At 30.9% G+C, this 72,089-nt stretch overlaps 2 non-coding genes across 2 annotated transcripts; both read left to right on the forward strand.

Annotated features, from left to right (window-relative positions):
* Positions 1 to 26,659: 26,659 nt before the first annotated feature.
* Trnap-agg (transfer RNA proline (anticodon AGG)) lies at positions 26,660 to 26,731 on the forward strand. Its single transcript has one exon. It is a non-coding gene; the product is annotated as a tRNA-Pro (tRNA).
* A 342-nt stretch (positions 26,732 to 27,073) lies between these two features.
* Positions 27,074 to 27,145, forward strand: Trnap-ugg (transfer RNA proline (anticodon UGG)). The gene has a single exon. It is a non-coding gene; the product is annotated as a tRNA-Pro (tRNA).
* Positions 27,146 to 72,089: the final 44,944 nt, after the last annotated feature.

Genomic DNA, 72,089 nt, shown 5'->3' on the forward strand with positions numbered 1-72,089 from the left:
CGGACATAGATTACAAATAAATAAAATACAAAATAACCATAAGTGAGCTTACAACCTAAAATATCTATAAGTGGTGTGGAGTTAAGGATGATAATGGCAGCTTTGGGCTATGAGATATGCATTTGTTGACTACCAACTCTCTAGAGTTATTTTATACTAATAGAGATACTTATTCCCACAAAGTACGCACTGATTTTGATTTGGTTTCTACATACGCTAGTTTCTAGATAATGCTAGAGAAGTATTACATCTTATTGTTTTATCGACTTATCGTCTAATGACTGTTTTAGTTATATTAAAACTAATTTTACAATACTTTAAATACTTTTTATTTGTCTTGAAAAGGAACGTAAATCTGAAGTTGAACTCATTTCTTATTCTGCTGATCAACTAACCTAGCACACTTCCAAGGCTATCGTATGCACCAGTCCGAACAAACATAAGAGATGTTTAAACTCCCGATAAACATAAAGCATATTACATACTTATTTAATGCTATATGTTACATCCCCATTTCTTTCCTAAAACTAAGATTACTAAATATAACTTTTAATTTAAATTAATCCTAGTACTTAAATCTACTAGGCACTTTAACACTTCTGCCAGATCGAGTTATGGAATGTTCAGTATTAGCATTCACTTTTGTGTCACCATCAGGGATTACCATAGCATTGTCATAATTGGGTCAATTGTCACTAGTCGGGATATTGTCACACACTGATCACCACCGTTTGTCAAAATTAAAGTTTTATCTTTCACTAGATCGTCATTTTGAATTATCGGATATGTCTGAAAATTATCGCCATTTCTAATAACATCATTAGAGCTTGCACTCAAGAATACTGGGATTAGAACATATAAAGGATGAATTACGTCTGAAAATGATGACAGCATTTTTAATCTAAGAGCTTTGTGAACTACTAATCTAAAATTATGGAAGAGCAAATAATTTTTCACGTATAAGTTCTCTTACTTTAAAATACAATTTAATTTCAAGATTTACAATTGCCTTGTTACTTAATAGCCAGCCATATTTACAAAAGGTTAAAATTACTTGGGTTAAAATAGAATCATTGTTCGTAGTATTTTTTAATTCATTTAGTCTTTCTTGAGAAATTGGCAACTCAATGTCAACAGAATGTATAACTTCTTTTATTTCAACATCATCTTTTACAGGATAAATCTTACCTGGTAAATATTCAACTTTGAAATTATATTTCAACATTTTTAATTTTAAACGTTGTAACCGAGAACCTATTTTACAAATATCTTTTTTATTTATTGACACTAATGGCTTGTGATCACTTTTAATTAATATTTTTCGGCCATAAATAAAATGCTAAAATTTTTACTGAAAGAAATGGTCAGATACTCCTTTTCAATCTGTGCCCACTTCTATTCTGTATCAGTAAGCGTAAAGCTCCGCGAACAAAAGGTCACAGGCCTTCCAGCTTGCAAAAAACACCCACCAATGGCATTTTGACTTTCATCAGTTTGTACTTCTACTGATAAGTTTGGATCAAATATTTTTAAAATTGGTATTTTAGTAATTACAGTTTTAATTTTAGAAAAAAACCTCTTTATGATCTTTAGTCCAAATCCATTCAACATCTTTTTTTATCAGACTTCTTAGTGGAGATAACAACTCAGACAGTTTAGGTAAGTATTTAGAAAGATAATTTACCATACCCAATATCTTTAACAATACTTTTTTATTTTTACGGTCTTCAAGAGCAAGCACTGCCTTGACGTACTGAGAATCAGGGAGTACGCCTTCAGACAAAAATACCTGTCCAACATAATTGACCTGTGAAACTTTATATTGTACTTTGGACCTACTAAATTTTACACCATTTTTCTCCGGTCTCTTAACTTAAATTATTTATTTATATATTTTTTATACATTTTAAAATCATCAAAATATATTCCGATTTGTAAATCACCAAATATTTTTTCATTTATTCTCTGAAAAACTTCGGGAATGTTTTGCCCCAAAGGTAAACGGTTAAAGCAAAATTTGCCAAAAGGAGTGATCAATGTACCGGGTGTACAATTAAGAGAGGTCGCCGGCTATACCTGAGTAACTACTCATCGCACAGCGTAGGGAAAAAATATTTTTAATAAAACCGACAAAGAGAAATTGCTGGAAATTATTTACAAGTTCGTACGATGACCGCTAGGGGGCGTAATACAACATTGAAATAGAAAAAATTGGTTTTATCGAAAATATTCAAAGTAAATCTTAGAAAAAATGGTGCCATTTAAAAGTATTATAAATTCTAAACATTTTTTATTTCAAACTTTTTTTTCTAATCTGTCAAATAATAGGTGGGGGAAGGGTTGAATATTTATATCTAAAGATGTTGATAACTTTTGATTGGCCTTATCAATTTTAACGAGCTTACTTTTGTTTTCAAGAATAATTATCAGGCTTTTATGTGGTATAATTACTTAGCCGACTTAGTTTTTTTGTTGAGCGCTAGAGGCCTGTTTGTGTTATTTTCGACTTTTTTAGCGATTTTCTGCCAAATATTAAATACAACGATATAATTTTTTTTACTTAGGCTGAAAGAGCATGGAAAAACATAAAAACTGGCGCAAACCGCAACTTGATATCTTATTTTATTCCGAAATTATTAATTAAAATGTTTTTCAACAATAAAAATAAAACTCCAGAACTCAAATTTTTGCAATAAATAAACTGTTTTATATTTTTAATAGTATTTTAGATGCTCAAACTGTCTTCCTTCATTTTCAATACACAGTCGAAGTCGTTGCGTCGTTGACAGAACCGCTGTCTGGATTTCTGCTGTGGATAAAGAATTTATTGCATTACGTATTCGGTCCTGCATGTCGTTCTATGTTTTGGGTGGGGTGAAAAAAACTAAATCTTTAATCCTTCCCCACAGATAAAAATCTAGAACAGTCAGATCTGGGGATCGAGCAGGCCAAGGAAAAATATTTCCTCTTCCTATCCACAAACGATACTATCTGGTTAAGTATTGACAAACTTGAACTGTAAAATGTGCAGGGCAACCATCATGTTGGAAAATTATTTACCCTCTTGTTTCCAAATCAACATCTTCCAGTAACCTCGGGAGATCATTTTGCAAATAAATTACATACACATTACCAGAAAGTGTTTGATTGAAAAAGGAAGGACCAATAATTTTTTCGCCAATAATTCCGCACCACACATCGATGTCTCGTCTGTTCATAATATCTTCGAGATAAACCAAAGATCTTCTCTAACCATGTTCAACAGCCAATAACAGAAATTGAGTCTGTTATCAAAGTCTTTTTCGAAAAGCGCCTGGTGCAGAACCACGTGATATAGATGAAGTCTAAGTAAAAAAACAATAAATATAAGATAATAGGATGCTTATTAGTGTTGTAACAAATAAAAATAGGTACCTGTGCTCTTTCAGAATATTTTCTACTGTACCGAGGGACACTCCCAATTCCCTAGAAATATTTCGGATGCTTATGTGAGGGTTTATTTCAATATATGCCAAAATATTTATAACGTTTGCCTCTCGGGAGGCGAGGGCGCATCTTCGTCTTCGATCAATATTGCCGCGAATAATTTCTGGTAGCTAAACCGGTAAAGATTCTATGATTATAGTGTCTTGTGTGTGATATAATGCATTTTGCATTAACTCAAAATACACTGCTAGCATATCAAAAGTTATGTCGGTTGGAATTACGTTTGGCATTTTTAAAAACTTAAATGATCTCAAAATCTGTCCGACGTTACATTTGACATCTATCGTAAACGTTTTATCATGACCCCGAAAATATTTATCAAATTCATTTGTTTCCAATGAAACCAGCGGCGACAGATTTCATTGTTCAAAAACATTTTAATTTATAATTTCGGAATAAAATAAGATATCGAGTTGCGGTTTGCGCTAGTTTTTATGTTTTTTCATGCTCTTTTAGCTTAAGTAAAAAAATTATATCGTTGTATTTAATATTTGCCAGAAAATCGCTGAAAAAATTCAAAATAACACAAACCACCCTCTAGTACTCAACAAAACAACTAAGTCGGCTAATTATAATACCATAATACCTAATAATTATACCACATAAAAGCCTAACAATTATCCTTTTAAACAAAAGTAAGCTCGTTAAAATTCGTTAGGCCAATCCAAAGTTATCAAGAATTTTAGATATAAATATTCAACCCTTCCCCCACCTATTATTTGACAGATTAGAAAAAAAGTTTGAAATAAAAAATGTTTAGAATTTATAATACTTTTAAATGGCAGCATTCTTTTCTAGGATTCACTTTGAATATTTTCAATAAAACCAATTTTTTCTATTTCAATGTTGTATTACGCCCTCTAGCGGTCATCGTACGAACTTGTAAATAATTTCCAGCAATTTCTCTTTGCCGCTTTTATCAGAAATATTTTTTTCCCTATGCTGTGCGATTAGTAGTTACTCAGATATGGCCGGCGACCTTTCTTAGTTGTACACCCGGTACAAAGCTTTTTACTTTTATCATCTAAAGGAACATGATAGAATCCTTCTTTTAGGTCCAACACTGTAAAAATATTTTTATCTTTCAAACTTTAGTGTTAATTCATCTACTGTAGGTATCGGAAACTGATCAAGAATTACATATTTATTAAGATGTAGGGGAGTCAAGACATATACGTAATGCACCTAAAGGCTTTTCTATTATTACAGTATTATTAACCCATTCAGTTGGCTCTTCCATTTTAGAAATTATCTCTGTTTTATCTAAGTCTTCTAGAGCAGCTTTCAGCTTAATTCGTATAGCCTCTGGAACCCTCCTACAAGCACTGCTAACAGGTTGTGCATTGGATGCTAAAACAATCCTATATTTATAAGGTATTTTACCAGTACCATCAAATACTTTAAAATTTTTTGATAAAAACTGTTGTTTTCCCCTGCTTATTTTTAATGAATCCACTCTTCTAAGCAATTCTAACTTAGTGCATGCATTTAAACCTAATGTAGGTAAATTATGACACTTAACAACAACAAATTTGATGTTATAATTCTTATTTTTTAAAAAGCATTTTATTATTATATAACCAAGAGCTTTAACTTTATTATTACCATAAATATTTAACATTAAATTGTCTTATTATTTCATTTTCTAGTTTTAATTTTCTAAGTATTTCAAAGGGTAAACAATTACAATTTGCCCCTGTATCTAATTTAAAGACAACAGTATAATTTATAACTCCCTAGATCTGATAGGTTCCAGAAACCCTGTTAAATTAAATGATAAAAAAAGAAGCTATCAGGCCGGGTTCGTGGGTGTTCTGTATGGTCAGTTATCTCAATCTCAGTCAGCAGTCTCGTACTTAGGAAGTTTTTAAAGAAAAATGTATAACAAGGTCATTTTTAAATATCTGAACCAAATGAATAAAAGTTAGGATTCTATAACAAGCTATTTTTAGATATAGCATAGAGTCTTCAATTTAAAACTGTAGGGACTGGAATTGGGATATCCTCATTTAGACCAACATCAATTAAGTCTAAACCAAGATAAGTTAATTATGTCTACCTTAACATGGTCAGCCATTGAAAATATCTTTCACCACAACCCTTCTTCAACCTTTTATATGGTGGCTTAGCTTAAAAACGATAGTTTTAAGCTTTATTGTAGAATTGTAGTTTTAAAAATCCTGAGGTTTTTTTTTAGAATTCTCTTATTGCATTTTCCCTTCAGCGATTTTTAGCATAAGAAGTTTAAAGAATTTAAATCGTTGATCTTTTTGCCATTATTTATAAAGCTCTTTTTTATGATACGATATAAATTTGATGTCGGTAATGCATTTTAACAATTTAAAGCACTATTTTGCGTGTTCAATAACATTATTGTAGTTTCAAAGTAAATTACTAAAAATATTCAAATCTTCATTTATTTTCGCATTTGGTAATTTGTGCGTTCTATTTTATGAACTCACTGATGCAAACAGACTAATTTTTTTTTGGGATAAGAGATTTTGGTAATCGGAGTATTTAAATATTTTCATATTAGTCTCTTTAAATATTATCATATCATTATACTTTATGAAAAAAAAACGCCGTATATATATGCCTTATGAAATTAGTACATATATGTAATTTATAAAAAGATTTTTATAAACATAACAATCTACCCTGTACCTTTTTTGTGAATAACAACTGTAAAACATATCCCCACTGTGAAACCGTTTGTATTATTTAATTGGCTATATTTCAATATAAGATTACAGAACATAATAAAACATTCAAAAGCAAATGATCAAACACAATCTACAAAAACATAGACAAACAATCGTGCCCTCGTTTACAACCGAAAGTAATTTGTGACCACCCTGCGTGCCACATTATAACGACATTTGGATGAAATTATGATTTATTACCTTCCTATATTTATATATATGGTAGACAATTCAGGTGTAAGCACAATTTATCGCTTTCAACATGACCACGATATTAGATCCGACACGGTTTAGCTTTTTTTTTAATAAAGAAGTTTGGAACTTTGGTCACATACTATTATCGTTTATTTTACTATAAAACTGTCTATTGGTTTTATATAATATATAAATAATCTTGGAAATGTTCTTTAAAATTTATTAAAATGGAGGAATAAATATATAAAATCTAAGCAAGGTGTTTTCTGAATATTGCCATAAAATTAAAGGGCATGTTCCTTGGACCAAATCAGGCAATAAAGTTTCTATGTAGTATTTATATACATCCTAAAGTTCTTAGATTTTACACTACAGGATGGCAAAGTTAAAAGAAATAAAAAAGAACAAAATGAAAATGCTTTCGTTTCTCCATTGAGTTCTTAAAATAATACAGTTTTTGACTGATGATATAAAATACGCGATTTTTTATTAACTAGTCAAAAAATACTTGACAAGATTATAAAAATTGTTCAAATCAATAGCATTTAGATCGAAAGACCATAAGATCCATTGTTGGATAACTCCTCGACCTATCCAATGATTTGGATACATAATATATAAATACTGTCGAGCAACTAAACTTGAATCTGCTGGAGCACCATCATGTAAAATGAACATTCATTGTCTAATCTGAATAGGAACTTCTTCAAGCAGTGCCAGCGAATAATTTTCAAGAAATCCACGATATACTTTTCTAGTTAATATTCCCGGTAAAAAAATAGCCCAATCAACAAGTTTTTAATAATTCCAACCTAAGTCTTAAGTGAAATCTACTGTTAATGACGGCTTTCCGACATTGGTTGTGGGTTTACACAACTTCAAATGTGATTGTTATTAAAATTCATGATTACGTCTGTGGAGTAGATAGGCAAAATTCCATTTTAAAACATCTGACCTTAGATCGGTGTTGTTCTCTAATGTTTAACGAATAATTCTTATTAGAGTAGACTGGAGTAGCAACAACACAACTACCTGTAAATGATAAGACTGACTAGAATAGCAAAAATTTTTACTTGCCTGGAAATTGCATTTTTTTAATTTCAGGCAGTTAAACATATGTCTTGGCTTGATCTTAATCGACTAGAACAGCAAAACTACTCAGTTGAGTAATTTGTTTTTATGACATAGTTGCCTAAAATTACAAATAGAAACTCTGACTCAATGGCCTATAGAGTAAATACCTTTTTTTTTAATTTAAGGCAATTGAGTTATTCACTAATTATATTACAGGCATCTAATAATCAATAGATTTAAAACTTTTAGGCAATTAAGTCAAAATATTTTTATTATTCTATGCAGTTAATCGTATATCTCGGTTTTACCTGAAACGACTTGAATAGCAAAACTACTCAATTGCTTTGAAGTGACAAGTTTCTACAACATAGTTGCCTAAAATTAAAAATAGAAACCTTGACTCAGTTGCCTAGGATAATTAAAATAAAATTTATGTCAGGCAGTTCATTAGTTAGATAATCTGATGATCAATTGACTTAAACATTGTCTGATCATAGAATGATCTTTCTTGCAATAAGGGAAAATATAAACCTGAAGTATTTATTCAATATCCTATATTTAAACACAAAAATATAATCAAACGTATCAGAATAAATTAGTAAGCGTAAATGTAGATTCATTTAATAAATGAAGGACTCCAAGAACTTTTTTGTTATAGAGCTTTCACTGAAACGGAGATCAAAAATGCCATAAAAAAGTTAAAATGCAATAGATCTGTTGGTTCTGATAGGGTTTCAGGTTCGTAGTTATTGTTAAAGATTACAGTGATTTTCAGTAAAGCTTTTTCTGCACATTTTGAACCTCGGTTTACCAGCTTTAATCTATCCTGCCGCAATATTAAAAAGTTAGTCTGTATATAGGAAAAATATGTAGTATGCCGCAATCGCTATTGTCTTAAATCTTAAAATCATTTAAGCTTTTCTATTTTCACCTGAAATGACTACTCTTACTGGTAATTATGGAAAAATTTTAAATAAAAAATAGCATTTTCAATAAAATTTTAATTATCATGCGATCATGTATTTATAGCTTGAAATGGTTTCCTGAAGTCAAGATGAGGTAGATCAAATTTAAGTTCCTCATTGCGTATTCGAATGTCATAAAAACTTTTATAAAAAGTACCGTTAAATCCTGAGAATAAATACTCCTGTATAATTTTTATCAATTATATATGTTCCATAATTTTTAATTTTTATAGAATCGAATTATTAAGGGGTCGGAACCCTAAGCTCTCTTGTGAGACCTTCGTCAAAAAAAATCATATTCACATACACAAAAAATCAACAGGGGAATATATTGTTCTAATTGCATCAGCCGTGACGTGTATGTCCAGATGTTCAACTGTTATAATATACGTGTCGTCAGCTGTTGTCTCGTCGAATTGGCCAGGTGTCTTAAAACAGCTGAAAAAGGTGGACGCATGCCTTCCTATTTGGGTTTTCGACACACCCCGTTGCAAATGCAACAAGTAATTAGGCATTTAAACATATACCGTATAAGAGAAATTAGTTACATTAGAGGCGAATACAGGGCGATATTCTTATTACAATTACATACGATTATACATTGCAAATTCTATACTGGTTAAGAGCACCAACTCTACTAACTTCAATGTAGATAAATACGAATATGCTAAAAATAACATACCAACTGCTTAAATATACAGTGTGGTGACTTTAACTGGAATAAATTCAGTTAAAACTAATCAAATTTTATCTCGCAAAATTCCTGAGACCCGTCGATTTTTGTTTATTTTTTTTCACATTTCAGGATAGTTTTTGTATTTTTTCACCTACAGGGGGGGGTCCAAATTAACCCAAACTTTTTTTTTCAAATGGAAAGCCACTTTTTTTAAACTCTCTTGAAAAGAGCCCTTTTTCATTATTAAAATTGCCCTATTTACTTTTGTGATTATCTAAAGGAGAAATACGAAAAAAAAAAACATTAAATTATTAAAAGTCTCGAAATATTTTGTGTTGGTAAATTTTTGGCGTGTTTGTTTATTTTATTGGTATCGAGACATTTCCTGACATTGTTGTAGTGTCACTGTTAAAGTGAATTTCAACCAGTTGTTAAATAAGTACACTTATATTAAAAAAATGCCTTATTTATCCGAATCCCACAAGATTGAAATCTCAATGATGATTGGTTATGGGGACAGCTGAAGTCGTACTCAGCTAGAGGTTGTCCACTTATTCAGGCAGAAATATCCAGATTTGCCACCTATTAACCAAGGTACGGTTAGTAAAATCGAAAGCAGATTTCGAGAAGTTGCCCAACTTCTCGAAATCTGCTGGTGAACGTGAGGGATGTTTCAAGACAAAGGTCTTCTAAAATCTATGAAAACACCCAATTAAATGTATTGTTAGCGATGGAAGAAAATCCGGTAACTGCAGCCAGAATTGTAGCTCGCGAAAATTCTATTCATTATAAATCTGTGCTAAAAATTTTAAAAAGTGCAAACAAATGACCTTATAAAATGCAACCCGTTCAAGAGTTATTGGAAGACGATCCAGATCGCAGAGTTCAGTTCTGTGAATTAATGATGAATGCTATTGACGAAAATCGCATATCTTCGGAGTGGATCCTTTTCTTTGATGAGGCTACATTCACCCTAAATGGCCATGTTAATAAGCAGAACTGTCGCTACTGGTATGACGAGAACCTACACTGGGTAAGGGAAACTAATACACAATATCCCCAGAAAACTAATGTTTGGGCTGGCATAATTGGCAGGCAAGTTATAGGGCCCATATTCTTCAATGATACTTTAACTGGGGAAAGATATCTAGAATTTCTTGAACATGAACTAGTTCCAGTCTTACGTGCCCTATATCCGAGTCAGTTCGATCCAGATTTGTATGATGAAAGAATCTGGATGCAACAAGATGGTGCTCCCCCACATTATGCCCGTAATGTACGCCAGTATTTAGATGACAATTTTCCAAACAGATGGATTGGTAGAAGGGGTGCAATCGAGTGGCCGGCACGTTCTCCCGATCTCATTCCACTTGATTTTTTTCTGTGGGGACATTTGAAAAGTCAAATTTATATGAGCAAACCAGGAAACCTAGACGAATTCAAAGAAAGTATTAGGCAAGAAATCCGACAAATATCTCCAGAAGTATTAGAAAATGTCAGAAATGAATTTTATTATCGTTTTGGGCTTTGCCAATAAGTAAATGGTGCTTATTTTGAGCTTCTTATACATTAAACGCAACTTTTAATAATTTATTAGTTTTTTTTTCGTATTTCTCCTTTACATAATCACAAAAGTAAATAGGGTAATTTAATCAAGAAAAGGGGCTCTTTTCAATGAGAGTTCAAAAAAAGTGTCTATTTAAAAAAAAGTTGGGTTTAATTTGGACTCCCCCTGTAGGTGAAAAAATACAAAAACTATCTTAAAATGTGAAAAAAAATAAACAAAAATCGACGGGTCTCAGGAATTTTGCAAGATAAATTTTTATTAGTTTTAACTGAATTTATTCCAGTTAAAGTCACCACACTGTATAAGGGTACTTAAAATATTTCTCATAATTTTGTTCCTTGTAAACTTAACAAGAATTTGTTCGCTTGATAACCATGTAGACATTATTTATTATTGATTTTTGTTATAGATATTATAACATAAAACCACACCTTTCCGAAGAAACCTGTATATATTTTTATTTTCTGCCTTTTTCCATTTTTAATAGATCTTAACAATATGATTTTTTTTTTAAGAAAAACTTTGGAAAAATTGGCTTCAAAGGGTTATTATAGGTAGGACCCAAGTAATAATTTGCAGTCACCTAAGTTGAGACTACTCTTATTTTTACTAGTTCCAACGTTGTTTTTAGTGCAAAATTTAGTTGCTTTTACAACGACGTTTATTTTCGACCAAACTTTGACGTACTACACCTGTATCGCAACTGTTGTAAAACTCTGCTGTTTTTACAACGAATTTTTTTACTATAGGTGATATAATTATAGCAGTAGTAATTTACATTTAAAACCACGACGTGCACATGTGTACAATTTTTCGAATCAAAAACCCAGTAAGAACAACGTTACCTCATTGTTAGCGAATGGGTATTACATTGCCTGATCGTTTGTGCTAAGCATTTTTCGCTGTAGAAGGAGCTTTTTGATATGTTAAGAGTTTTAGGAAGGAGATAACAAAGGTAAAAAGAATGAAAGGAAGAAAAAAATATTAATTTCAACATAACCTACGTAATCTAAATTTTTATTTTAATAATTCATTTTTTTGCTTGGAATTATTGGGATTTATTATTTTCGTTTTGCTTGACAAACAAAAAATTAAGACATTTAAAGACTTTAAATATTCTGCAACTTACTACAGATGCAAAAAAACCTTGCAATTGAAGCAAAAATGCCTACAACTAGCTTACCTGAAGTTGATATGGATTATGTAGAATCAATGGAAGTGGCGGAAAATAGCAGTGAAAATATTGTAGTAAATTTTACATATTTAAAGTTTAAATTACTGGGTTTACTTTTTGTAAATGGTTTCCTTCATGGTTCCTATATCTTACTTTATTACCTTTCTTTACACAAGAGACTAACCAGTTTGCAAACAATGATAAATTTCAGAAAGTTTTATTGTTTAGGAGTTATATAGCCAAAGCAGCAATGAGAACTTAGAATGTAATGCTAACATTCTCTATTCTATGATCAATAATTCCTAAAATGAAATTACCTACCTTTTCCGGAGATATATCAAGTTTTCCTACTTTTCAACAAAGTTTTAATACTATGGTACATAATAATAGAGCCGTATCTAATATCGAAAAATTTATCTAAGCGGTCCACCACATGATTTAATTTCAGATATACCTATACTTCATGAAAATTATCTTAATGCCTACACTACTATAATAGAGCGATATCAAAATCCTCGATTAAGAGCTTATAACCACTGGAAGGCTATTGAAAACTGTCCTAAAGTTACCACAGAAAATGCAGAAACTCTGCGTAATCTGGTTGATACGTTTACTAAACATATAGCTGCATTAAAAGTCATGAAATTGCCAACTAATGAGTGGGATTTCATTTTGTGTTATATGATGCTTGATAGATTGAATTCTAAAACTAGGCGTGCATATGAGCAGTCTCAGGGCACTAATGAAATTCCCAAGTATGTGCCGGTTAAAACTTTTGTCTTAAAATAATGTACAGCACTAGAATGTGCTACTAATGCTTTCTCTTCTGTTCCTGCTAGAAAAGGATTACCGAATATTTTGCCTGCTATTTTAAATCTAATTTTTCGAATAACCCTCGTAATGTAAATACCAATACCAGAAATAAAATATTTCATGTTCATAGTCAGTCTTCACCAACTTGTTTTTTGTGCAAAGGCAAGCATATTATTTATCAATGTTCGACATTTTTAAGTAAAATTCCTGGTGAACGATATGATATTATTAAGAAGCAGCGTGCTTGCATAAATTGCTTAGCAACTGCGCACACTGTGACACAGTGTACTTCTAAAAAACGGTGTCGCTATTGTTACCATGGTCATCACAGTCTCTTACATTTTCAAGATAATAATCAAATTGAAGAAAATCAAATACCTTCTACTTCTGACATCCTTGCCTCTACGTCCTCAGATTCACAAGTCAGTAAAGTCGGCATGATGATTAATAATCAAGAAATTTTACTGGGTACAGTAATAGTAAAAATAAAAGATATTTTCCAAAATTGGCAATCTTTCAGAGCTATTCTAGACACTGGTGCTCAAAATACTTTTATTTCTAAAGCATGCGTTAACAAACTTGGTTTACATACATTTAATATTGCTATGACTCTCGAGGGCCTAGATAAAATGTGTACCTTTGCGAAATCAGGAGTCTCCCTTACTATTGGATCTCATTGTAATTCTACTGAAACTTTCGATGTAAATGCTATTATCATGGATAAAATCTGCGATCAAATCCCTACTACCACTATTTCTTTGACTAAATGTCCTCAAATAGAAAATCTTACTCTTTCTGATCCAGATTTTAATAAGCCCGGACCAATTCATTTACTCTTAGGTAACGACGTTGTTCCTTATATTTTGCGGGATTGTAAAATTTGCATGGGTTTCGATAATCCTGTTTGTTTAAATACGTTGTTTGGTTGGACAATTGTTGGGGAAACTTCTAATAATTCTCCAATTTTGCAGAAGCAAAAAACATTTTTTACAAAAACATCTGGTTCTAATCTTGATTTAACTTTGGAAAAATTCTGGGAAGTTGTCACACACACTTTCACCTCAAGGTGTAGTTTCGTGTAGTTTCATGTAGTTTCGTTGCCATTTCGAGTTGTTTCACCTGATTTTGAAGACACACGAACGATGGCTTTAAAGCGTTTTTATTTAGTTAGAGGCATTTCGCCCATGCCTTCATACATTAAAGCGTTTTTATGTGCTCGAACGTCATTTGCTACAAAATAATGAGCCAACGAATAGGATTTTTAAGACAATATACACAAAATGAAAAATCAAAGTTAAGAAAAGTGGTATTCTTAGATAAAACTTGGATATTTTCAAACGGGAGTGGAATAGAATCTTGGCAAGATGAATCTGTGAAAAGCGTGAAAAGAAAAAAAGGATGTGGTCAGGGAAAACGATTTATTATTTTACATGCCTGGTCTTCAACGGGATTCGTTCCAGGTGTAAGTTTAATTTTTTCTTTTAAGTCTAAAAGTATGGATTATCATGACAATATGAATTGCGAAATGTTTGAAAAATGGTTAAAGGAACAGTTAATACCGAACTTGCAAGAACCTCCCTTAATAGTATTAGACAATGCGTCGTATCATTCAAGAATTTTGAATAAACAACCAAATGGAAGTTGGAGAAAAAGCGAAATTTATGAATGATTAGTAAAAGAAAATCAGAATCCCTTGCCATTAATGCTAAAATCCGAACTTCTTTCAATTGCAAAATCGCTGAAAAGAACAAAAATATATGCTGTTGACGAAATAGTACGTGAATATGTCCATGAAGTTTTAAGATTGCCACCATACCATTGTCAGTTTAATGCCATTGAGCTTATATGGACAGGGTCAAAATCTTATTATGAGAAGCATGTGGGTGCTGGGCTTAGATCTGATCAGGTTGAAGCTGTTTGGAATGAGGCATTGAATCACATCACAAAGGAGTATTGGCGGAAATCAGTGGATCATACAGAAAACATTATTAGAACCTGGTGGAAGAGAGAAAAAGTACTCGATATCCAAGTTGAACCATCGATCATTGCTCCATTTGAAGAAGATTCGGAAAATGACGAAGAGTTTTCCGACTCTGTTAGTGATAATGATAGTTATAATTAGTTTCTTTATTTAGTCAAATTTGTTACTTCATTTTTACACATTCACTTAAATCTTCAGTCTTCGGCTTCTTCCTTTTACACTTTGTTTCCTGCTTGGAAATAAGATTGTTCTTGTTTTCATATACAACCTTTTGCACCATTCTTAAACTAATTCCAAGCGCTTTAGCTACTTCTTCTTGTACATTCTAAGCAATCCCTTATTTTCTTTGGATTTCCTTTTCCTGGGAGATAGAAATGCCCGCCGCATTCACCAGTTTTTTTAAAGTAATTTTTAATCTTTTTTTTTTGTCCTGTAATGTGTAAAAAAAAAATTGTCTTAAGAAAACGACATTTTAAAGAACTGTCGTAGCTCGCCTCGTATTTATCTTTTTAAACAAAGTTAAATAAATGAATTGGTGAATGCGCTGGGAGATAGAAATGCTCGCCGCATTCACCAGTTTGTTTTTTTAGTTATTTTTTATCTTTTTTTGACTTTTAACTGACATAAAAGAAAAGATAACACAACTTTTTTAATTTTCTGTGCATCAACGTATAGATTGGGTCGAACGACAAATAATAAATCATAAAATTAAAATGTCATTTTAAAAGTGAGATTGTAATATGAACTTGCCTTTAAACAAAGAAAGTAGTTTTCTGGTCTTTGACTGCACTGCATCACACACAATACAAATTAATTGTTTGTCATTATACCAAAATGTATAGTTTCCCAATAATTATTACAAAAAAACACAATCACACATAAACAAAGAAGAAGACAAGATTAAATAATCGTTAAAAATTAGACGCTGTGCCCTGAAATCGACAAATTAGTATGTTATGCACATACATAGGGTCATGCTAAATCGTATACTAATTTCTCAAAAATTTAGGTAACAACCATTTTTAAATGAAATATGTACTATTTTAATAAAAGGCTAGGGAGGCATTTTTGTTCTCATAAAAAAATATAAAATGCTTAGATTTAGATATTATTGCGTAAAGAAAAATTGTTATTGAGAATTCCATCTATTTCGGACAATTTTTCAAAAAAGAAAAGTAAATATTATGTCTGGCAACTTAGCAGAATATCGGGGATTCTGGGCATATACCGATGAGGCGTATACCCAACGGGCTTTATACTTATGGGCTTTTTCACGTCATGAAAGGAAATAACCAACGTATGTTTTACATGTCGAATCTCGGATACGTAGTATTCCGCAGACATTTTTACGGCGTTAAAGGCATCACGTCAGTTAATAATTATGATCTAAGGTGTATACGCGGCTTTAATATGTCACATGACGGCGTTCAATGTATTGTCAAACTCTCAAGGAAATAACATTTTGGCAGCCACTGATTTTTCAATCTCCGAACTGGAGATACTACACACCAAAATATGGCGTTTGAGCTTAACATGTCTTATACAAATGTTGCAGGTTTACGAGATACAGGGTATTTAAAGTTGGAATTTTAATTTCTAATAATTTTCTGATCTTAAGCAGTATCGTCTCGAAAATTGGCGAAATTATGTTTTTTGACATGAAAATTACGAATTTTGTGGTAAATTTAGCATTATTTATACAAGGCGTTAGTTACACCCTGTTATTTAGGTTAATTACAACATATCTTGCGGCGTTAACTTTACAGTGTTACTATTTTGCCAAGAGTTTGCAGACGGTAGCTCAGAATTATTGGAGGCTTGGGATTGTTCGAAGGTTCACTTATGACTGGCTATTAAAGAATATAATCTTGATAATAACTATTAAATAAGAGGGCGCCACTTAGTTTTTTTTTATAAATGAAAGAAAACTAAGAAAAACACTTGGTAGATAGGTTTTAATTAACAATTAAACGACCCTGGATAAAGTAGATTTAAAGAGGCAAAAAAAAATATCTTAACAATACAACCAAATTATATTTACATCAAAGATATGTATACACCTCATTTTCTAATCGGTTAAATGTTAATAATTTATTATGAATTAAAATATGAATAATGTTGATATGATTAAATAAAATAAGTTTGTCAAAAGTAACATTTAAATTATGATTAAGCTACTAGGTAGATTTCAGCACTTGAAAAATAAATTGCAATTATTAAAGTTTTTAGTAAATATGTGTATTACGCAGGGGAAAGTTCATGAACCTTTTTACCTAAGGCATATCAGCCTTAACCGAGTTATATCTACTTAACTACCAAAAAAGGTACTGAAAAATACTGAACAAAAAATAACTAAAATTATAGATAGGAAATTGACATACTAAATTATGATATTGATTAAATATTTGTAGCAATAAATTTAAGTTAAAGATATATTGGTAAAAATTTAAATAAGTGAGAAAAATCTATGGTTAGTGATATTTAAATAAATGGAATAAACTGGCCTGTATATTCCTCCAACAAATGAACGGCTAGCCTTCAAAACCGAGGCTGTGAATGTATGCCATTTGTAGCTTACCTATCCGGACTGGGAATATCTAATACTAGCTCTAGTTCTGGTCCCAGCTCCACCGCTTTCAGCAATTTCCCGGGGAAATCAAAAGCCTGCAGCCATCAACAATTGAAGAAGAATAAAGAGGAAAACGGAAAAGTAAAACCCTAAAACAACGGTTGCCATTGTATTCACTGTCGATAAAAATGAATGGCGTTCAAAATGTGACACACTCACCTTGCTAAGTTTCATTATCTATCCATCAAAATCTCGGGCATCCTGCACCAGAATTATGAAATAAACAGTTCCCTAAAGGAACAAGATTAAGGACTATAAATTATAAACCATATTGGCCACTTCCTGCTTCACAAATTTCGGAAATAAAAAACTGGCCTTTTACGTGCGCTTCTACCTGCGACACGGGAACAAGTCCTTGAAAAATGGATGCAGTACCGACTAAATAAGTTACGACCCCACTTCTCGCCTGAGCTGTCAATGTCAATCCAATCAGAGAAAACATCAATCAAGACCAACCAGAAGAGTGACGGACCGTCAACAGAAAGCATGAATAATTAAACCAGGAGAGTGATGCATTACAGTAATAATGTGTCATTGACAGTGTGAATTTAAAGAAATATCGATAAAAGAAGTTGACTGAAATTATTAATATAATTATTGAAATTAATGAAATATCAATGGAGCGTTAGTGAAAATAAGAGTAGAAAAATAAAACGCTACAATCTTTTTTGCCTAATCAGTTATGGCTAAACCAACTAGAAAATCTAAAAGGCTGTTCAATTTTAAATAAAAAAGGTACTCTTGTTTATTTTATATACCTCTATCAGTTTTTAAGTTATTTGCATTTTTAACATTCAGCGTAAAAAATCCTAAGCCACCGTTATTACATTGACCTTTTTTCAAGCAGGCTTATGTCAGCACTTCAGTTTTTCGTGTAAAGTAATTATATGACAATTTTACTGTCACTAAGTAAGAGTATATTATTAGTAGTAAGAATTCTAAAATGAGAAAATGCCACGGCATAATGAATATTCCAACAGTGAAATGCGTGATATAATTTGCGTTTTTGCTCAGTCAAATTATAGTGGACTTGGTGCAACTAGAAGGCATTTAGAATTATACCCAAATCCAAGACAACTCAATCACACACTGTTTAGACGTATTTATAGCCGCCTAGGTGAAACAGGGTGTTTTCGTCCTAAAAGCTTAAATAGTGCTCCAAAAAATATCAACGTCGATGATGAATAAGAGGTTTTAGCCCGTATTTAGGAAAATTCAGATCTCAGTACTCGTCGGTTAAGTACGACAACAGGAATAAGCCAATCGTCTATCTGGAGAATTTTAAAGAAAGAGAATCTCCGTCCATATCGCTATACTCCTGACCAAAATTTCTTACCTTAAGATTTACCAGTTCGCCTACAGTTTGCTCAATTTATGCTAGATAAACAATCCGAAAACCAGGAATTTCTCAAAGACCTTTTGACCGACGTTTACTAGACAAGATGTTTTTAATTGGATTCTACTAGAAGATGTACCACTAGCCATAAGGCAGAACATGTGTTTTATGCAAGACGGGGCGCCGCCACATTTTTCTCTGCCAGTACGGCGATACCTGAATAAACATTTTCCTCACTGATGGATTGGGCATGGCAGTGAATTTGTTTGGCCACCTAGAAGTCCAGACTTAAGCCCTCTAGACTTCATAATATGGTCACACATGAAGGACACGGTTTACAAAGATATAATTAATTTCATCAAAGAATTACGACAGAAAATTCAAGAAGCTGCTAATATTATCAAAAATAATCGACAAATGTTATTTAGATCTTTAAGAAGTCGCATTACAAAGTGTATTGAAGTGGAAGGTGGACATTTTGAGCATTTACTTTAAAGTTTTCTTTTAATATTCTTACTGATTGCTATTTGTTGTCTTTACTATTATTACTCAGCACAGTAGTAATTTAAAAGAATTCCTATTAAACCAATGTAACGGTGGCTTATGATTTTTTACGCTGAATGTTTAACATGTAAATAACTTAAAAACTGATAGAGTTACATGAAATAAACAAGAGTACCTTTCTTTGTTCAAAACTGCTTTTTAGATTTTTTAGTCCTTTTAGCCATAACTGATTAGGCAAAAAAGATATGTTGTAATTTACCTAAGTAACAGGGTGTAACTAACGCCCAGTATAAATATAATAAATCATTCTATATATGAATGTCAGAATTAATGACATATTTGCAAGTTTATGAGTTGCATTTTAGCGAGATAATTTTCTTACGAGAATCTTTTGAAAGTTATGATAATCAATATACATATATTATTGGCTCCTGTAACATATTTTATAATGGAGCAAGATGTAATAGAAATGATATTAGTCATGTTTCAATTAAAAACTCAGATGTAACTTTGAGTCGATTAATTAAAAAAAAAAATTATGCTGCTATTAGGGTAATTTGCACTTATAGAACACTTACCGATAAATCATTTTTTCTGGGTGACCTTGAACATTAGTTTCAAAAATGTAAAAAGTAATTTAGATATTTTTTTGGGCGACATAAACATAAATGTTTTAAATAAAGATGAAATGATGTGTAAAAAATATCATGATGTGAAAACGTCCTCAATAAAAAAAAATACAATGAGGCTTAATTCTTATTTACTGCATGCCGATGTAACAGATAACTATCCCGTTGTGTTTAATATATTTAAAAAAAAAGTTTAATTGCAATAAATATAATTAAAAAATTAAAAATGTAAATAAACTAAATAAGCAGATTTTCTATACTTGTCTAGAACAAGAAAACTGGCGCACAATCCTATCTGAGATGGATTCAGCCAAAGCAACAGATTTAATAAAATTTTTATTCATATAAAATAATATGAAAAGCGTAAATTTTGGATAACTTTTTTTTGCATAACAACCAATACAATAAAAAACAGACAAAATAAAAATACTACTTTTGAAAACATTTCATGAAAACGAAATATGATATTATTTATAAAATTTATAGAAATAGCTTAAGAAATTCAGTTTGTGTATAAAATATTTTACTCCTGATCACACAGGCTTAATACAAATAAGTAAGTTAGCATGGCTTAAGTGGCTCAGCAGAGTGATAAGCTTAATTATTAATGATAAACTGTTTGGCTTAAACTCAGCTCTTTAAATTAATAACTTACCTTTATCATAGTAAAAAAGTATCTTTTTATTTGAGTTAAAAATGTATAGGCCATTCCATTTAAAAATTATGAACACGTAGAGCTGCAGCCAATAACAGAATATGCATCAAACTGTTGGATTGTGATGTAATACCAAAGTTTACTGAATAAAATACAAGTTGCTTCACTCGGCTCCACGCGCCGAATTACCTATTCACCGCCCCTCACTTCATTTGCCGGGCGACGCTCCTACAATCTTAGAACATTGAAAGGCTAGAATTAGTAAACAACAACTTTGTTTGAGTCCAACATGTGCACAGGGGCAAGAGGGGTGTGTTGTTTACAAGCATATTTGCCGATTCTCTGTTGTCAAGTCGACGCGAATTTCCAACGGAGGAAATTATTTGCTATATTTTAACAACCATTATAACGTTAATTTAACTTACTTGTGTTGTATTTTCTAGGAAAATTTGAATTAAAAAATATAAATACTACAATTAACCTATTTTAAGAATAAATATAATATCCTTAAGCAAAAAAAAAACAAAATTATTAACATTCTTATCCCTAAAACCGTTTCTAAAAAATTTGAAGCGACAACACCGTAACTTAAGCGCCTGAGCCATACGCATATTGTCATCTGTCAAACGGCTTTTTGTTTATGTTCGGGATTCGTGTATTTTCTTTAATTTTTTGGTTTCAAAAGGAAAAAGGCCACATTTTAGTGTTTTTTTAAATTACTAGGATGGCAAAAACTTGTGTCGTTTGTGCCGCATCATGATAAAAAGGTGATTCAAGCCAATCTTTTCACAAGTAAGTACCGATACTTTCATAACATCACATCATGGGGTAACCATCATCATAAACGTAGAATAGGGAATCTTATAGATATAAACCTAATAAAAACTTGAATGTGAAAGTGTGTGTAAAATACCAAAATATTTATATTTTTAAATCTAAATATATTTTTGAACATATTCATCTATCAATATGCTATAAAAATATAAAACTAGAATTTTGTCCCTGGTTTTATTGCAGGATTTTATGTTTTTTTTGTTGTTTTGGCAGAAAGATGGCATAATACCCATATACCTATCTATATATAGTTATGTTTTTTAATATAGACATTAGGTAGATAGATGAACTTACTAATTTTTTATTGCCTTTAAAGAATTTTGAATTTTATTTAGATATTGATATCTATGTATAGTTAATTTTGTCTTTCCCTAAAATTTGGTCGATAATTTTTTTTTGTTTTACCATATTGCAACTTATAATAATATATATATAGTAATTGGCACCACATATTAATTTATTACTGCAATTTTTTTTGCTTTTTGATTAAATATCAAATACTTATTATAAATTGCCTAATATATGCCCAAAGGGAACAATGGATTTCATTAATCGAAATCAACACAATTAAAAAGAATATATTTGTTCAGATCACATCCTTAGAAGTGATTTATTATATAAGGAAGATAATATTATCAGTAGGCAGACTTTATTAAAAAAATCAGATCTACCTTAAAGGTAATTTTTTTTTAAATATATTTTTCTAGTGTAAAAAAATCGTCACAAAAAGTATTAGTGTTACTCATATAAGCTTTATTTATACCTAATACTTATTGAATTAGGTATGTGTGTAAAACTATTTTTTTACTAGGATTTCTGATGCACTGGTTAAAAACACAGCAGTCGATAATTCAGTTAATTTACCAAGTGATTTACCCTTCAAAGCTGCAAGGGTAGTTTTCCTAAAGAGTGCAAAAACTTCTTTAGCTTCCAAAATGGTATATAGTACAAACAGTGAAGCTAATATAGACAAGTATGGATAATTAAAATAAATTAATATTCTTGATACACCAAATTTTGTATAATTACAGATCTGATCATTCATCATCAACAATAACTGCATCTGAGATTAATAGTTACTGTGGGGTCTAGGTCAACAATTACTATTTCCCATCCAATCCGTTTTTGTTTAACTGCTACACATTCCCTGACTCTGCCAAGGAAAAGGTAAAAATACACTCAAAATAGACATCATTATAGCACATTTAAAAATGATTGCTCAACTCAAAAGTACAAATAAGACGTTTATGCCATGTATCATCTTATTCTATATATCTTATTTAAAAGTGATATAGTATTTTATTGTGTTATATTTGTAATTAAATGCAATTAATGAAATGTATGATATTTCAAAGATTCTTTATAATAACATACATTTTATTGATCAATTGGATTATCATAATACATTTTTTTAATTTTTTCTTTTTAATATTGGTAATACTATATTTTTATGTATATTACTCTAGGGTAAAATAAAAATGATATCCTGAGGACTTTTTTAAAGCTAAATCACTTGTCACCAAATTATGGAAAAAAAGAACAAAAAATTAAAATTCGAAGATTGCAACAAACAAATTTGCGCCAAAGAAATTGAATTAAATGTCTCAAGTTATTATTAAAATACTTAAGAAATAATAACATGATTTTCGAAAAAGCCCAACATATTACATATTTTATTTGACTTGTAAAAGTACTTGTTTGTATATTACTACTAATAAACTATCTAATCTAATCTATTGTACATAGTCTTTATTCTTAGGTAAGATTTGTTTTTTAGTATAAATTAATCTGATATAATAATTGGTATTAGGTATAATATAGGTCACTGTTAAATGTCTCAAAACAATTGTACAGGCTAAATAATACTCATAATAAAAATCATATAACCTATAAAAAACCTGCAACTCCTTCACAATTTGAACATCCTTGTAGTTTTAACTCTTTCCGCTGAAGCAATACTGTCCCTTTGAAAAAGTCAGCACCATAGAAGTATATATTATGTGATTTAAAGTAAGTGATGTAAAACTGAGTTTTGTCCAATATAACAATAATAAAATTTTGCAAAATGTTAAAAATTTGTGTCTTAAAACATGATTTATTAAGAAATCTATAATATTATATTAATAAAATATTTTATTTCCATAAAAATGCTTTCACAAAAATGCTGCCTTTTATTAGGACCTTCCTCTAACGAAGTCCGTTAAAAAAACACATAAATAGCTCATAAATGGTAATATTACTTATACTTAAACTCTATAATAATTAATAAAAATTTATCAGGTAAATATTTGTTGACGACGTCACTGGTAGAGAGTACTTGTATCGGTGGCTTCAACAATGCGTTTGAGCGGCGTTGCGATACCATTAACGTTTTCTCGTTTCTTCGTACTTTATTTTCATATTTCACGTATATTGTCTTCGATATAGAGTATCTTATCAAATTTATTTTTAAAAAATGCTTGATTTTTTTATTAAAGGGGAGCAGTAGTATTGTTTTAAGTTTTTGGAAAAAACTGAAAATTTTTATGATATTATAAAGTGATTTTTGCCATTTCTCTATAAGCATTTGGCATCATTGTATCAGAGATGTTGCAAGCAAACAAACCTGCCCATAGTTCCACGGCATGCTACTTCTAGCCTTTCAATGTTCTAAGCCTACAATCGAATCTGTTGGGTTACACAGTGAGTAGAGCTTAAATCGTTTTGGTGTGCGAGCGTTTTATTACTAGTTGTACCGGGTGGACTCAGTGGACTGGCAAATTATTATAATCTTATATATTAAAATGTCGACTTATTGTTCGGTAGACAGTTGTTTTACAAAGCGTGGAAGTGGTTTAATGTTTTTTAGATGTCCGAAAAATGAAAATAGGTAAGTACATTGGAATTAGTTGTTTATTAAATTCATGATTGCATTCTTAGTTACTTTATGATCTGGTTCCTGTTTGTTTTTTTAAATTAATATAAAAAATAGATTATAGGTGCCAAGTCTGGAAAGGTATTTTGGGATTTACTGGCGAACATAGATATGCCGATCTTACTCCGGAACAATGTTATAAAAGGGTTAATATCTGAAGCTTGCATTTTGCGGAGAGCAGTTTTATGTCCCCTTCAAATCAACGTCTTAGACCCGACGCAATTCCTACATTGTTCCTGACCAGAGCATCGACAAGTATGTTTTATGTTTTCTTCTAATTTGTGCACTTATAATGGCAATATGTATTATAGAAGGTACCTTTTAATATTTGCAATTTTTTGGTGTATAGGGAAATCAGAATTATTTACAAATTTACATACTATTTTTCCAGGCACAGATAATTCTAACATTATTGCAAGTCACACATTAAGGAAGGAATTCAGTGACGCTTCCGTGCAAACTGACACTCCGATGCAGGTTAATGTTTCTGTCCAGACGGATGTATGTAATACTACAGGTAAGTGAAAGAATCGGCACTGTGAACTTTTTTATAATATGCAAAACAATTACAATTGCACTATACTCAAATGTTTTACTTAAAGTACAGTAAAAATTAAGAAAAACCTAGTAATATAATAATGAATACGACGCTACCCCTATAATAGTTCTTTAGCTCCTGAGTAAAAAAATCTATATTTTTTGTTAGAGTTTATTATTTCAGTTTGGGTAAAGTTCAATAAATTCCAAAAAACATTACCTTAAATTTTTTAAAATTATTTTGATCTTGTTTTGAGTTAAATTTTAATGTTGTATTAAAACAGGTATCGTATATCTAAAATAAATTTTACTTTCAAGATAAGTTCTGTCAAACTTATGAACAATGAAGATTTCGGCAATGACTCCAAGAAAAATTCAATTAAGAAAAGAAATTAGAACTCTGGAAAAGGAAGGCTCTCACGCAAAAAGATCCCTGGAAGTAGGAGTTACTTTGGACGATGTTCAAAAATTCCTAGATGACAACTACCCAGCAGATTCTTGTGCATTCCATAAGAGTCAGCTATCTCTTCTAAACAAGTCTCCTCGGGGAAGCAGGTACACAAATGAATATAAACAATTTGCTATGAGTTTATACCTTGTTGGACCAAAAGCCTATAAAAAAATGTCATCCGTTTGTCGTTTGCCGTTAAAGTCCACTCTTCAACGTTTCACAAAAAACTGGCCAATAAATCCAGGAGTTAATGATTTTATTTTTCGATTAACAGAATTGAAATCGCGTTTTTTAAATGACAAAGCAAAAGACTGTTTTTTATGTATAGATGAGATGTCCATTAAGTCACATCTATATTACAATATCTCAAGTGACAAGGTAGTTGGTTTCCAGGAAGGTTTGAGAGGAAACACTACAGATATTGCCAGCAACGTTTTGGTTCTAATGGCCCGGGGTATTGCAACCAGTTGGAAGCAGCCTATCGCATATTTTTTCTATAAATCATCTCCAAATTCATATGAACTTGACGTCCCACATTTGTTAAAATCAACGAGGAATAATTTTTTTAAGTACAATTTTGTAATTAACAAAGGAGCAACAAATAAGAGTTATTTGGAAACCATGTATAATTATGATAAAATGAAACAGTATAGACTTGCTCCGAGACTATCTAGCGAGCACATTTTTCCAACTAACTTTTAGAAAATGAAGGTTAAATTAGCGACACAGATATTTAGTCACTCTGTTGCAGTAGCATTGCATACTTATATTGATTTTAAAATTCTTCCAGAGGCAGCAAAAGTTACTGCAGATTTCATTGAAAAAATGAATAGATTATTTGATATTCTAAATTCGAGTACTCTGCAAAATTTCAATGCTTTCATGGGAAATGAAAAACAAATTTTGTTTTTAAGAGAAATGGACTATAGTATACTATAGATTATAGTATTTTATTCAGTAAACTTTGGTAATACTTTCAAAAATAAAGGTTAAAGACTGCAACCAGAACTGAAGGCTTTAGTAACGGGAGAGGAACCTAAGTGGACCATATGGCAATATAAACAACGATTTAATTTTTTGTAATTGCTTTTAAAAATTAATGCTTGAAAATATTGTTTTTAGTTTTAGACTTTGGAAACCAAAATAAATTACTCAGCGAAGCTTAATACATAGCAGAACTCGTCTGATTTCTATCTAGACTTTTTGACAGCCTTAATGTCAAAACTTACTCTAAAGCCAAACGCCAAACCTCAGAGAAGAGCAATTTCATCAATTTCAATATATGAGCAATTTTATAGAGATTCTATACAAATCTTGAAAAAAAAAATGTAGACTCCTTTAAATTTTACTTTTAACATATTTGCCTATTGCCTCCTTCATTGCTAATTTATTCATAATTTAATGCCTCTCATGGAAGTTTTCTATTTAAGAAATATTATTCTTTGATTTATCGAGCTTCTCAATTCCGTGACAAACTGATAGGCACTGCCCGTCGCGGTACTGTCGAGGCTTTCACTTCGCTTCACAGTATCGCAGAGGCTCGTTGGTCTAGGGGTATGATTTCCGCTTAGGGTGCGGGAGGTCCCGGGTTCAAATCCCGGACGAGCCCCAAATCTTTTTTTCTTAATAAATACCACCAATTAATTCCCACTTTTGATTCCCACTTAAGTACGTTTTAAAAAATTAATTTTATTTAATTTTTTATGACAAACCTTATGGAATCAAAACCATGCAACGTACCTAGAGAATTTGTCCCCGAATCCGATTGTGAAACGAATTTGTAGGTTATTTACATAATATATAAAAACTAATTTTCTTAAAATATTTTTTCCTGGAAGCTTCATAAGTAAGTATAAAATATTCACAAAAAATAGATTTTGGATTGTAAGTCTACATAAAATAACTGTTGGTGTCGCGTATTTTAAGTTTTGTTAACAAACTGACGGCATGTGGCTCAATGGTCTAGGGGTATGATTCTCGCTTTGGGTGCGAGAGGTCCCGGGTTCAAATCCCGGTTGAGCCCTTTTTTTTTTTTAACAGGAACTACGTCAACGACTTATCATATGCATTTGGCCAATGCATTATACAAAATGAAATTAGCAAACAACTGAAAGACGTTTGTTCTCGGTAAAAGTGTTAAAAGTGGATTCTCTCCAAGTAAAGATTGTTAGAATATCGTTTAAGTGAGTATTGACAAATATGGATGTCATGATAATTATAATAAAATTATGGACCTGTCTAATTCTGTATATAAAGAATACAGGAAGTTCTGGGGCATAAATAATTCCATTGGCCATTTTAGAAATAAAATAAAGGTCAGCACTCACACGTTTATTTGCCAATATATCTCAAGAATGTATGTTGTACTCTTTACCATATCTATTGAATTTTGATACAGGAGAAAGTATAGACATAATAGAAGTACATATACACCATATAACAATAAATAAAAATAACTTGCATTTGACCAATGCATTGGATGACAGGAACAAGATCCTTCTGAAATACAAGCAGTGACAACATGCTGTACAACGCAGTATTTTGAAGTGCTTAGAAGTCAATAGCAATCATTTTGAAAATTTAATGTAAATTATTTTTAATCTTAGAATAACTAATTAAATCATTCTTAATTTATGAAATTGTATAAAGTTATTTTGTATTCGCGCAAATTTTCTTTTATACATTTTTTGTTAATTGGGGACGTTTCGTTGAATTTTCGGCATGTTCTTGCGACAATTTAGTCACATTGTCCATGAATAATAAATAGATTCATTAAAACTTAATTTGAATAACTATTTCTTTCCATTTCAATTATTTTTTAGGTAACTATTTTAAAGAAACATTCACGTGTAGTGTATTACTATTATTGATCCACTAAATGTAATTGTGAAACGTCAATAGCATAGCATTGTTTGGTCATGACCGTTCATGGCCGCGTAAGGCAAATATGTCAAAATATACCGATTTTTACAGAAAATTGCTTTTATTTCAGAAACCGAACTTCTTAGACATAGGAACATGATATCTTGTTAGAAAGTAATTTGAATTTCTTTTAGAATATGTTATATTATACAGTGTGTTCCATTTAAAAAAATGCACATATGACAATTTTTGTATCTAGCGGTAAAACCACTAATTTTGAGCAACCCTGTATAACGTAGAACAAATTTTTATAGTGAAAACTAATGTACAATATTGCCGTAAATTATGTTTATAATTTCAATTTTCGGCGCGTTCCAGTGCCGTAGTAATAAAAATTTATTTGGAGCTATGTTTTGGTCGAAAAATAAAGAAAATAACTAATTTCTCGAAAACGACTAAAGATAGGTATAGGAATACTTTATACAAAAACAATCATAAAGCGATAGCGGATCAGAAAATAAAATAATATAAAGGGTATTCCATTAAAATAACAAAGTTCCTACTACTTTTTGGTATAAGCGGTAACGCTGTATCGCTAAAAATATTTTTAATCGTTAGATGACTATCTAAAATATATCACGCCAAATTAAAAAAAAAATTAATTTTCCGTTCTCCGTAAACGTCTAAGGTACCATCATCCATCAATCTATATATATCTATACAGGGTCGTCCAGTTTAGACGTAATTATTTTTAATACGTAATAGAGAATTTGAAAGACTTTCATTATAAAATTTTTCTCAGAAATGTTTAATAACAAAGATACAGGGTGTTAATGTTAAGAATAATTATTTTTTTATTTATCATAATTTTTAAACTACCAGCTCAATTTTAATTAAATTTCGCATGCAGGTTAGTCTAGTGAGTTATTAATTACTGATGAAGACAATTTTAAAAAAAAATACCAGTAGCGTAACATACGGAGGGACTTGGTCCTTTTATGTCTCAAATCTGCCAGGTGATAAAGTTTTTTTATAGGGAAATAACTGTTAGATTTTCCATTTAATTTGGAAAACAAAATTACTCTTGCAAAATTATGATTTATTTATTTATATACAAATTTTTCTCTTCTACTTTGTAATATATTTAGTACTAGCTTTAATCCACGGGTCCGCTTGGATGGTAGAAGATGGTGGGAAACAAACATATTTAGTAAAAGACGAAAGACTTATGGGCTTTGAAAAGTCCACAGCAAACAAGTGGATAGTTTCCACTCCAAATAAAAAAATGTTTCATTAGTGTGAAGGTGACGCGTTACCGCTTCCACTTGCGTAGTTCGTACGTGGACATTTTTACGAGTTTATGTACTAGTAATTGTGTATTGTGGTATTATGGTTGTAAATATATAAGCGAACATAATATATTCATATTTATATAGGGTGAGTCGGGAGGAATGCATGTAATCCCAGATGAGTATTGTACAGGTCCCGTCAGTAAAAAGTTTCAGGCCTTTTTGTGAGAATGATTTCGGGCGAATAAGCCAATTTACACCTCACTTTTTAAGTTAGACCTTATATAAACAATTTCTTAGTTTTAATTCAAATTCAAAAAATACTCATGGATATGGCATAAAATGTCTAGTAGTCTGTCCAGTTGCATCTGCATATTTTCTTGTCGCGCAATCCATTCTCTGATAACACGTGAGGTATCAAATTGGTAACTTGTCGTAAATGATTTTAAACCCATTGGAATAGATGACGTCAACGATATGCAGCAACATATTTTCGAGAACGGTCCTGTCAGATTGCCTTCTATTTGCCTAATTAGTCCAGGACCATTCAAAGATATGCAACCACAAGCATCTGAGAATCGTCCACTTCGGGGTCTTTGACAAACATATTTAGGATCGTATCGGACGATAAACTTTTACTCAGCTCGAAATTGTCGTTTGCCAAGTCTTTTCGTCCATAAAAATAACATCGTTCAAGAATTTTCACAAAGGTCAGAAATATCAAATAACCTATTAAAAACTCGCATGTCGAATACATAGGGGTAGGTAGCACATCAAAAACTTTCCGCAAGGCATTACAGGGAGGGAAAGAATTTTTCTTCAAAATCAAAACATACGTCAAGCTTGTGTGGATGGGGTACAATTTTTCGTCTAAAAACTGACGTTTTTAACATTTTGAAGTGTGTAACGTCAAAACGGTTCAAGTTAAAGCAAAACGACATTTACATTTCTTAAAGTAATTATTAGGTTTATCCAATACTACTATGTATAATTCTTAGCTCAAGGACCACACTATTAGCTAAGTTAACCATTAATTAAGGTGTGCGACTTAGGACAGGTCTTGATATTCTAAGATAGAAAGTCATTTTGATTTAACTTGGACCATTTTGACGTTATAGACTGCATGTTGGAAATGTAAATTTTTATACCTCGTTTTCTCGACACTTATGAAATGTAATTTTCCCACTTTAGTCTGAAATATTTGTTAAATAAGCAGTCCCAGAGAAGATGAACTATTATAAATTTCATTGTCACTGTTAGGGCTTATGCTTTTGTCAGTTACTTTGATGAGTGGTTATGACAAATCAGAAACAAACAATTAGTAACGTAATCTATTACCTTTTTTTGCATTCTTATTGTTAGTTCTGTCAGTCATTGTTATTCATTATTACTTATTGCGTATCATGTGGAAGTCGAATATCTTGGCTTGCATGAAGTCCAGACAGTCATTGGATTTTTGCATATGGGGATACACGAAATTAATGGTAAAAATATTAACTGCTCCGGAGTCATTTCGAAATCAGCAATTATTTCCTAAGATTCGACGATCTTTCGATAAAAAAAATTTAAAATGTATGGGGATCCTAACGATCATTTACTGGCAAATATTTGTATTATTCAGGCGAAGTGTAATAAAGCAATTTAAATAGTTAATGAATGTCCTTTTTATTGAGTAAAATGAAAAGTTTAAATGTGAATATATCGAAAAGAGTTAATCGTAGTGAGATTTTTGAAGTATACCTTTTTTAAGCAACAAAAGTGTCTACACAATACATATTTTAAATATTAAATTAAATTATTCCAAGCCTAAAAAAAGTAACGCAATTTAAAAAAAAAGACATAATGTTGCTGGTGGCGCCCTCCATGACATAATTTAAAAAAAGATTAATTTTTATTTGCCATATAAAAATAAAACCCTATTCCAAATTTTGTTATAAAGACAAACAATACATGCTAAATCTATGGCCGTATCTTACTTGCATTTGACTTTTGAACTAGGAAAATTTAACTGAACTTCACTTTTTTTAAAGAAATCTGCTATTAAAATATTTACAATTATTTATGTGACACCCTGTATAGAGTTACTAAATGATATGATAATGTGTGATTCGTCAGGTAATTTTATAAACAAAAGTTCGTATGAATATGTTCGCAGTATGCTCTATCTATTGCTACAGGGTGTTTAAGTTTAAATTTAAACACATTAGTCATTATTAGCATATGTTATAGTTTTTACTTAATTAGATTCAATTTAAATGGCGTCTCAGAGGGAAACTTGATATTTGTGATAAAAACATTGGACGCTGCCCAAGTAACAATTTACAGTCACCTAAGTGGAGATTACTCTTATTTTCACTAGTTGCAACGTTGTTTTCAAAGCAAAATTTAGTTGGTTTTGCAACGACGTTTATTTTCGACCAAACATCGACGTATTGCACCTGTATCGCAACTGTTGTAAAACTCTGCTGTTTTTACAACGTTTTTTTTACTATAGATGGTAGCAGTAGTAATTTAGACTTAAAACAACGACGTGCAGACGTGTACAATTTTTTGAATCAAAAATTCAGTAAAAACAACGTTCATCGTTTGCTAGCGAATGGGTATTACCTTGCTTGATTGTCTGTGTTAAGCATTTTTCGCTGTAGAGGGAGCTTTTTGACATGCTAAGAGTTTTAGGAAGAGAATGAAAAACAAAGGTAGAGAGAATAAGAGGAAGAAAAAATATTCAATTCAACATAACCTTTTTAATTTATATTTTTATAATTCATTTTTTGTTTGGAATTCATTTTGCTTTAAACAATGAAGAGATATAAAGACTAAATATTCTGGCACTTACTACAGATGCAAAAAAAACTTTCAATGGAAGCAAAAATGCCTACACCTGTCTTACCTGAAGTTGATATGGATTATGTAGAATCAGTGGAAGTGGCGGAAGGTAGCAGTGAAGGTTTGTATTAAATTTTACATATTTAAAGTTTAAAATACTGGGTTTACTTTTTGTAAATGGATTCCTTCATGGTTCCTATATTCTACTTTATAGCCTTTCTTTACACAAGAGACTAACCAGTTTGAAAACAATGGGAAATTTTAGAAAGTTTAATTTTTCAGGATTTATATAGCAGCAGCAGCAATGAGAACTCAAAATGTTAACATTACATTCTGAGTTTATAGTTTTCGAAGAGCTTATGAATTTTTTTATGAAAGTTTTTGTTTAAAAGTTTGTAAAAAAAACGTGCTGCATACACGCCACAAACTGTAAACAATAATTGAAATATTAAAATTTTAGGTTGGGTCCATCCGTTCTTCCTTTTGCTTCAGGCCAACCAGGGACAACGACAGCGGGTTTCTTATGTAACCAATAAAAAAATTACTTATTGTTTTTTTTTCGAAATCCGCTATAAATTTAGAGCGCGCGTGTTATTTAGAGCTAAAATAACATCTTTTAATAGTAAACTATGTTCCGTTTATAAATTAAGTGTTTGTAAATCTTTCAAAACGGGTATTTTACTCGTATAATTCACTATATTATACACTATAATTCACCCGTATAATTCACTACATATAAAATATTAATAAGGACTGTTCAAAATATGGATTAAAAAGATTGTATTTTTGGAGTATCTGCCTACTGGAGTTATCTATTATCTATTAGCTTATTGTTAAAAAAGTAATTAATTTTTGTGTCGTTATGGCGTCCATCCGTCCAAAAATCAGTAACTCTAAAAAAGTTGCAAAAGCGTTTAGAAAGTTAACGGGTAGTCACTGCGTAACGTTGAGACAACCAAAAAAATCTCTTTCAAATTGGTGTAAAACGGGGTTGTCTCTACAGTTAAGACGACGTAACAATGCAACGTTGCGTTGCAATTTGCAACGTTTTTGCGTCGAAAAATTGCTAATTGGGTGCTGATTTTAGCTAAGTCAAAAGTTTATCAAATCAAATACGAGTAGTTATGATTTTTTTAATAGGATTGAAGGAGAATATTTATCCTACAAACTCATTAAAAAAACTTCAAATAAATAAGAGGTTTTAAAATCAAGATAGAAAAATGTAATTGTAAATCTGGCATAATGTCAGTCTTTTTTTATATAAAAAAAAAATATTCAAAATATTTTTTTTTGGATAGGGTTGAAGGAGTCGTATAGTAATTTTCCTACAAACCCATCTAAAAACAATACTTTAATTCCATGGCATTAAATTATTTCAAATTTTAACACTATATTTTTTAATTCTTCTCAACTAAATTTACTACTACCGCTCCTTATAAGAATCTACTTCTTAAAATATTATAATATCCATAACAAGGAAACAAACTGTTGTCTGGTGGGGTGGGAATATGCTTTTCAAACATAGAGTTTCGATAGACAATCGGGTCGCGCCGTTGTCGTGCCGAATCGCTGCGAGACGCGAAAAAGAAAAGCAAGATCGCGCGACGTTGCCGTATTGTACGCGAGATACGGTCTCTCAGATCTTCGTGAAACTTTTCACTGTCGGGAGCTGTACATGTGAAAATAATTTGGAAAACCCATATTATGTTCTAATGCAATTATTATTTGTTTTCAACATAAATCGTAATTAGAAACCAACATTTTCTACATTAACACGGTTTTAATTAAAGCGCTGGTTTGACAAGTGTTAAAAAATACCGCCATTACCTCCAAAGACATTCTATTTCGTCTGCGAAAGATTCATGTTGCTCTTCTAAGAGATTCATGTCTTTTTTTGACAAATATTGCCGCATTTCTAAAGCGTCAAGTCAGGGCCTCCCGACAAACAATAGTGTCATTTTCACTTTGTACACCTTATTTTTAAACAATAGTCTAGTGGTGTAGTCAGTAGTAAGTCAGGAGATCTTGGAGGTGATCCAAAAAGACCACCGCGACCAATTTATAGTCCTAAATGCTCTTTATCCTTAGTCGTCTAAATATTGCTTGATCTAACGAGAAAAATGTACGGGAACCCTATACTAGTGATAATACATTTGCATTTGGATGTTTAGAAGAACTTCCTCTAATAATATTTTTACTTATTTCTCAACAATAGGTAGGTCTCCCTTTTGAGACGATTTTCTAAAATGTATGTGTCAATTAAATAAATATCGACCATATTACACCACATGGTTACCGAAAACTTGTCCTGAAAATTAGTTTCGACTGTTGCGTGTGGATATTCGCTTGATCATATATGAGAATTATGACTCTTATTGACCTATTCCCTAGTAATTCTTTGTGACCTGGTCGCTGCGTCATCTACTAAATTTAGAATCTCACAAAGTTTGTTAAAAATTCTGAAATATACGTTTTTGTCCGGATTTCTCTGAGCGGAAATCATCAATGGTATTGTTGAACGGCAACCGGAGCATACCCATTACAAAAGCTGTAGAAAAATCTTTATAGTTTTTTTAAATTTTGACAGGGTTTGACCGACTTGAATCGAAATATGAGCAAAGAGTTCTTAAACAATAGGCTACATAAGAATAGAGTGAAAAAAATCAAATGTAAAGCTTAAATTAATTATATAGCATAATATGTGATGATAAAGCATAGGATAAAGAACTAATTAACAAACATATTTAAATGTACAGGTAGATAGTTCTGTCGCACTTTGTATGACTTTCATCGTTTAAAATCGAAAATAAACGAGTCAAACACACTGACACTAAAACATGTGTTTAAATAGGTAGAGAGTAATAAAATGTAAATTTTTGAGAGTTTTTTGGTCATTTATGCGCAGAGGTCCTAGATAATGCTTAGTACCTAGATAATGAATAAATCGAGAAAAAAGATAGGGTACAAGCGCTATAAAAAGGATACAGATAAACATAGATTAACATAATAGGAGCATATAGGAGATATAGGAGAAAATGTGATTCTGGACAAACGGATCGATCAGGCAGATCAGGCTAAAATTTGTCTTTAAAAGTTCTCATTACTGTACATCTAATAATAAACCCTTTGTTAAACATATTTAATAATTATTAATAATAATAATAATAACGTTTATTAATTCCCAATACAATTAACAACTCAATATTTACATTGCTGTAAAAGAAATAATAATAATATAATCGTGCGGGATTAAATGGCGTAATTTTCAGCATCCTAACAATTACGTAAAGGCTGTTGAAGCCGCGAAGTAAACTGTTTTATTTATTTATTGTTTTATATATATTTATTTATTTATTTTTTTATAATTATATATATAAGAATATATTTACAAAATAAAGAGGGAAAAAGAGAGAGAGAACAGTGGGAGAGATCGAAAGAAAAGAAGCTACGTCACATATATTGTATAATTAAATAGGTTACAAATTTACAAAAATTTTTTTCCAAATTAAGTTTCTAAATTGAACACTAATTTTATACTTATTTATCAGCTTTGCAGCATTATAGAAAAAAGATGATTTAAAAATGTCCTTATGATGTCTTGGAATGTCAGCAAGATATCTTTTTCTTAGGTTTACATGATGTGCTGAAGTTCTTAGTTTAATTTTATTTAAGAGGTAGTGAGGGGTGCGATTTTTTAAAATTTAATAATAAAAAGAAACTGAAGCTCTCTACGTGTTGCCAGATCTAACCATTTTACATCTTTAAGGTTATAAGTAAAGATGTTGCGTCTTCGTATACCAAAAATAAATCTTAGACAGGAGTTTTGAACAACTTGAATTCGATGTTTTGTTTCATTATCAAGGCATGGGCCCTAAATGAGTCACAAAAGTTAAAGTGAGATAAGACTAAGGATTCGCATAATGTTCTTTTTTTTGTTGTTTGATTTAAATAATGTCTGTGTGGAGAAAACATTTTTAGGGTTGAATAGGCTATTTTAAGTTTTGTAGTGACGTGTTCTTTAAATCGTAAATTTATTATCTATAATTAGACCCAAGTTTTTTGCGCTATCTTTAATTGTTATCTTTTCATTTCCTATTTTTAAGTGTAGATCATTAACTATATTCTTTCCGTGAATGTTACTGGCAAAGACAATTGCTACGGATTACACCGATTTAAAAGTCGGTTTACAAGAGTGCTATTATTTCGGCTGGAAAAACAAATTTTACTACAAACTAATTTTTGAACCACTTATTCACCTTCTGCTGGATCATATTAAGAGGAAGACTAAACTCTATTGTGGATGGCTAAACAGTCGCAATTTCTAACAAATCTTATATTGTATTACAAATGATTACATTTTTTAGATCAATTATAGTACAAAATAAGGCAATTATTTATTAAGGTTAATAAATAAGGAACCTTATATGTTAAGAAGGGCACATTGAAAATGTATGGACATATTTTAAAATAAACCTTTTTTTGTTCTAAATACTCAAATCTATTCGATAATTAATTTATAGAAATATATAATTTATATACAATGGGGTACGATATGTATATGCATAAATTTATGCAATAGCAATATATTTATATAGGATCCTCCTAGGTAAATAAAAATCTATTTGAGCTTAAATAAATTATTGTATTTAAAAACTAAAAAATAAATAAAACGAAACTTATCGTTACGAGTTTCAGTTAATATTTTTTCTATGTACGCGAATAAGTCTATTTTCTTGTTCTTTTTAATAATTGAGCGCACGTGACGTTATAGCAAACAAAACAGGTAACTAAAATATTTACAGTCAATTATAACAATAATAAGACAAAAAATTTAAAATATATACATATAATTTTTCTTTTTCAAAAACCTAGTATATATTACTTATAAGAGAATTGAAAGCTTAAGTAGACAACATACAGTGTGGTGACTTTAACTGGAATAAATTCAGTTAAAACTAATCAAATTTTATCTCACAAAATTCCTGAGACCCGTCGATTTTTGTTTATTTTTTTTCACATTTCAAGATAGTTTTTGTATTTTTTCACCTACAGGGGGGGTCCAAATTAACCCAAACTTTTTTTTTTCAAATGGAAAGCCACTTTTTTTAAACTCTCATTGAAAAGAGCCCTTTTTCCTGATTAAATTGCCCTATTTACTTTTGTGATTATCTAAAGGAGAAATACGAAAAAAAAAACCATTAAATTATTAAAAGTCTCGAAATATTTTGTGTTGGAAAATTTTTGGCGTGTTTCGAGCGAGTTCAGTTCTGTGAATTAATGATGAACGCTATTGACGAAAATCGCATATCTTCGGAGTGGATCCTTTTTTCTGATGAGGCTACATTCACCCTAAATGGCCATGTTAATAAGCAGAACTGTCGCTACTGGTCTGACGAGAACCCACACTGGGTAAGGGAAACTAATACACAATATCCCCAGAAAACTAATGTTTGGGCTGGCATAATTGGCAGGCAAGTTATAGGGACCATATTCTTCAATGATACTTTAACTGGGGAAAGATATCTAGAATTTCTTGAACATGAACTAGTTCCAGTCTTACGTGCCTTATATCCGAGTCAGTTCGATCCAGATTTGTATGATGAAAGAATCTGGATACAACAAGATGGTGCTCCCCCACATTAGGCCCGTAATGTATGCCAGTATTTAGATGACAATTTTCCAAACAGATGGATTGGTAGAAAGGGTGCAATCGAGTGGCCGGCACGTTCTCCCGATCTCACCCCACTTGATTTTTTTCTGTGGGGACATTTGAAAAGTCAAATTTATATGAGCAAACCAGGAAATCTAGATGAACTCAAAGAACGTATTAGGCAAGAAATCCGACAAATATCTCCAAAAGTGTTAGATAATGTCTTAATATGTTAGATATTGTACTTAAATGGTGCTCATTTTGAGCATCTTATACATTAAACGCAACTTTTAATAATTTAATGGTTTTTTCTCGTATTTCTCTTTTAGATAATCACAAAAGTAAATAGGGCAATTTAATCAAGAAAAAGGGCTCTTTTTAATGAGAGTTTAAAAAAAGTGGCTTTTCATTTGAAAAAAAAAAGTTGGGGTTAATTTGAAACCCCCCTGTAGGTGAAAAATACAAAAACTATCTTAAAATGTGAAAAAAAGTTAACAAAAATCGACAGGTCTCAGGAATTTTGCGAGATAAATTTTACCGAATATCCGGTATTAATATAATAGTCCAGACAGTAGCCTTTTTACCTTGCAAAAGGTGGGGTAGAAGTTATTTTGGAATATGTTAGTTACGGGTAGACTGTGACCAAAAATACAAAATTTCGACCTTGGGGGAAGACCGCGCACGTCGCCATCTTGGATTACACATACAAAAAAAAGGTTTTTTGGCATTATGTCCGTAATGGTTAATTTTACGACAAAGTATGACATTTTCTCTAAGACCTTTCCTCCTCCTTTTTTTATACCTCTAATATACAAAGATTTACACGGACACAAACATGAAGTTCTTTAAAAAAATACTTCAAACAACCATTTTTTAGTTTTAAAAAATATGTTTTTAGCTATTTCAGAAATTTTGTTATCCTTGTTAAAAGAGGTAATATTTTTTCGCTATCGTTGTAGTAAAATGTCATATTTAATTACATATCTCTCACGAAATTGAAACAATACTCAGTTTGCAATACAAACTGAAAGCTTATTTCCACACCACCATGAGGTAAAGCTAATCGGCGCGTTTTTTTTACCGTGGTGTCCCCTGTAGGCCCTTTCCACATATTTCACTTTTAATTTACGTTTCAGTTTCTCTTTTAAATGGTCACGGTTAATTTATGTCTTCATCCTGAATTTCGTCATCTAAGTCATTACCGGTTCTTTGGATAATTGGGTTCTCAATTGATAATAGTTTCTCATCCTCGTCCTCGCTGTCGATAAGAACCTCTGTGTTGTCGCATGTCTGACCATTACAGAATCTACACATAATAGAGCAATTCAGTCCAGCTTTTTTTCAGCTCCATGCTTCTCCGCACCCTTTTTTACAATGACATGAAATAATTTTTAATAATATTTCTGGAGCTGATTCCTCTGTCATAGTTACTGGAGAAAAACCATTCGCACCAGGTTTCCATCCCCAGTCGTCTGCCTTTTTTTGGATTTCATACCATTGTTGAAATTGATGGTATGTTCTAAATGAATGATACCGTGCGGCGTTCCTCGTTGGTGGAAGAGAGGCAAGATTAAATCTATTTTTTGTGGATGATCTTACAAAAAATTTGTATCGAAGTTCTTCTAGGGTCTCTTTTTCCATGTCACCGCCATACAAAGCGAGAAGAAACTGTGCTCCTCTTTCCTCAATACATACTGGTGTGGCGTCATGTTGTTTAAAGACGTCAATGATGCCAGTGAGTTTGGGGTATTTTTGAATAATTGATAAAAATTTCAGTTTTCCTTGATTAAAAAGGGACGATGTTGTGTCACAGCCACTAAACGCATGAAGGAAGAGAATGTTCTCAGCTGCCTCTTTTTGTTATAAGCCCTTTGCAGAGTACACTCTTTCAGGATTTTTACCTCTCCCAGGTTTGCAAAAGTAAATGTTGTCTAGATGTGGCGACATCAACGCTGTTAGTAGAACTAAAAGATCCACGTCTTCTCCGATGATGAAAACTGCATCAAATGTTGATCCTAAGGAAATCGCTGTATTTACAATCATAACATCAGCATCTTCTTCAGCCTGCTTAACTGTAATAGTAGTTTCTTTAAATTTCGATTTATATCGAGATTTTTTAATAATTTGTTTAAAGGGCATAGGGCCTCGTACCAAAAACAGTATTGTAAAAATTGTGTTAGCTTGTGTTGACATAGTTTTAAATATATGTAATAGTGTAAGGCGCAAATGACATAATATATTTGCCTATTTGCCCTTATGGTATATAATTAATTTAACTTTGTACTTTGTAAAATTAAAAAAACCCGTTTATAAATACGAAAAATCTCGAGTTCTGAGTATTTTTTTAAGAATACCATCTTTGTGTCCGTCTAACTCTTTATATATTAAACGTACAAAAAAACTGTTAATATATAAAATATAAGAAATTTTATTGTCGTTAACTTTGCTAAGAATATGTTTTTTTGTCAGGTGAACAATTACGGAGATAATGTTAAAAAACTGTTTCTTTGTACCTATAATCCAAGATGGCGGCGCGCGCGGTCCCCCTCCTCCCTTTGGAAATTTGGATTTTTGAAGAGGGTCTACTCATAAATAATATTATATTTCTAAATAATTCCTACCCCACCTTTTGCACGCCAAAGACCTTTTTTTGTACCCACTTACTGGTCTATAAAATAAGTATCAAGGGATTGTTATAACTAAATAGTTAAAAGATAAAGTTAAAAGATAGTTAACACTAAATTGCTTTAACAGAGTCATTCGGATTATTCCTAAATGTTTCTGCAATGATCATTGAGTTCAGAATATTTAATACATTTTACTATATTTTCACCGAAATATTAATTCACTTAATTATATTGTATTTACACATTCTAAGTTTACCTACAATTTGCTAGTAAAATTGAGGCACACAGGTGATCGCTAAAAATGCAAGGTTGTAAAATATCAAGTTATAATTTTAATCATATTTTATCCAAAGAATAACACGAAAGTTGCACAATTCGATAATATTAATTATTAATAATATTTTCAATGTCTCAACAATAATGTTTAGGTTCGAGTAATTAGCCCTCACATGGTAAACTAATTAAATTATTTAATGCAATTCAACAATGTGCCGTCCTGCTATAATAACCGGGGGCATTTGACCCAAAATAACAACTGTCCAACGCAATGTATTTATGTCAAGGGACCGTGGAATACTAAAACTGAAAGGACTGCTTATATGAATAAAAATTGAATATTGTATAATTTTTAAGCTTATTTCTATCACAAAAAAACACTAAGGGTCCATTTCAACGTTGAGTAAACTACTTTTTTCAATTCTAATATTACTTTAAATAGTTTTGTAGGTTAAAATACAAAATAATAAGAAAAAAAAACATTGATGTTCACAGTTGTTATATTGCTTTACATTAAGTTAAAGTTAAAATTGATTTTCACAATGGTAAACATAAAAGGTAATGTTTATAAGAAGGTAAACTTTTATCAAAGATGAACCTCGAACAGTAACTAACTTTTATTTTAAGTCACATTTGCATTAGTGTAATGAAAATAAATTCCAACTTTCCTTTGGTAATTGATCTATTTTACTTTATAAATATATATATCTATATAATATTGTAACGAAATAAGGGAACACACTTTTATTGTCAACGTCAAAAAACACTAACCTAACTCGCCTTGACTTTCGTTTAATTTTTTCCAAGGTAAATACTGACTAAACAATTAAAACTGAATGAATTGTCACGAAGCGCGTCCTTTTTAAAACCCGATAGAACAGTTTCGAAATATTTAGAATTATCTTCATTGTTTTTGCCCAAAGAGACCAATAATTTTAGGAGAATACTGACAGTCAAAGCAAGCAAGTATACAAATTCTAGAAAATTAAAACTACAGGGATTTACAATAATATAACCTAAATAACCTAAATTGGGGCCAAAATGGGGCTCTCGAACAAGATGAACTGCTTAAAAACTAAACACTATAGATAAAAATAATAAACCAAACGTAAGTAGAACCCTAAAGAAACCCTATGAATTAACTTTAACTACAGAATACTAATAAAATTGTACAAAAACTACGAGAATAATTAACGTATTTACATTTTCATAATAATATATATATTTTAACCTTAGACACTTATCTCTCCCGTGCATAAACGGTGGTAGATAGTCTATCGCCCTTTATACTTTATATTTCTCTCAATTAATTATTAATAAATAACATAAATATAAGCGATTAGTACATTCCTACCTATGTACCTGTTTAACGTAATAAAAAAAAATGTTTATAAAATCCTACTTAGTTAAGTCTGAAAGACCCTCTCATTAGGTCTCAAAAATATTTTGTCAATAATTTAACTACTATTTTACATATTTTTAATTTAACCATTTTTTCTATGATAAATTTTTAAATTATGATAGAAGGAGAAGGGTGGAGTCTATTAATAAAAATTTCTATAATCTTACATTATTTTAACCTAATTTGGAAATATTCAATTCCACATCATGTCTTTTGGAGTTATATTTACCTTGCCCGTCATAGGTGGTATTACTAAGTTACAGTTATACATTTTATTTGACAGAACCAATATACATACTCTTTTATGAGATAACTAATAAGCACTAATTTTAGAAAATTTATTTATTTGTAAGGTCCTATCTATCTGGTTCTTATATTATATTATTTTTACTAATTTCCTTTTTGCTTTATAACCCCTTTAGAGAAATTAAATCTGAAGCCAACCACGAATAATGAATTTAAAAGGATATTACAACACTCATATAAGAATAAATAGAAAGAAAGCACTTCCTTAGAATTTACCTCAATAAGCAAATGCTGTTCTAAAGGATTTAACTCAAAATCAAACAAAAAATGAAGCGTGTTTTTGTTAATGAAGAATTATATAAAAGCAGGTACCAGTTGCTTAAAGAGACCAAGCAAGTTCGTCAAAAGGGCTATATGTATGGAGCAGGAGTAACTTGGTGTTCATAAAGAGCACCGATGGAGATCAGGCGATTAAAATAAAGGATAGTCCTCATATAAAAACAATCCTGAAAAGTGCTAACAGAGGTTAGAAATAAAAATCAGTGTAATGTGCTATAATTTAATGGCTGCAAATATTTTCAGCAAAATGGCAGGTAACACTAAAATTGTAAAAAATGGGTATGTAAATGTAAAAACATTGGTTGCTCATTTTTTTATGTACGTTCTTATGTCATACTTAATCATGATTTTGAAATATTTTGTATAACTGAGACTTGGTTAGGGCCTGATATACCTACAAATCTTTATAATATAAAAAATTATAAAAGTTATAAAAGTTTCGCAAAGATCGTATGAATAGGGCGGGAGGGGTAGCGGTTTACATTCGCAATGAGTATGTCTCTGATGTTTATAACCTCCTAAATACCGGTCAGGGTCCTACAGAATACTTGTTAACGTGTATAAAAGCTAAAAAATGCCATATTTCCATTGTAGTGGTTTATCGCCCTCCCAAAACATCTGTAACAGAATCAATTGGGTAATTCCACTCCATTTTATCAGAGGTTACTCCGGTTTGTGATCATGTTGTGGTAATAGGTGACGTGAATGTCAATCTCCCAAACCTCGTTAATTCTTTAAGCGATTGTTTTAACTCCTATAATTTAAATGAAGTAATTAATAAATCAACAATGATTACTGAAATAACAGCCACTTTACTGGATCCAATACTGGTTAGCGATTCATCTTTCGTTATTAGTCATGGTGTTATAAATACATATACATACTTATTGTCAACTTAGGGTGGCTGTTGGGTCGGTACAAAGACTTTACACTTTTAGATGTTTTAAACAATTTAACATAGATATTTTTTATACAGATATCCAAAACGTAGATTGGAACAACATATATCAGATTCAGGACATTAATGACAAATTTACCTTTTTAACTAAAAACTTAATCAAGATTTTTCATTTTCACGCGCCTGTACGAACTGTAAGACACAGCAAACCGCCAGCTCCTTGGCTTACGGATACTTTGAAACTTATTTTAAAAGAGCGTGATATTGCTTTTAATAAATTTAAACGAAACAAAACCACAACTAATTGGAATAGCTATAGCTCGGAACTTTGCCCTAGCATCCGTAAGGCGAGAAAAAGCTGCTTACCTAAAATACGTCTCTAATCGGGATACCATAACTATATGGAAATGTTTAAAGATAGCTGGAGTCATGATGGGTTCAAAGCCGGAATTGCCTGTAGAGCTGCAAGATCCTGACAAGATAAATGACTATTTTTTATCAATATTTAAACAAAATGGATCTGATCCGGATCTCATAGATTTTTTTGAGTCAAATAGACGTGATTCCACTGCTTTTGACTTTCCGTTACCTACTTAGGCAGAGATACGCAGAGGCATTGACGAGTTAAAGTCAAATGCGCCGGGTATTGATGACATGACACTTTTTATGGTAAAGGTTAGCATCCCTATTCTATTGGATCATTTTACTCATGTAATTAAAGTATGCCTTGAGAAGAAATTTTTTCTCTCAATTTGGAAGACTTCTGCTATCTTTCCTTTACCTAAAGTAAATTTACCATCTCGAATTACCGACTCAAGATCTGTGAGTCTCTTGCCTGTTTTGAGAAAGCTTCTTGAGAAAGTGGTGTATAAACAAATGTTTTTATTTGTTGATAGTGCCGGTTTGCTGCCTTCCACTCAGTCAGGTTTTAGTACGACAAGCACTATAATGAATTTAAATGATTCAATAATTTAAGCCATGGATAAAAAGCTGGCTACTATACTAGTCTTACTCGATTATTCATAAGCGTTCGATTGTGTTGATCATAATCTTATGTGTACTAAATTAAAGTATTTTGGCTTTTCGGATAGAGTGGTTTTCTTTTTTTAAATCGTATTTATGTGGTAGGCAGCAGGTTCTACGTGCACAGGTGGTAATATCGGCAATGGGTACTGTAAAATCTGGAGTCTCACAGGGGTCCATTTTGGGACTTCTGTTATTTTTATTATACACCTTTTATATAAATAAAACAACTAGATACTCTCAAATACAGTCTTATGCCGATGACACACAAGTGTTATACACCTTTAATCCTAAACATACTCTTACTCAGTCTTACGAGGCTTCAAAAACTGCAAAGTAACTGCTGCCGATTTTGACCAAGGAATTTGACCACATTTCATCAAAGATACGAAATGAAAATTTCTGACTTTAATCTTGTTTTGATGCGCTAAGTTCTGGTGAACGACTCGCGATATTCACCTAGCAAGAAATTTGCGTAGGTTGACTAGGCAATGGCATCGAAGGGCAGACAAGAATATTTTTTTGTTTTTGAATGTGGAGTGCAATTTCAAAAATGTTTACGAAAATTATTATTAGTGAAAATTCCAGTGAGTAACAAATAACAGATGCAATGGATCGGGGGGAACGCAAAGGATATATAGAGTCTGAGGATGCTTACTCCAGACAGGTAGGAATATTTTTATTAAATTATACCTGACTCCAGATGCAAAAAAAATATAAAGTTACACCTTATAGTTGCGCTAAAACTAATAAGGCTCATAAACAAAATAGAGGTCATAAAAAATGTAGCCCCAGGTGAATTAAAAATTTTAAATGATTATCTACACTCTTTATTGGCTTGATTGCCTGTCTTACTAATATAATATTAAAACTAATTAAAAATTATTAAAAGTTATGTTTTTATTGTTTACTATGCAATAAATAATTGGTTTTTCATATATATTATAAGGCACTAGTAAATAATATATTTAAAAGCTATATAAACAGACTTTTTCTAAAACATGTCTATGATCCATATAATCTTTTTAATTATTTTATTTTACTTAAAAAAAACAGTTTACTACAGACCTTTGAATTGAGAGATGTAAACAATAGTATTTAAATGGACTGAAAATCAGCTTGTTTGATGGTAACTTCAAAATTGTGTTAATTTTCCATAAACATGTTCATTTTAACCATTATCCAAAAAAATAACAACATGAAGAAGTATAGAATATCACAAAAACATATTTTTTTATTTGGCCATATTTCTATTAAAGATCCAATCCAAATCCAATTCAACCTGGTTAGCAGCACCCATTGATTACTCTGTTTACAGAAGTGTGCTGACAAATTAAATGTTTTATCAAACTATAGTTTAAACAGTTGAATTGGCTGAATGTCAAGAATTTGTTTAAGTATCTTCTTTTAATATTTATTTATAACATTTTAGATACAAACTTGCCTTTATATTTAAGATCTAAATTAATATTTAGGGATGAGACCCATCAGCGCTCTTCTAGACTTAGAAACAAGTTAATTATACCACAACATACTACTGCATTATTTCAGAGAAGTTTTTCGTTTATAGCTGTGTTATTATATAATAATTTTTATAATTATTTTCATATTTCTAATTCTATCTCAATTTTCAGAAAAAATATAAAGAATGTGTTGTTGTTTCATCAAAATGTATAGTTATTTTTACAGGAGGACGTACTAGTATTTATTATTTTTTCTTATAACATTTGACATTTAATAAATGCGTGTAAAATTTAAGGGTTAATTTAAGAGTAACGGTTTAGTGACTAAACAAGCTAGAATTCGCCCTTTAAGATTTAATAATGTAATAGTGTTATTATTCTTAATAAAGACATTATTTGTTTATTTAAATTACTTTTTTGGCATGATGTTAATGGTCATTTGACGTCCATGCAACTTCCAATTTATGAATTTTTGGGGTATTTAAAGGGAATTTATATATAAGTAAAATTTAGTCAACTAAACCAGAATGCCTTTTTTCAGGTTTATTGAAATTTTTTTTATTTACATAATTTGTAAGCATAACTAATTATTATTTAATATTATGTATAATATCAAATATTTTTCTAAGGTTTAACACTTATTCTTTATAATAACATAATTTACAGTCTTCTCTAACTGCATAAATGCTAAAATCACTTTCTTTAGGGTTTTGACAATGTTGGCATGTAAAATCATAATCCTTACATTCATCAAATCTAAAAAAAAAATCGATAATGTCATTTACGCTTAAAAACTTCACCAAATAAAGCAAAATAAAAATTATTTTAATTTTGATAATTATATTCTTACCTGCATTCAAAACGAGTATAATGATCTTTTAAACGATATCCTCCGGTTGGACCATATGATAAATAAGGAGGATATTGTCCAGTCCTGCACATATACCCACAACTGATGGATTGATAACATTGAGTCCGGGAGATACATGTTGGTATAATGCAGCAATTTGACGGTGAATACCTGTTAAAAGTACTATATTATTTATGAAAACTAATGGAAACATGTATATTTAATTTAATGTTTTTCAAACGTTATTAAACAAAGGATAAAGAATATTTTATCAATTAATTTTAGCTCAACGAACGAAAGTGGCATCTTCTATTTCTCTTTTGAGATATATTTAAATAAAATTTACAAATATATTTTTCAAAACGGTAATACGTAAATTTGAATAATTTTGTATGTTTTCTTGATTGCTATAGAGCCTTGCGGTTTTCACATTACTTTGCTATTTTTTATGAAACAAAATATACCATTGTTAAATTGATGTTCAAAATTTTGGATTTTGCGAATCATCTTGTATCTCCGTTATTATTTAATATATTGAGTAACTAAAAAATTGTTTTATTAAGGTTTTTTCCGTAAAACACAAATATGAAATCCTCTTTTGCTGTAATCATTTAGGGTTTTGAGATAAAAAATAAACTTATATTTTTTGGTCATATTTTTTGGTCAAACATATATCAGTTGTTCGCCGACCATGGCGACGATCGCAGGTTTAGGCGAGAGCGACGGTGTTTTTAATTGCTTTGTGTGCAAATTGGGTTTTGATGATGTAAAATCAGTGATCGAGTGTTCCGTATGTAAAAAGTTTTATCACGGAAAATATGAAAATATTGATTTGCGGGGTTTCCATATGAGAAAGGGTTCGTGGAAATGTAAGGCATGTTCTGAAGCTCTAGGTCAAGAGGTCAACAAGCGCGAAAGATCGAGGAAGATAAGCCGTGTTGAAGATGTGTACGTGGATCAAAACATTATTGATACGATGAATTCAACACTGGAACTCTTAGTCAATAAAACGAATGAATTAAACCGAAAAGTTGATTAACTAATTGCTGAGAATAAAAGCCTGCGAGAAGAAATATCTAGCTTAAAAGGGAGCAAGCCCGAAAATGGTTCTATTTTGCAAACTCAACTACCCCAACCTATTAAGAGCTATGCATCTGTTGCACAAACAAATAAGGTACTAGTAATAAATCAAAAAGGTACTCAAAAAGACGCTAAACAAATAAAGAATTATTTGAAAACTAAAGTGGATCCCAGTGACATCGGAATTGGGGTAACTATGGGACGAGTAACAAAAAAAGGGTGGTTTGATTTTAAATTGTGGCAACGAAAAAGAGATCACTAATGTACAGTCACAAATTCAGTCTAAACTTGGTGAAAATTACAGTGTTGACAGGCCTAAAATCTTACAACATCGAATTAAGGTAATCGGACTTAATGAGAAGGAGCATGAGATAAGTGATAGTAATATTCTAAAGAAGGTAACCAAACAAAATGATCTAAATAGTAATTGTAGTAATTTTAGCTTAAAAATATTGAGTAGAACCAACGTTTTAAACCATAGATTCAATTTAGTATTCGAAGCTGATGATGTAACCTATAATTTGTTTATAAATAGGGGAAAAATGAATATAGGGTGAAATCGTTGTCCTATTTACAATGAATATGGAGTAATTAGATGCTATAATTGTTGTCAATTCGGCCATTTCATTAAAGAATGTAAACAAAAAAAAGTATGTTTCCAGTGTAGTGAAGAACACGACATTAAGGAATGCCAAAATAATTTTAATAAATGTGTAAATTGTATCTTATTAAATAAAAAGTATGGAATGTTTTTAAATGTCGATCATGTCACTTCGGATATAAATCAGTGTGAAACACTGAAGAGGATGGAAAACATGCAAAAAAATAAGTTTTTTAAATAGCAGTTAGATACTGAAATGGCAAAAAATTCAAGTATTTTATATTTTAATTGTCAGGGTTTTTTTTAAATAACAAGGATAATATAATTGTATTTATAAATAATTGGCAACCAAAGCTCTTATTCTTATCTGAAACTCATGTTTGTGAGGAAATTGAGCACTGTGAGTTAAAGATCAATGGATATAGAATTGAACAGTGTATCACAAATAATAGAAGAACTGGAGGAGTAATGGTTTTAATAAGAAGTGATATTAAATATTCCTTAAGAACTGTAGAGTGCGTGCAAAATTATGTGTGGTGTTTGTCTATTGAATTTTCCTAACGTAGAGTTAAATATCTGTGTACTCTTATGTATCATTCTCCTCAAAAAGAAAATGCAAAATTTTTGGATTATTTCGGTAGTTACCTCGACCAGGTCACTGTGTTTCAGGGTATCAACATAATAATGGGAGATTTTAATTTTGATTTACTGAAGCCTTCATTTTATGGTGAAAAAATTATATCCCAAATCTATGCAAATGGTTTTAATCAAATTGTTGATACTCCCACGCGCATTACTGATAGTAGCAGAACCCTAATTGATTATATTGTCACGAATGATAAACATTTATCTTATAAGGTACACTTAACGCCTAAAATTAATGACCACTGTATATTGTCTATTTATCCCGAACAAAAATTTAATGAAAATTGTGATATAGTCATTTACCATAGATCTATGAAAGAACATAGTACAGATAGGTTACAAAATTATGTTTTTGGGACTGAATGGACGAATGACAGTGCGGATGTAAATGTGTTAGCAAATATTTTTGTAATCGACATTACTAATATTTTAAATCAAACATGTCCTAAACGAAAGTCCGTTATAAAACAGAAATATTTGCATAAAAGTTGGATAACTTAAAATATTAGGGAAAAGATGGAAGGGACAAACTGTATGTTAGAGCCGTCAGGGAGAATACTGATGTCATCTGGAGGGAATACAAGAAACTACGAAACTCTGTGGTTGGTCTAATTAAGGGAGAAAAGGATAAGTTTTATAGAGAAATTATTGATGGGAACAAAAACAATCCCCGCGAAATGTGGAAAAACTTCCAGGAAAAAACTCTTCATTGTCTCAAGAGATTAAATTCGACAATCAATTAATATCTAACGAATTAAGAATAGCTACAGATTTTAACAAATATTTCATAAATAGTATTGAGGAAATTGTAAATACCATTCCAGGAAATTCTTTTTTTGTAGATGAGATGAATGCCACTGTTGACCAGTATAGTAAGTTTTCATTTTTCAAAGAATTATCTTTAATTGATTTAAAGAAAATTTTAAAGAATTTAAAAAATGTGGGAGGTGGTGAGAATGGGATCTCAAAACGGGTGTTGTGCGATGTTTGTGATGTTGTTGGAAATCGTTTGTTGAATATTGTAAATGCATCACTTTCAAGTGGGATTTTTCCTGAGGCCTGGAAGGAGTCGATTGTGATTTTTGTGCCAAAGGTTCAAAATACTTTTTATCATAATGAGTTTAGACCCATAAATACAGTAGAAATATATGAAAAGGTGTTGGAACTTGTTGTAAAAGAACAATTACTGAATTACTACAATAATAACAATATTTTGGTTATAAATCAGTTTGGTTTCCGTGAAAGTCACTCTTGTGAATCTGTAATTATTAATATCTGTCATAGTTTTCTAAAGGAAATTGACAAGGGTAATTATGTATTGGCAGTATTTTTAGATTTTCGAAGGGCATTTGAAACAGTCGATAGAAAGATCTTATTGAAAAAACTTAAATTTCTTGGTATTGGGCGGACCGTAATTAATTGGTTTGAATCATATTTATCCAGTAGGCGACAAAAAGTTAAATTTAAAAAGTGTGTTTCAGAGTCACTAAATGTTGAGTTTGGAGTTCCGCAGGGTACTGTTTTAGGTCCTCTATTATTTCTACTTTACATAAATGATATAGTCAAATCTGTTAATCGTTGCAAAATCGAATTATTTGCTGATGATACAATGATTTATTTGGCAGGGAATGATATAAATCATATGCAAGAGAGTGTGAATAATGATCTAAAAAGCTTGTTTGAGTGGCTTTGTGATAATAATTTTAGTATTAATACATTGAAATCAAAATTTTGTTTGTTTGGAAAAAAAATTAGTTGAACATTTTTCAACAGCGGTGGATTGGAAGAGGAAGCCTGTTTCCATGGCCTCCGCGATCCCCAGACTTAACCTGTCTTGATTTCTATTTATGAGGGCGGTTAAAGGACATTGTATTTCAGACTCAGCCTACGACTAGAGAAGATATGAAAAACCGCATTCGTAATGCAATACGTACCATACCGAGAGCCGAAATTGAAGCTGCAGTTCTATCTACCCATGAGAGGCTTCAGCAATGCATAGAGCGTGATGGTCAGCATTTCGAGCATTTACGGGGGCATTAAAACCCTTTCTTTTTAAAATCGGTCCTTTATAGGGCCACAACTTACATTATAAAAGAAATTCGAAATAAATTATTTTGTAGTTTTTATAAATATTAAGGGATTTCCATATAAAATTTTCTTTGGCCTAAATTTTAGGTTAGGATGAAGATATTAAGATGCGGTTTTCGCAAGCGTATTTAGGCGTCATTAAGCTATTTTTTTGTATAAAAAAATTTATACCATTGCATTTAAGTTTTTTGAGAAAATTAGTCATTTGTGTCAGAAAGCCGAAAAAAGCCCTCTAGCGGCGAGATGTAAAACTAAAAAAACATGAAATATAATAATATTCGTAGCTTAATAATAGCTCTTTTCAACTAGCCCAAGTTTGATAAAATCGGCTAAGGCGTTTTTAGTATACAGGGTGTGTTTTAAGCCAACTTTTGAACACCCCCCACTACTTTATTTTTAGAAATACAGCAAAACTATTTAAATAAAAAAGGTTTGGATTAGTCTCTACTTTAATAATCAGCTATTTTTTTGTTAGGTTAATTTAGCAAAATTTACAGAAACATCAGTTTTCTAGATTCAAGATTGCAGTTGCGCCCCATAGCGGCCATTTTAGAAACTTCTACGATGAATAGTTTCCCAGATACAGTACCTCGCATTCTTATTTGGCCACCCTGTACATAGCTATAACGCAAGAAATTGTAATGATTTTATTTTAACCGATAGATGTGCATCTAGTCAAATGTTGAATTCTGTTTTATATAAGGGCTTATATGAATATAATATGTTGCCAATTACTATAAAAAATTGTGATGGTTTAACTGCTTTTAAAAAACTTCTGAAAGATCATCTTTAAGTTTAAATTATTATTTGTGTATATTATTTATTATGTATAATTTTTTCTTATGCCATTTTTTAAAATTTTATCTGTTTAAACAATACGTTAGTAGGAGTGCATTTGTGGTCTTGTATGTGGCTTTTAACAACTTTTGGATGGGCCACTATGGGGAAAGGCTTAGGTCGGGACCGAGACGGTGTTTGCGGACCGGAATAAAGCGGCATCCATGGATGACCGGGATGCTGTGGTTCCTGGAAAAACCGGGGCACCGCGGGTTCTCGCCGGGTTGACCCCCATTGAACCCAATTCAACTAGGCCACAACTTGACCCAGATACAGGTGTCGTCATTGCCGCTATGCGATTTTATATTTCTATAGTTTACAATAACTTGTTTTGTCAAATCATCGGTTTGCAGTGACCCACGTATGTATTAATTCGATATTTGTTATTCCTGCTTACGAAAGTAGGTTATAATGTACTGGGTTTACAAAAATATTATAATTTCATTGAACTTTGTAAAAATGTATTGTATTTTATATGTAGCTTTTTTTATGCTAAATAAAGATTATTATTATTATTATTATATTTTAAACGGAAAACTATATATATTTTTGTATATTTTTAAATAGAACAATCCGCTTTAGTTTTTCAAAAGACTTATAGAATAATAAAAATATATTTTTTTAATAATTGCATTATATTTTAATTTTAATAGTAGGCCATGGTAGTGCATCTCAGACAGAATGACAGATAATTAAAAAACTATCAATTGTAAAAAAAAATGAGACTTTCGAGTTGCGCAGTGCAATTTGCATTTATTCAGATTCAGAATGGCAGCACAGAAAAATTACGAAAATTTTGAAAAGTTAAATATTCAGATATAAACAAAATTTTCTCCAGGAGGCAGACTTATATTTTAACAGCTTTCTACTATTTTTTTATTCATTATTATTATTATGTATCCATTATACCATACCTTCGTATTAACAGGTTGCCTTACCTCTTGTAGTTATCCCGAGAAAAGAAAACCTTTTTTGATAGGTTTTTGAAACTAAATGAAAATTTAATTAATCATGGCGCCTTTTCGAAACCAATACTAAATAATTATCAAAGAGAATCAATTGGATAAAATTAAAGTTTTGGCATGCATAGCTGCAAGTCCATCTACACCTTGTAGAGTCATTAAGTCTGAAGTTGGCGTTAAAAAAAGTAAGCCTCATTTGATTCTAAAAATACACAAATTTCATGCTTACAGTTAAGAAACTGTTCAGTTTCAATTTGGAAATGCTTAACGTCGCTTAGTTTTTTGTAATTGGTACATTGCCCAGACACAACTAAACATCAATTTTGACCGATTTCTAAAATGAGCAATAAAGCCTATTTTTTATCAGATGGAATCTTTAATAGAGATAACGGTAGACATTAGCAATAGAAAAAATTTCACATTTCTCTCGAACGTCAAGTACAGAGAAGGTTCGTGTTTAGCGTTGGATGTTTCATTTTGGGAGGGCATCGAGTTTTCAGAATATTTGAAGGGTGGCTAACATCATTGGTATTTAAACATATTTGAACAAATCATGTCCGTTAATAATTAATATTGACAAATTTAAACAATATATATTTTCAACAAAATTGTGCACCAGACACAATCTCAATATTACTTGGCCATTCCTATAGGATTCGTTACCGCAAAAAAGGGATAGGAACTGGTGGGTTAGTAGAATGGTAGGAGTAGTTTTATAAGGTAGTCAGCAAGATATTCCGATCTATAATCAATAATAAAACCTATACTGAATTTGCATGCACATCTTTTTATACTTTTAAACTCAATAAAATGCATTGCAATATGTGAAATGAGTGTAAAAGAAAATTTTCAACTATTTTTATGAAATATTTAAATAGAATTTTTAAAAGGAAAAAATAAATAATATACAAAATATAAAAAATAATTTATATAGTTTTTTTTAACTGAAAGTTTTATAAGAAAATATCAGTCTGTCATGGCCTTCTTAAAAAAGGGTTTTTCTATTTAAAAGTATATACAGTGTTTAAAAAAGCCCTTTTTAAGAAACATAAGTTTATCTCAAAATCCTAGATCTTTACAATAAAACAGATAACATAAGAGTGCTCTACAGAAAAATCTTTTACGTTTTTAATACCTTAAATAATAAAATAAATTAAATACAAATACAATAAATAATTAAATACAAAAAGGATCCCAAAATTTAAAATTTTCAAAATAAATCTGTAGATTAAAAACTATGAGAGCTTTCAAATTTTTGACAATGACATATTTCGGTTCATAAAAAAGTAGCACACAATGCGAAAACCGCTAGCCTTTATCTTTTATAGCAACCGAGATAACCTACAAAAATGTCCACATTTGGAGACCCTGTACACTATGTGTGAAAAGTCCCAAAACACCTTAATAATTCACAAACGCGTTTTTTCATCAAAAATATAAGAAATGATGCCCATAGATAGTTCTTAATATACATATAGACAGAAGCGTTTATCTTTTTAATAGAATAGTATTTGTTTTAATGTATTTTTAGATTCTGCACAAAATTTTAATGTTAAGTAACTAAGTATATACTCTACGTGCATCTCTTAATTTAAAAGATACAAGAGCTTAAAAAAGTATAAGGTAAACATTCTTTAATATTTCAAAAATAAAAAACACTATGATTAAAAATAAAATTAACCCAAGAAATACTTTTAATATTAATAATAATTATAATTTATAATCTTATTATTAATATCATATTTTATAAAGCAAAAAAAACGCTTGGAATTATTAGGCAAAGGAAATAAAAGACATACATACAGTGCTTTCATTTTAAAATAAACCACTTTTTCTTATAAATAAAAATTCTTAAAAAAATTAAAAAAAATACACGTTCATTTAGATAGACAGGGAAACGTTTAATTTTTATAGTTGACAAACTTTTTCGTCAATCACCTCACATCCAGCTAACCTCACTTTGGTATGTAAAATGGGCACCGCCATCGTATGACACATCATTGTAAGCAGCTTTAAAACGTTCAAATGGCTACCTAAGTATAGTATATCATTTTATAGGGCATACAATCTCCTTTCTAACCAAACCCCAAAAAAATCAGTTGACGTATTATAGGCGAGTAGGAAGCAAAAATGTGTGGTAATAAAACACATTTTATTAACTTAAAGTTTGGTAGGCCAAATGGTTGCCTCGTAGTGTAACACAATATTTCAAAAGGAAAAAAAAATACATCTATGCCAAAAAAATTGATGGAAGCGATTTACCAGTAAAAATGTATGTTAATAAACAATTCATTGAGTGCAAATATTTTTGTGTGGATTAAATTGGTGTTGGAATATGTACGAAAATTATTTGTATTTCCAACAAGTTGGAGCTTAATTAGGAGTTTCCAGGGATGTGAATTGGCAGGAATTGCTGCAATTAAATGACCCGCATGGTAGCCAGACCTAGTACCACTAGATTTTTTCTTTGAGGGCATTTATAAAGCAATCCTTATAAAACCTGTACAGGAGATTCCTGATTACGAAATTTTTTAGTTTTAGTAAAGATAAATTAAATTACCAATAGATTATAAGATATCCTTTACTACGTATAAATTTGAATAACCAATAACAAATTGACTGTATTTTACAATTCGGTCAATAAAAAACCAATACATTAGGGAAACACCGACCGCGATGAGTCGATGACTTTCGACGCGGCCGCTGACAGTTCCACACCGCTAATAGGGATGGGTTATAAGAATAGGGACGCATAGCGATAAAGTGTCTTTTCCCAACAAAACCCTACCTGAAATATTTTAGATTACTATATTTTAAGAATTACTCATATTTTTAGGATTACTCGCAAAGGTAGATATATTAGAGGACAAACACTTGCCATTGTTCGTGAGAAATTTCAAAACAGACTTATTATTGTCTCGTGAATAACGGAGCACATTTTGAGCACTTAACTAAATCAATTCTGTGAACTGATTAAATTATTTATTTTTTAAATACCGATTGAGTGATAGATTGTATACCATTTAGTAGGATAGTCATTTGACATACCAAAGTATGATGTACGAAAAAACAAACAAAAAATTAAACAAACACAAAACTAAATTTAACTACACCACTTATAATCCTCTATGCGCTAGGGTTATGTGGTATTTGGTATCTACTAACTAATATATCAAAATTAAGTAAAGATATTAAAAATCAGCTTTAATTAAAAGTTCTTTAAGACCCCTAGAGCTCTAAATAAAGTAACTAAAAGACTTTTGCAACAGTTTTGGTTTTAGGATGGTTTGGATGATATTGTGAAGGTTCGATTTAGGAATTATAAATAAGAATGCCAAATGCGCTTACACCATTGTATATTACTCTCTTCGATGATATCTGGTATATTAGTAGTTATTTTAAAAACAGTGTTCTACATAATTGTCGTGCATACGTGTGCAATAGTATTGCATAAATATTTAACAATAATAATAATTCATGGTATAACAAATTAATATACAGTATGATACTTGAAAATAAATAACATATATCACTATTATATTATTGTACCACATCTCCCCCTTTTGAAAGAATGAACTACATTTTTAATGAAATAAAAATGGAGTACTTTCGTACAAAAATAAATATTCATAAGGTATATGCGCTTTCTTACTACATTTTACACTTCTATTTTACAATAAAAATAAAATTATTAGAGGTTCAAGGAAAGTGTTAAGAAAAAGATAAGAGGAATAATAGAAAGAAAATAAATAATAAAGAAAGGATAGAAAAGAAAAGTATTTATCGATCGAGTATAGATTTAAATATATATATTTTTTTTTTTTTTTTAAATGAAACCTAAAATGTTAACCCTAATTTTACTTAAACAAACTTATTACCTAAATAAACTTATTACTTAATTAAAGTACACATGTACTTAAGTTGTTTAATTTAAATATAATGCTACATAATTCTTAACTATTTCGAAGCCTAAACAATACGTGTTAAGTTATTAAATTATGAACCTCTTTTTGCGAAGCTTTGCATTGACTTATGAGTACATAATATGTATTATAAAATATTAGGTTACAAGGTTAGTAAATTAAAACTAGTACATGTTTTCTTTTCGGTACAACTGCTATAATTGACATAATTAATTGTTTTTCTTTTTTTTTTTTCTACGATAAACACTGAAAATGGCTTTTTCACTATAATCACTTATAAAAATGCTGTAATCTATTTTTATGCACTTTCACTTTAGCGTCACTTTTACTATTACTTAATATACAATTTACACCTTCTACCTCCTCTACTACGAAAGGGCCTTTATACCAAGGGTCAAATTTCGTTCTATTTTCATTATTTAAAAGTACTGAGTCACCGGGTTTTAAATATATTTCTTTAGACTGTTTATCGTATTCTAATTTTCGCTGAACTTTTGCTTTTTGAATAAAATCATTGGCTCGTCTATTTGCAATTTGTAAGCGATATCTGACTTCTTGATAATATGCGTCGATATTATATACAGGGTCTATCAAAGTACCATTTAAAATATTAGAAAAATCAACCTTACGTGCAAAAACTAATTCAAATGGCGTATATTCGTGATATACACTGGGAGTTGTGTTATAACAAAAGCTGAAATAGTTTGTCCATTCATCCCAATCGTCTTGCATTTCGTTTATGTACATTCTAAGAAACTCATTTAAGACTCTATGATTTCTTTCGCAACCACCTATAGTTTGACTATGGTAGGCTGTCGAAATAGAATGTTTAATTTTTAGAAGTTCAGAAAGTGATGTAAGTACTTCGTTTTTATACTCAGTGCCCATATCGGTTCTGATTTCCTGCATTGGGCCATAATTAAGAATAAATTCATTAAACATTGCCCTAGCTATAGTTTTAGCTTCTTTATTCGGAATAGGGATAATTTTGACAAATTTAGTTAACTCGCACTGGATTGTTATTGCATACATTTTGTTGTTAGGAGTTTTTCTGAATGGTCCAATCGTGTCGATACATGTGATGTCAAATGCTTTTTGTGGTGTAGGTGTTATTACCATTGGCTCTGAATGAGTTATTTTTCTCTTATTAATTTGACACTTTTGACATTTTTTAACGTATTTGTTGACATCGCGGGACATTCCTTTCCATCGGTAATTTGTTCTTAGCTTCTTAAGCAATTTTTTCTGTCCACAGTGACCTCCGGTAAGTGGATTATCATGATATTCCTGTACTAACGCTAACTTGTCATCATTATTTTTAATAATTTTGGGCTCTTCATACAGAAAAATAGTAAGATTTTTTAATTTACTTAAAGCAATATTTTTTAATTCGTTTATTGTGCACAATTTAAATATTTCATCTGTTATTTTTAGCTTTAGTTCCTTAATGTTGCAATCAGCAGCCATTTTTTCCAGCTTAGACAAAACTGTTCCTAAGAATGATTTGTCATTACTGATTAACATTTTATCCTCGATTATAAAATCTTTATTCTTACCCATAATTATCCATAGATATTTATGCTGAATTTTAAATTTTACATAAGCTAATTTTAAAATATTACTATTTTCTAAAGTCTCTAAGACTTTTGGTTTAACCGTAAACGGCATGCTAGCATTCTCGCTATTATCTTCTGTTAAGGTAGTATCCTTTTTTGCTATTGCCCGTGTTACTGCAAATACGTTGACTGTTTTGTTATTTATCGCCAAATCGCTTAGTTCGCTAATACAAATTCTCGATAATGCATCTGCTCCTACATTGTCCTTTCCTTTAATATATTCAATTTCAAAATTATATTCTTCTAAATCTAATCGCATCCTGGTAAGTTTTGACGATGGGTCTTTCATAGAAAAGAGATACACTAAAGGCTTATGGTCAGATTTTACCAAAAATTTATTTCCGTACAAATATGGCCTAAAATACTGAATCGCTCAGTGGATGGCTACTAATTCTTGTTCTATAGTCGCTTTATTAGATTCTCCTTTAGTGAATGATTTTGAAGCGTAAGCTATTGGCAATTCTTGCCCATTAAAGTTTTGTGATAATATAGCGCCACAAGCATTTTTTGATGCGTCTGTTGTTAAAATAAATTGTTTATTAAAGTCTGGGTATTGTAAAATTTCGGGTTGCAACAACGAATTTTTAAGATAAATAAAAGCTTGTTTACATTTTTCACTCCATTCGAATTGCGTATTTTTTCTTGTTAACATATTAAGAGGTTTTGCAATTTCTGCGAAGTTTCGAATAAACCTGCGATAATAGTTACAAAATGCTATAAAGCGTTTTACTTCATCAGCATTTCTAGGCTCTGGGTATTTATTAATAATGTCGTATTTTGACTCGTCAGGCAAAATTCCATTACTAGTAATCCTGTGACCTAGGTAGGTAACTTCTTGCGAAAAAAAATTGCATTTTTCGGGATTTAATTTTAAATTGTATTTTCTGCACGTTTCAAATACACTACGTAAATTTTGTAAATGATGATTTTTTGAACAACCAATTACAGTTACGTCATCCATGTACAAGAAAGCCTTTTCAGGTGTTATTCCAGCAAATGCTATATTCATCATCCTCTGGAAACTGTTTGGGCTTATTCTGAGGCCAAATGGTAACCTTGTAAATCTGTAGCTACCTGTACTTGTACTAAAAGTTGTAAAATCTCTAGATTCTTCTGCAAGTGGTATTTGATGAAAGCCCGCCTTTAAATCTAGGGTTGAAAACCATTTAGCACGGCCTAGTTGGTCTAAAATATCGTCAATTCGAGGCAATGGAAATTTATCAGGGATAATTTTCTTATTTGCCTCTCTAAAATCCACTACTAGTCGCCATTTTTTATCATGACCCTTAGATTTCTTAGGTACCAAAAGGATTGGACTATTGTAAACGGCCTTAGATTCCTCTATTATGTTTTCCTCTAACATTTTACTTACCTGTGCATTTATTTCTTTAGATTGGGAAAGCGGTGTTCGATAATTTTTTATATAGAAAGGTTGCTCATCAGCTAATTTAATTTTTTGTTTATAAAAATTGTTTGTTGTTAATTTATCACATTTTAACCCAAATATATCAGCAAATTCCATGCATAATTCGGTGGTTTCCTTTTTCGCGCATTCCGGGATGTTTTTATTTAATTCCTTTAATAGTTGATCTTTTCGGTTATTTTGATTACAATGCAATTGATAACACGAAAAGTTTTTTAGGGGTTCGGTTACAATTTTAGGATTATTTATGGTTATGGTTTCGCATGTTGTATTTAGAATTTTAATTATTGGACTTGACCTAGAAATTATGGTTGATGCTATGAAAACGCCTGGGGATATTTCGTTATTTAATACAACCGAATCTTCTTTAAGATATTTTAACTTTTCTACTTTTCTAATTATTTCACATCTCGGGGGGATAATTAACATATCTTTTGCAGGGCTGTCATGAATTGGTATAGAGATAAAATTATTATGAAGTCTTATTTGCATTGTCCAATTAGAGTAGTCCAATTGACATTGATATTGTGTAATAAAATCTCTACCAAGAATTCCATCTGCTGGTATGGGAAAATTATCCTCAACTATGTGAAAATTTTGTTTTAAAGAAAAATTGTCAATAAACATTACAGTTTTAGTAGTACCTATGGAAGTTATATGTCTTTCTGTAACACCGTTTATCCTGCTAGCATTTGCTCTGTCAACTATTTGGTTTTTATCGATTTTTGTTCGCTTAATTAATGAAATATTGGCACCAGTATCTACGATTAATGTTATTGTTTCATTTTGTGTCATTTGGGTCTGAACGACGATAAAATTTGACAACGATAGGTCCATGTTAAAAATATTTATTGCTCCCCCAATGGACCTGGTTGGGGTGATAATTCGTTTCCCGAATTATCTGTCTCAAAGCTGCGCACAGAATAGTTTCCTCTGCCTCGTTGAGAATAGCCCCTGTGACCTCTATATCTGCTATGGCCACCATGATAATTATTATGGATAGGAACTTCAGGATTTCTATTAAATCTTCTTTTCCATTGTCCTTGCGCCCTAGGATAATGACCTCTATAATTTGGATTTCCTCTATTGTTGAATCGATTTTGTGTAAAAAGGACTGTAGAATTTTTTGATTCAGTTTCGACGCTAACAAACTTTGTCAAGGCGTCTTGAGTTGTGTTGAATGTGCCTGCTTCCATTATCAACCTGGATCTTTCTGAGGTTGCATTCGATTTTAGGGCTTTAACTGCAATATTAGTTGTATAACCCTCTGCTACATTTACTGGTACACCTTCATTTATGTACGCTCTTTTTAAGCTTGTTGCTAAAGCTTCTATGTCAGATGCATATTTTGATGTATCGCTGGATCCTTGTTTAAGAGCTAATAATTTTGCCGAAACTAACTGCGAACTTTCACCCTTAATATTGCTTGTTAGTTTTTGAATTATAATTGGTATGGTATCATTATCGCCAATAAGGTCTCTTGCTTTACCAACTAATTTAGTTTTAATAAGAGCCACGGCATTTGCTTCGTGCCCTTCGCAATTTTCTTGGATTAAAGTTAGTGCGTCAATAAAAGATCGAAGTTTATCCGCTGAGCCATCAAAATCATTGCACAAAACCCTGCTGGTGAAATTAAAAAAATCAATTTTAGTCATCGCCATTTTGCCAGTTTCAATTTTAATTTCAGTGTTTGTATTTTCTTCGTCTGAACCCTCTGAAGAGTTTTCACTGTCAATAATATCCTCCTCAATCACGTTTGGATCAATTAGTTCAGTGCACGATGTAGGTATTTTATACGAAACATTTAATACTTGATATACCCTGACTACTTTATCTCTTGAGACGGAAAAAAGTTTTTTAATAGCAAAATACTGTTCTTGACTTAAATTTTTGTAATCATGTAATACAAGTTGCACAAAGGTATTATAGTATTTAAGTAAATTATCCCTAACTTCTTTTTTAATTTCCTCTGATTTAGGTATTTTTTTTCTTTAAGACTCTTTTTGATTCGTTAGTAATTAATATTTTTAAATTTGATAACTTGGTATAAAGTTCCTCCCAAGCTGATGACATAAAAATAACTAAATTTAGCCTAAATTACAGTAAAAAAAATCTAACATAATAGTAGTACATGAAAAATGTAAACAAAAATCCAACATAAAAATTATTATTCAGCTATATATATGTAATATGTAACTTTATAATATATTATAATATTATAACTTTCGATTACTTTATGAACTAATAAAAAAAAATAGTTTTACCCCCAAAAATATTTTAAAACTGCTAAATAGCCAAAAAATCTTATTCTAAATATGCACAAATAAATAAAATTACATACCAACTATAATATAACATTTGTGTGGTCCATGTCCTGGGACGGATGCAAAATCACCATTACATCTCCTTCTTCCATCTTCCAATAAACAGGTGGCGTTTAATCGCTCGTCCTTAATGTCACTGATTTCAGGTTTTACTAAAATATTTTTCTACACCAACACATTGTTTCTTCTTTCACTAACACGGACTTACAAACACAAACCACTATGTAATAGTCTTACTTAGACATCACCAACTGGAGCTTTCAGCATAAGACTTCTTGACAAGTTTCTTTTCATGTTTCTGCGGTAAGCCTTCCTAATTTTTAGTAACACCAAGGTTACAAGAGCCACAGTGATTATATAAAGCAGAATACGGATATCCATAGGGACATTTATAGCTTGTTCTTCCACTATAAAATTGGAGTTTACAACACCTGTGTCCGTAACTTCAGCATGCTTGGTGTTAGTAGTACCCATATTGACTCACACTGTATGTTACTGTACATTAGCACACTTTACAGCAACTAGCTCCCATACTTTTACCACGGTTTTACTATAAACATTTTTCTTTTTGTACTATATACATATAGAACAATTACTACTCTTACTGAAAAATGCACTAAAAAATGGTGTTTGGCACTGGCAGGGTCGCCATGTGAAGGTTCGATTTAGGAATTATAAATAAGAATGCCAAATGCGCTTACACCATTGTATATTACTCTCTTCGATGATATCTGGTATATTAGTAGTTATTTTAAAAACAGTGTTCTACATAATTGTCGTGCATACGTGTGCAATAGTATTGCATAAATATTTAACAATAATAATAATTCATGGTATAACAAATTAATATACAGTATGATACTTGAAAATAAATAACATATATCACTATTATATTATTGTACCACAATATGGATGGGTTACCTGAAATCATATTGAATAGGAATCACCTTTGCCATTAATAAAATACGCTATAAAGGAATCATCTATTTAACGCACTTAGTTTTATTTATAAGGGTTAAAAGTTACTAATATTAGGAATCGAATTAATACTGATGAGAATATTGATTTTTTAATTACTTAAATATTAGATTTATTGAGAAATGCTCTCTTTTGAAGTTGCCTTTAGATTTCGGATTTTTTTGGCATTTTTTGTACTTCCTTAATTTGTTAATAAAAATTTGAGTAGCGATATTTATTTAGGACTGCTTCAGAATAATGTCGTGCCTACCTTGATATTCCCATTAAGTAAACATTTAAGTTGCAGCAAATATGATAGTTTTAACAAGATAATATATCATCCTATTCCCAATTCAATATTTGGCAATACCTTAGCAGAATATTCTTAAATCAATAAGTGGATAAGCAATAAATGATGTAATGAGGAATAAATGATATAATTATTAGATATGATAAAGTGTAAAATTTCACAAATTATATTTTCGTTTATTTTTCCATTCAAAGCCATTTTAAATAAATATTTTTTCTGGAAATTATTGCATATTGCTTCAATAAGCAAATAAATAAAGCCTCTATTAGATATTCATTATACATCATTTAGAATTAAAAAATTAAGCAGGGTATGCTATATGTAAAACTCTAGTCATAGACTACCTACTCTACTCAACCATACAACAAACCAATAATTACATAATAAATATACATACAGTCAATAAACAAGTAGCCAAGTACAAGACTGAAGCGAGCTACATATTGAAATTACTATTGACTACAAAAAAAAGAAGTAATGCTGATATAGGGCATAGGATGAACACAGGTATACATTTAAACTAGAAATTGATTTTATTTAGGCAGATTTGTACAAAATTTTAAATTGTGCTGCACTGAAAGACGAGAACTTTACAGAAATAGAATAATACATTTTTACAGCATTATAGACAAATGATCGTATAAACAAGGCAGTTTTGCATTGCAGGCGTGTTAGATTTAGGTGACCTAAGTTTCTTGAATGGGTTTTTCTTCGATAATTTAGTTTATTTTTGATAGTTATAAGGCCGTATGAATTTGTCAAAATGGTGATAACAAATATAAAAAAATGAAGAGTAACACGATTTCCATCCTCAAACACTGGATAGGCCTATACAAATGGAAGACGTGGTCAAATAATGTCCTGAAGCCATAAATAAAACTGACCTAGTAGTTGTACGAGCTGTATCTCCTGCACTTTGAGGCTTGGAAAGTAAGTAAAATCACAATAGTTAATTATTATATTTTATTATCATATAAATTTAATTATCATATTATGGTTATATTTACCACCGTTAGTGTCAACATGGCGGCCGCTGAAGATGCGAGTCGCGGAAATCGCGCTAAAACGATTGAAATAAAATGCAAACATTGCAAAAAAACAGTAGTAAATGACGTCAAGTGTACAAAGTGCCTGGGAGCCTTTCACCCTGCTTGTTTAGTTCAAGAGGCTAATCAAAAAAACCCCATTTGCGAACACGTAGCGGAACAGGAAAATCTAATTCACATATATTCGCATTAATAATAATCACGAATTCGGTAGGGGAGACTGCTTACCTACTTAAAATAATTCACGAATTGGAAGAGAAGAACACTATCCTAAAAAAAAACTGCGAGCTATGGAAAGCCCAAGCGATCGCATATGAAGGTGAGCTAAGAAAATTGAGAAGCGATCTATTTCCATCCGCTTTGTTACCGCCAAAAACAAACACCACAACAAAAACAAAAACAGCAGTCTCACCAAATGTTAATGTCAGCGTCAATATTGACGGCGAGTCTTCTTCTTCTTCCTCCACCAAAGTACGTTCACGGAGTACATTTGACGTAAGGGGTCATTCACAATATGCGGACACACTGGAACAGGAGCTGCCCACAAATTTGACGGCACCACAAGGAAATTTGGCCAACCAGATATCTGTTGATCCAGTAGTAAACGAGCAAGGATTTATTTTTCCAAAATCAAGAAGAAATCGCTCACAGAAACCTGAAAACAGTAATAGTCAGCACCATAATAATAGGAAAAGCAATGCACAGAAAGGCACTTGTGAGAGTGTTGAAACTCAATTTGGCAGCCATGAAATATTCCAACAGAAAAATTTGGATATTTCTCTCGAAAGTAAAGAACAATGTCACAGAAGAGATGATAACAGACTACGCTACCAAACGTGCAGGTACTACCAAAGAGGAGGTGAGTGTCAAACTATGTACACCTAAACAACAAAAAGGCAGCACTCTTCGATTCATGGTTGGCGTGAAACCAGATTTAAAGGATGAAGTAAACAATAGAGACTTTTGGCCAAAAAGGGTATGTTTTGAAAGTTTCAACTTCTCACGTGGGAGAAATTTTTTAGACAATCGACAGAGCAAGAACCACAACTCGGAATAGCTACCAATGAAAGCGAAGAATACCACTCAGTATTCCACATAAATGTCAGGAGCAGAAACAACAAGGTACTTGAACTAGAGACACTGTTAGAAGAACTGAAACCTAGTATACTATGCATATCTGAGCATTGGCTTCAAAATGAAGATATCAAATCTCTATGTATAAATAACTGCAACTTACAAGCATACAGCTCCAGAAGGACGTTTCGTGGTGGTGGAACGGCCATTTTCAGCAGGAATTACTTACCACTGGAGATAGAAAATGTGGAAACCAAAACACTACCATTAGAGAAGCATTTTGAATATTCAGTCACCAAATTTATTGTTAATCAAAAAACCTTTTATGTTGTCAGCTTATACAGATCACCTACTGGTGACCCTGATGTTTTTCTTCATAAAATTCAAGAACTATTGGATGAGTTATATACATGTAATGAGTCTTTTATATTCTGTGGTGAGTATAATTTAAATTTTGCAGGTCCTGACTTGGTTGCAGACTCGTTGAGGCATGTGTTTCTGAGTTATGGTTTGGATGATCGTGTGCAGGGCATTATAAGACCGGGTATTCAAGACGGTAGCCTGATCGATAATGTATTTACAAATATACAGAAAAATCATTCAAACTGCAGTAACTATACTACCAGTTTCTCGGATCATTATGGTCAGCTATTTAAATTTAAAACGGTGAGTACTTATCCAAACGTGACCTACATGAACCGACGTTTTTTTACTTCTGAAAATATATCAAATTTTATCAACGTACTACAGATTGAATTATGGGAGGGAGTTCAGAATGCCAAGACAGTTGATTCAAAATATGATGCTTTTTCAAGTACTTTTCAATATTATTTCATCAAGCATTTCCTCTGTGTTCTTCAAGAGTTAAAAATCATTCACAGCAATGGGTCAATTCTGACATAAAAGGGTTCAAAAATTATATTACCGATTTGTATATTAGGGCAAAACAAACTAAATCAGAAGTTGCTTATCAGCATTATAAAAGTGAAAGAAAGAATTACCGCAGATTTTTATCTAATTATAAGAAGTCAATAAACAACAGCAGGATTACAAACTCAAAAAATAAGATTAAAACAGCTTGGTCAATCATAAATTCTCAATCAAATAAAAGTAAAAAATCGCAACCAATCAAACTAAAATCAGAATCGGGTGAATTGGTAGTTGATCCGGAAAGGATTGCGGAGGCTTTCTCTCAGCATTTTAAATTAAACCCTGATCCCGGCAACAAGGTTCGTGGGCAGATAGTGGATGATGTGCTTATATTCTTATGTCCGGACACTTTATGTTTCCTATAAGTGAACAAAAAATCTTCAATATTATTATGCATTTACACAATAAATATTCATCAGGACTGGACGAAGTACCTGTTTTCTACGGTAGGCTTGTTGAGTTCTTAGAACAAAAAAGAGTTTTTTCTGCGAGTCAGCATGGCTTTAGGAAATTAAAATCTACAGAATTAGCAATCTTTAAAACAACAGAATTTATTGCAAATCAAATTGATAAAAACGAACAGGTAGCTGGCCTATATTTCGATCTTTCAAGGGCTTTTGACAATATTGATCATGAAATTCTTTTCCTTACATTAGAAAAATATGGCATTAGAGGTCAGGGTTTACAACTTTTAAAATCTTATTTAAATAACAGAGAGCAAATTGTTGGTGTCATAGATGGGGGGAAAACGACATACTCTCTTTCAGCAAAGCTAACACAGGGAGTACACAGGGTTCTATTTTGAGCCCTGTGTTATTCCTTTTGTATGTTAATAACTTAAATGCAAATATAATAGCTGATCTAGTTAGTCAGTTCGCTGATGACTCATCGGTGCTGGAAAGCGGTTCCACCCCGAACGTGATCTCAATAAAATGCTCTCAAGCAGCTGAACAAATGAAAAAATGGTGTGAAGAAAAAAAACTTAAATTAAATACTGAAAAAACTGGCCTGCTTACATTTTCTAAATTCAAAAAAGACACATCACTCTATGTAAAACTTAATGGAAGGTCTAAAGAGTGTTTGAGCAGTATTAAATTCTTGGGTATACACTTGGATGGATGTCCTAGTTACGAAAAACACATAAATTACTTAACATCAAAACTGAGCAGACTCTGTGGTCTTATTCGTAGACTCAGGGATCAACTATCAATGGAAACCATTAAGATTTTTTACTTTTCAAACATTCAGTCAGTGCTGAATTATGGTATCATGTTTTGGGGTAGTGGAAGGGATGCCCAAAATATTTTTAAGGCGCAAAAACGAATAATTCGGTGCATATTTGGACTCGCTCCCAGAACATCATGTGAGGAGTATTTTGATGGTTTCGGTGTACTTACTGCCCCATCACTATACTTCTTATCACTTGTGATGTTCATTAAGAAGCATCCTCAGTTAATTCCAACAAATCGGGATGGGTACTCACGAGACATGACGACCATAACAAGAAACAGAGAAGCAGAAAAGGTGGATTGGAATACCTGCACACGGGTCAGCTTTCTTTGAAAGAAGCCCAACTTATGGAGCACTAAAGGCATACTACGTGTTACCGGCGGGTCTGCGACAGATTCAAAGCCGTAATTTATTTAAACAGAGTGTTAAGCGATTTCTTATTGAAAAAAGGTTCTACTCTTTTGAATTCAATAGATAAAAATGTATCTTTATGAATTACAGATTTTTAAGTTTTTGTGTTTATACGAGGTATTTGTTGATTTTCACGTATTACTTTATAATTTTATTTATTTTGAAAAAAAATGTTTTAGATCTTTTTAACTTAGGTCATAAGATTTTAATTCGAGTCAAAATTTGTTGACGTTGCTTTGTCTTTTTATTAAGGATTTGGATGGCAATAAAGGAATTTATTTTTTTTTTAAATATAAAAAGCACTAGAAGTTTCACACAAGATTTTACGTAGGTCTTTATTTATTACGTGGCGGTTACCAGAAAGAAGTTATAAATATGTTAAAGTAATTTAAGATCATTGTTTATGTTTTCCATAGTCAAGTGATAAATTTTATGATTAAAACTGGTAAATACTTTATAGTATGGAAAATTATTTTTGTTAGGATTGATATTAGTACAATTAATTTATAATTGATTATTGCAAGGAACGAATAATGTAACTTTAATATATCATTGCACCCGGTATCTTTGCGTGTTAGTAAAAAAAGGTGGCCTATGCGACATGCGCTATGCGCGAAGAATTTTGGATTGCAATAAGCGGCAGTATCTCTCTCGTTTTGTTCGTTGAAATTACCACCATCTTTTCGGGTACCGTAAAAACCTTAATTCTATAAACTCAAAATTAGTGTAAACAGAGGCGCCTCAAATTCATGAGAACTATAAAGTGCACGAAGATCCAGCAACTAGATCCTCACGGGTAAGTCGTTAAGGCCTCTTTGTTTCGCCGCTCAATGGTAAATAATATCAAAATTTCTCTTTTAATACAGTCCACAGTTTTATCTCATTTATTAGTCAATTATTCACCAAAACCAATATTAAAGTTTTGTGTCATCTGCATATGCTTGTACTAAAATTTAGGAGCATTTAAAATATAGTATATTAGAAAAAGCAATGGTCTGAGAATAGACCCTTGTGGATTAACTTAATGTTCAATTTATTGGAATAGATACTGTTTGAAAATACTCTTTAATAACGATTAGGAAAATAGGATTTAGCTAAATTTATCGGTCTTTGTTTAAATCTAGAGTAGTAAAGTTTATGAAGAAATTATATTATCAATAACATTAATTATAGGAATAGCAGTACTGTACCCCTTACGGAAGCTACACTCATTTTCAGGTAAAAGTTTGTTTAAACTAAGAAAATTAAAAATTTGTTTGTACAAAATACGCTCAAAAATTTTAGAAAATGTAATAAATTTATAGTTAAAGTAGCTGCAGTACTTTAGCATAACAGATTTTATCTTATCAGCAGTAAATGCTTTTGTTTTTATGTTATGTAATATGTTATAAACTTTTTCAACCGTAGTTAATTTAAAGGAAAAATCGTAGGTGATCCACAACAATATATAGTTGTAATTTTTTATATGAACATTCTATAAACATTATATGAACATTTCAAATACATTTTTATATGAATTTCTTATCAGAATTATGGATATTATAACATACCAAAATATCCACCATCGCTCCTGACACACCCTGTATCACAACAGTAAAATTGCTTTCAAAACAAAAAATTATTACATGAATAAACGAACTACATAAATGAACCACTTATAATACAGTAATATTCTTTTGAAAAATTTAAATGTATGAGGAGTTATTCATATTTCCTTCTAAGAATAAAACTATAATTATTGGAGCATATATTATTTAGAAAAGATTCCACTAAAGTTTTACCAACGCAAAAATATACCAAAAATTAAATTGTTTCTTTAGGAATTTTCACATAATGTTTTGAAATTTTTTGAATAGACTAGGAATATTGCAGTCTAGAATACGCATTTTTAATAAATTCATATAATTTTATGTCATATTGACATCATAGAGTCAAACGAGAAAAGTAAACACATGCTTATGTATCAAAAAACAATTACGGAAATAGTTATTTAAGTGTTTTTTCTAATATATCTTAACATTTCAAAATATTTTTGTTATCTCGTGATATATATCAAAAAGCTGCATGCGAGTTTGTTATGAAAATGTATTTTTTTTTTTAAAGTAGGTATTAAAAACTTACCGTTGTATCAGCGGGTAATGAATTAGGTTTATTAATTAATAATGATTTTTAAATTATTTACATGATGGAAAACAAGTAATGTAAAATAAAATAAGAAAAATATTACTTAAAAACAAAATGCGCTACAAGTTTTTAATATTTAGACAAAGTACGTATCAAAGTTTCTGTTATAAATTGGAATATCAAATCTGTATTCAGATTTCACGATATTTGTGGGTCCCCACCTTAATGTTTGTATGTTTGTGTCAAAGCGCATTGAATATCTAGGTTTGTTTTACTTTTTCAATCATTTTATAAATATTAAAGAGAGAATTAGCAGGTTTAAAACCTTAACTTACTTAACCAAAACTAATTTTATTTTAGAAGAAATGCCTACATTTCGGCCTTTATTAAGGTAAAAAAGTATAAAAAAAGAAAAAAAGTTTTTAGAAAAGATGGAATAGAATAGATGCCTTTTCGGAACAATTATTAATCGGCTAAAATATTTTATTTTACATTTTGGCGAAATAATTGTCATTTAACTAATAATTTTTCTAGTATTTTAATATTTTCTACTTTGGTTTAAAAAAAAATTATCGTAAAAGTTACCAAAAAGGAAAAAAATCAAGGAAGGAAAAAGAAATCAAAAAATATTTTTTAAGTTCCTTTTTAAAAAAAACCATTACCTATTCTAGATTTTCCAAAATATTTTCTTATCTTTAAAATACATTGTCTTATTGACTAATAAATAACTTATTACTTAACCTATTTTGATTATTTTAGTAGGGCATGTACATAAAAATAAACCAAAAGAACTTTAAGTTGGGTTAAAGGAACCATAATACTGATAATTAAAAAATGTACTTTTCTTCTCGCTCAAATTTCCATTAAATAAGTTTTTAAAAATAAATATAGCATGTGCTTTCTAGCATTACAATATCTCCCTACATTATAGAAAAAAAAATTTAAGTTAAGAACTTGTATTTCAATTAACTTTTACAACAAATATTTTATTTTAAATATTAATAAATAGAAATTATTGTTAAATACGCCTTATAACAAGGATAAGAAATTAAAATCTTTTAATAGTTAATTAATTATTAAAAGATTAATTTTCAAAAGTTATTTTGAAATATTAGGTCTTGTCTTCAAAGAATTAAATGGAAATAAAGCAGAGAGTTGAAAGAGATTTAAGGATCAAATAAGGGAAGTGAATGTAAATTGACCTGTATTTGGAGAAACTGATATAGTATTAGCTCAAAATAATGGCAATAGCGCTACCTTTCGTCAATGAGCGACTGCTTAAAATCGGCTAATAGGTGTTTGCTATTTTTATATTTTACAGAACCATTTTGCTGTGTGACTGTACACTGCACTGTTTTTAAAGCGCTATTATTTTTTAACTTTTTATGGCTTTTTCTACTCCTGCCGAGAGGGTTTAAATTATTGAATGATTACTTGATTTTTTGAAACTAGCCCAATTTCTTATGAAAAAATAATTTTTAATCTTACACGCATCTTTTATGATCTTCAAAATTGTCGTAAATGAGACACTGAAGTATATCCTTCTATCAAAAGAATCCAGGAGTAAGAACGACTGAAGGAAATTGTTTGTCGTGTCTTCAAGTCCATTCAAGACTCATATTTGTAAAAATGTTT

The sequence above is a fragment of the Anthonomus grandis genome, chromosome 1 (assembly GCF_022605725.1).
Source record: "Anthonomus grandis grandis chromosome 1, icAntGran1.3, whole genome shotgun sequence".
Classification (NCBI taxonomy): Eukaryota; Metazoa; Arthropoda; class Insecta; order Coleoptera; family Curculionidae; genus Anthonomus; species Anthonomus grandis.